The following is a 71221-nucleotide window of genomic DNA, read 5'->3' on the forward strand; positions in this document are numbered from 1 at the left end:
ATAAAGCCCTGGCTGGGATGATCTAGCTGTGGATGGTGCTGCTTTGGGGTTGGACTAGAAGGGACCTCCTGAGGTCCCTTCCAACCCACATTTTATTTTCTGTGATGCAATGGGAGCACTATTGCAGCTGGACCACATCGGCCCTGTGCGGGCAGCCCTGTTCTGAATATAAGCGGTTTCGGCCAAGCTCATGACACGGGTTTGCAGACAGGCCGTGGGCGCTGCCCCCGCCCCCATTCACTGAGCCTGGGCGTAAGGCACCAGCACCCACTCCGCCCGCGGCCCCGCCCGCATCACGGAACAGGGGCAGCCCCTGACTCGTGACGTCACCACGTCCACCGGCCGCCCCAGACCCCTGGGGCTAAGGGCGAGTCCAGGCAAAGCGCAGGTCCCCGCCCCCCCGCAGAGCCCAGACACTACAAAGCCCAGCATGCCTCGGGGCTCAAGGGCACATGCGCGGTGCGGCCGGTCCCGTGGCATGGCGGGGTTCGCGGAGCTGAACGTGCCGGCGCTGCCGGACAGGAAGGTGCTGCGGGGCGTGCTGGAGGCGGCGGCGCGGCGTGAGTATCGGCCCGGCCCGGCCCCGGGGGCTTCTTCTCCCCGGTCCGTAAGAGCGCGGCTGTGCTGTAGACAGGGTGTCCGCAGCCACCAGAGCTCCAGGGGGCTCCTTTTGGTGTCCCCGCCCGGATCGGGCTGTGCCGCGCGGGGCAGGGCCCTGCTGCTGCCCCCAGAAGGGCGGAGCCAGGCCAGTCCCGGGGGGAGGATGGTCCTGCTTTGAGCAGGGAGTTGGACTAGATGTGACCTCCGAGGTCCCCTCCAGCCTCATTTTATCAGCTTGGTAGGAAGGGCGTGGAGCACTGAGGTCTTTTCTAGCTGAGCATTGGGCTTTGCAGCCCTGGCAGGTAGCGTGACAGATGCATATGTGCCTCTTGTATTCATAAGGGCCAGGCAATTGCAGGAAATGGAGCAGGACTGAAGCTTGTGCAGGGTGTCCAATATGTGTCCTTAAAAGCAGTAGCAGGGGGACAGCAAAAGCCACTTCATGTTTCTGCTGGAAGCACATGGGAGGCAAGACCTGCTCTGAAGCCCTCTGCTTGCCCCAGAGTGGTCCTCAGTCTTGACTAGGGTTTGCTTTTATTTTAATTTTAAAATGAACTTCTGCATTTGGGGGAAGCCAGTACATGGAAATTCAAGTTGTGGGAAGCAAGAAGGATTCTGTCTCAGTGCAGGGCCACCCAGGTCATTATAGGTACAGTTGGGTGGTTTGAGTGGCACAGTGTCCCCAGCTACATCACTTGTATTCATGGGGGGAGAAAGTCTCAAAAGTCGTCTTGTTTGAGTCCCATATATCAGAATCTCATAGGCGTTTGTTCTTATGCAAGGATTCCAGAAAGTTTGAGCGATCTGACTTGTATGGGATTATGCGTTTTCCAGGTTTGGCTTCTGAATGAGTCTTAGAGGCCTGAGCTTTAGTTCTACTTGTATTTGGCAGCAAGTAGAATTTTTCATTTTGAGGCATCATGGACATGATAGCGCTGTGTTGGACTTAGTGGAGTGCTGCTGTGAGACTACGCCCCTGCTGCCTCTCCCGCTCCATATGTACCACAGGCTGAAAAAGCATCATGTAGTTGCCACTAACATGGTACTCTATAATGTACCCAAAACAGCTAGGTCAGCATTTCTCAGCCCATGAGTTGTGACCCAAAAGTGGGTCGCAAGAAAAGATGAAAAGGTCGTGAACAAACTTGAAAAATGGATTCTTCTTTAAAGAAGAAAAACATGGGGAAACTCTGACTTTTTTTTCCCCTTGCTTGCTGGCAGAGTTCTGGCCTGTGAGGTCCCCCCTCTACCGCCCACACCCACCCCCCTGCCACACATTGGGGGGTTGGAATCTGCTGTCCCCAGGACCCAAGTGAGGGACACTGGGTCGGGACTGGCGATTGATGTTTACAAATGGGTCCTGGTATCAAAAAGGTTGAGAACCACTAAACTAGGTAACAAGAAAATGGGGTAGGTCATGTTCTTGCAGTCGCACTTGCCTCACTGGTGTGCTTATGCCCTATAATGTTTTTTTTTAATTTCTGTTTCCAGAAATGAGAATGTATCCCAATCATCCTTGTACAATCAAAATGATAAATGTATATGAATCTTAAAATGTTTCTACTTTGATTTCTATGAAATTGTTAATATTTTGCGATTTGATTCAGTTTTTATAAAGTGTTTATATTTTTCTAGTCGGATACTCAACTGTTGCAGTTAACCATGTCATTGACTTCAAAGAAAAGAAACAGGTAAACATTTGTTTTGGTATTTATTCTTTTTTATTTTTCCAAGTAACATACTTCATAATAACTTGTCCTCAAATAGCCTCCTCTTTTTAAAGTACTCATCTACAAGTATATACAAACTTTTTATTCGTTACAAAGTTCCAGTTTAGAACTCCATCTTTCTACTAGTCCTTCTGTTTGGACTTAAATTTTGCTTCCCATAAGCTCAGTACACTGCATGAACTGTCCATAAAGTTCTAGTTTTGTTTGTTTGAATTGCAGGTTCCTGTTTAGAAAAATGTATGCAGCTTTTATTTATATTGAAAAGTTGGCCCATTAAGTTTTTAAACACTTATTTTTGTCTTGTTTTTCATTTCCAGGAAATTCCTAAACCGATTTCTTCTTCAGAACTGCTTCCGTCTTTGCCTATGATACCAGTATGTCAGTTTAAATGCCATCTACATGTAATGGTTTATGGAATATATTTGTATTCTAGTGTGTCTGTGTGTACAATTCTCATATCATGCCTGAGTTGGAGAGAACCTTTTTCAATGTCTGATTTACTAAAATAACTCTGCAGCAACAGAAAACCAATACAGTCTAATGTACAGTACATTCTAATGTTTTTCATCATATAGTTTATATGATATGGGAACAAACATGCTCAGGTTGAACTTGGAAGCTACTTCTAGTTAAACATTTCTATAGTTGAAGTTTTAAGAGCTTGAGTTTTAGGGATGATTTCCCAAGTTAAATTACCAAACGTGGTTTTTTTTTTTTTTAAATCCACAGAGTACTTTTAATAAAACAAAACGAAACAAAACTACTCTTATCTTCACTACAGTGGTCATTCTATGGCAACTGGATATAGGGCTGTGCAAAACAGCTGTGTTTTGATGCCATTTTGGAGGACAGTGGTGTGTTATGGCTCGCAGTCCTGTTTTGTTTTGGCCAAATCTGTTTTTGAACAGGCTGCAAGGGAAGCTTTGCACAGCCCTACCTAGCTGGGCAGGGCTGGGGGCTGCAGACCCCCAGCAGGGAGCAGGACGGGGTCATGGCTGGCTCATCCATGGGGGGGGCTGCTGCCCTCTGAGCAGAGAAGAAGACCCCTGTGCAGATCTGATACCTCTCACACCAGGTCATGGGGCAGGGAAGCAGTGCAGAGCGGTGAGCAAGCCTGTTGGTCCCTGCTGCTCAACCTGCGCTGCCCTGGCAACGTGGGGCTGTGCGGAGTGGGCAGCGGTAGCAAGGAGACCCCAGTGTGGATCTCTGCTCCCTGCACAGTCAGGTCATGCAGCAGGGATTCCCCAGCTCTCTGATCATTCCCCCAGCTCTTTGTGGGGTGCGGCGGTAGGACCCCAGATCTGCATGCTGGGTTCCAGCAGGCTGCCTCTTAAGGCTGGGGCCAGTGGCAGCACCGCAGTTTTCCTGATGCTCAGTGCGGTCCGCGCCAAGCAGCTGCCACTGGCCCCATCCTTCAGTGGCAGCCTGCTGAAACCCTGTGTGCAGATCAGGAGCCTGTGCCCCCTGAGGAGCTAGGGAAATGATCAGAGAGAGCTGGGGAATTGAACCGGGAACTAGATGTCAATATCGAAACAGTCAATTCCCCCCCGCCCCTTTCCCTTCCCTCTTAGTTTTTGCTTCCCTGCAAGCCCAACTCTGAAATTGTTCCGAAATGAATTGGAGCCTTCCAATTCATTTCGGAGCCTTCCATTTCGATTTGGATTTGGTGTTTTGGGCACCAAAATGGCCCAAAACACCTCTGAAATGAAACGGCTGCCAAAATTTTGCACAGCCTTAACTGGATACCAGAATATGCTCAGTTATTCTGCTGTGTGATGTTTAAAACGGAAATAAAGTTCAAAAGAATGTAAGAAGCCATCAATTTCTAAGCACCACGGAGTATGTCGACAAAATATTAAAATTAGAAAGGTAAAAATATGTTGGTCTGGTTACAAATGAGAAATAAATGAGTATAGGCAAGAAATGAACAAAGTACCATTCTCTGTTTTATAGTAACGGGAATGAAAAATCAATCAGCTACATCTTTGCTGTGTCCCTTTTCAGTAGTCACTCAGACATATTTTGCTTACAGGGAAAATTGAAACCAGTCAAAATTGTAACCCGACTAACGCTTGTAGTTTCTGATCCGTCTCACTGCAATGTGTTGGTAAGTATTGAAAACTCTGTATATAATTTTATAGCTTGCAATCTATTTATTTATTTTCACATTAAAATAATGTAACTTTTTTTGATATTTTACAGGAACTTCTACGTTTTTTGTGGAAAACATTGCACTAAATTTTTCCGAGATTGTCATCTTATGATTACATTGCTCTCTAAAGATACCGCTTTAGTAAACTAGAATATAATGTGCACTGGCAATTTACTAAGGGCATAGGCTGCTGCCAAGATACTTTGATTCTATTCCCAGGCTCTTTCTTTTGAGTTCTCAGCCTATAGCAGATGCTAGAATGCTGTTGGAAATCCTTGTGATAGAGTGGGTGAAGAAGTGTTAAAACATGAAATAATCACTCCTGCTCTTTAGTTCAGTTTTGGCATATACCAGTAAGACTGTTTTTGCTTAACATTGTTCAGCTTAAATTTAAAAGCCTCTCCTTTTGCTGTTGAAAAATGCCACGTTGAATTGGGGGAAGGTTTGCTAGGTGTTCTTATCTTGGGTGGGAAGAGGACTTGCAAAGCATAGTAACAGTAATATAAGGAGATACCTATGACTTAAAGGCAAACCTTTCCTACCACTGTACTTGTGAATGGGATAACACCCAGAATGACAGCAGTGAAATGCTTGAAAGGCAGGATAGAGACTCATCTTTATAGAATAGCTAAATAAGATATGTATGAAAGCAAGCTTTCATGAATCTAAGTTTACTTTGTCAACAGCAGCAGTTAGAGTATTAATAGGAATGGCTTGTTTTATGTCATAGTTGGGGATGTTGTTTTTTCTTTTCTTACTTATTTGTTATTTTTGAAGTTATGCTAGTGCATGTCTCCACTACCTGTCATAATTTAAGCCATTATTTCTTCCTTTTTTTGTTAGAGAGCAACATCTTCAAATATAAGGTTATATGACATCATAGCGGTGTTTCCAAAGACGGAGAAACTATTTCATGTAAGTAGATGAGTTTTCTTGAAACTGCAATTACAACTGTAAATGTTGAAATAGTTTGATGGTTTTGAGTGGATGAGCGTGTTGGTTGGATTTCATCCTAAAAATTTCCAGTATGCTTTTTGAGCATTCTTGTAGCATAACTGGTGGTGTGGAGTAGACATCCATTTGGCTGTATTAAGGCATAAGAATTTAAAAAGTCTGCATCAAATAGGAACTTTCCAGATTCTAGCATCTTCCCCAGCATATGCTTGTGCTTTCAATGAGCAGCAGTTGTTTTAGAAGTCAGGACTGATTGGGGCTGTGTGTTGGCTGATGAAAGGTAAGATGTCTGCATTGGGGTTTTATGGGTTATTTTCTCTGCTTTCTCATTCATTTAACACCCACAAAACTTGTGGCTCTTGCTGAAAATCAAATGGGAATGAGCAGCTTTGTTGTCTTTTGTTTTTTGTTTTTGTTTTTTAAGAGAAGTGGTTGGAGGAGGGGAAGACATTTGCTTTGGAAGTCTTGACATTCTCCCATATTTGTAAATGCCTCTTGGCAGCATGTGGCTGTTCTCACCAAATATAAGCACAGAAAGGTCAGCAGTAGTGAAGTCAGGGACTACCTTACATAATTTTACCACTTTTTTTATTTTTTACTTTTGCTGCCAAGGACTAAAGTTGTATGTAAATGAAGGTAAAAAATTAAGGAAAAATTGTATTTTTTTTTATTTTTTTTTTTGTGAATACAAATGCTATCCCTGCAATTCAATATAAGCAATAAGAGGCCTGCTTTGATTGCCAAGAATAACAATGCAGATACTTTTATACCTCTAAACAAAAATGAATTGTCATTCTTGCAACCAGACAACAGCAGAAAGTGATCCTTGTATTTGAACACAAGCCTGCTCGACTTGGTTTTAGCACTCAACAGAGAAAAATCTCCTTTCTTATTAGGGAAATGAATTAATATACAAATAGCGCTGGAAAGAAAAAAAATGTGTGTATGTATATTGGACACTATTACATCTTAACTTTTTCTGCTTTCCACTGCCAAAACTTACCTGTTTTTTGAACAACCTCTGCTGTATGGTATGGGTAGAGTAGCAAAAGAATTAAGTGTTAGATTCACTGTTGTGAATTTAAGCCTTACTCTGGACTCGTGCTGAAGGCCACCCCCCTCGCCTATAAATGGGCAGGGGAGTATTGCTTCCCTGTGTGTCATTAGGTATAGAAACTGGTGCAACATATCCATGCTAGTCCAATGAGCTACTAAGCTCAGGAAGAGTTTTTTGAATGTTGTGGCATTTCTGGAAAGGATGGAGAATCCTACATGAGGTTCAGTAGTAAACATTGACTGCATCCTGCTGTTGCTGTCATGTGGATTTAAATTGATCTGGAATACATGGGCAGATAGGGATGTGTGCACCAATCAAAGTAAGAATCGAATAAAAGTAGCATTGGTTAGAAATCTTTTTCTTGCAAAAACAGAATTGTCACGTGGCTGCAGTGTGGGAAACTCTTCATTCCTCTGTACTAGCTGCCCAATTGCAACCATTTTGTGCTAGCATCCTCTTTGGCCTTCCTGGCAGTGAACAGATTGATCTTTAATGGAGAAGGCAATGGACTAACAAATGGCAAACTTGATTCTCTTTGTAGGAGTACCAGAATTTATTTTCAAAGGCACTCTGTTCACTTTGAAATTTTGAGTTTAAATTAAATGCTTTTCAGGAACTACAACAGCCCTTAAAACTGTAGGAGGTATTAACAAATATTCTCCTAACCTCTTGCCCTTGTTTTCTTCTTTATGAGAATCACAAAAGCACCAAAAAGAAACTAACAGAATTAGAAACTACAAATTGGCAATATGAAGTGGGCAAACTGGATAAGAAGTTTTTGTGTGTCCTCTTCCTCCAGCCATAGCAAACTTAATTGTCACCAGTAACAACTGTAGATTAATAGAACTCTTTTTACTTGAATGTCCTTTTTAACTAGATTATTGACCCCCTTTGTTGAGTCTCCCAGCTTCTTGTCTAGAGTTTGAAAGAGGCAAAGAGATGCCAAGGAAACTTTCTAAGGCTGCTCTCAAGATCCTTTCATGAGGCATCGGGAACTGTGTGAAACTGGTATTAAGATTTTAGCCTATCTTCTTGGCTTACAATATGCTAGGAAGGAGGCAACCCATCCTGTGCAAGAGCACACCTCGACTACTACTTCTGGTTGGCAACATTTATTTATTCTCTGGAGAAGGGATCCCATTGCTCATCCAGCAAGCTGCTTGGCAGAAAGGACTCTTATGATTAAGATATAGAGACACTTCTGTATGTCTTTTTAAAAAAAAAAAAAAAAAGCTACGAGTCTCCAGGCTTCCCGCGTTCTCTGTTGAGACCTGCATTGCTAATTGTAGCAGATGAGATCACACATAACTAATATGGTAGGTGCTGTTATGAATGGGATCTCAGTTTAAGCCCCCTGCTGCTTATAATAGCTTCCGGAAAAATTCTCCTTTGGGCCTGAAGTTCTTCAGGATTGATCTTGCCTCACAGATGAACTTCATATTTAACATTATGACTACATACTGTAAATTAAAAACTAGCTAAACAGCTCCATCCACCAAAACTGGAGATGTAGTTTGTTGTCCTCCGGAGCATCAGTTTTCTTGCCACATTTGAGAGGAAATATTTTAAATTGAACAATAGCAAAAATTCTTCAAAACGCACCCAGAAGGCAGACAGTATTTTAACATAGCCTAATGGACTCCGTGCACAGCATGCCTAATGCTAGTGTCTTATTGAAAGACATACCACAATTGTCCAAATAACTGTATTTCTATCAGAGAACTGTTGCTACGGGTGCCTAAATAATTGCAGATTATCTTGTATTTGTTGTTATTCAAATGGTTAAATGACAGTTGTACAAAAAAAATTGGAGCAGTGCTTCATTTTTTTTTTTTTTTTTTTTTTTTTTTAGAGCCCTGACTGTCCTACCAATCGCAGGCAGTTAGCACTTTACTAACCCCCTACAAAATCATCCTCTGAAGTATTGCTTTTAGACTTAATGAAATCCTGTCTTTCATCAGTCATGTGCACATTTGCCAGCCAGAGCAGGGGAGCACCTCGGAAACCGTCTGGTTTGGAGAGCTATAAGCTTTTGTAGGTGACAGCCTACTTTGCCAGATTCATCTGCCACAGTTTTTTGGCTTCAGGAACCTCAAGAGCTTTAACCTATGCAAGTTACAACTGTCTCCTGTTTCTTCCACCAGATGGCACTGCTACCTCTCTTGAGAGTGGAGAACGTGAGCAGTGCTTTGGGACTAGTTGGTAGGGCTGTGTGAAACAGCACTGTTCCGCTTTGACTTCCGTTTCGACATTTCAACTGAACAGCGTGTCATTTCGAAAACACTGTTCCGTTTCGCCAACGCTGTTTTCCTGTTTCGACGCTGTTTCGCCCATAGGTTATAACGGGGAATTGTAAAAGGTAGCAGGCAGGCAAATCGGGGTGCAGGCCCCCAATCTGCCTGCCGAATGACAGGAGACTGGTACTGTCACCTGGGGCCAGCAGCAGCACCAATGCCCAGCACCAGTCTGTCATGTGGCAGGCAGATCAGGGGCCCTCACCCCCGGGAGGAGTCTGGGGGCTCGCCCGCACCCCTGGGAGGACTGTGTGGGCTGTGCCAATCTGCCTGCCAGATAACGGTTGGCAGGTGCTGCTAGCTGGGACCAGCACTTAAGCCGGTAAGCCTGGCTTTGAAATTTGAAATGTTTTGATTTCCCTTGTTTCATTTCAAAGCTATTTCGAAGGCTTTTCTTTTACTTTGATTTTTTGGTGCTTTGAGCTTGAAATGCATTGAAACAGCTTCGAAAGAAAACCGTGGGTGAAATTTCTCACAGCCCTCCTAGTTGGTGCTTTTTCTTCTGCACTAAGTTGTTGTACTTGAAATTCTTTAAGCAAACTGAGCACCTAGACTGTAACATGCTTGGCAACCAAAGGTGAAGTGATAACTGCAGTAGAGCAAATCTCACTTGGTATTCCAACAGTCACTGCAGCTTAGAAATTCTTCATTCAAGGAGAAACCCTCCACTTCCTTGTAGTTGGTTCTCTTTTCTTTTTGGCTTCTTACGTCACATCCTTGTATCCTGATTTATGTCTTGGAATTTGGGTATTTGTAGCAAATTCATCAAATAAAATACCTAGAAAATCTGAAGAGGTATGAGTGGAAAGTCTGTTTCCCACTCCCATCCCATAATGTGGTCATCATTGACCACAAGATGAACATGAGCCTCCAATGCGATGCTGCGGCTAGTAAAGCGACCAAAATGCTGGCGTGCATCCATAGATGCTTCTCGAGCAAATCCCGGGACGTCATTCTCCCCTTGTACTCGGCCTTGGTGAGGCCGCAGCTGAAGTACTGCGTCCAGTTTTGGGCTCCACAATTCAAAAAGGATGTGGAGAAGCTTGAGAGGGTGCAGAGGAGAGCCACGCGCATGATCAGAGGTCAGGAAAACAGATCTTACGGTAACAGGCTGAGAGCCACGGGACTCTTTAGCCTGGAAAAGCGCAGGCTCAGGGGTGATCTGATGGCCACCTATAAGTTTATCAGGGGTGACCACCAGGATCTGGGGGAACGTCTGTTCACCAGAGCGCCCCAAGGGATGACGAGGTCGAACGGTCACAAACTCCTGCAAGACCGTTTCAGGCTGGACATAAGGAAGAATTTCTTTACTGTCCGAGCCCCCAAGGTCTGGAACAATCTGCCATTGGAGGTGGTTCAAGCACCTACATTGAACACCTTCAAGAGTAAATTGGATGCTTATCTTGCTGGGATCCTATGACCCCAGCTGACTTCCTGCCCTTTGGGCAGGGGGCTGGACTCGATGATCTCCCGAGGTCCCTTCCAGCCCTAATGTCTATGAAATCTATGAAATATGACTTGTACTCTGACTTCTGTTTTCAATTTCTATTTTCCTTTGTTTGAGGCTTTCTCTCTACATTTCCTGCACCCTTACTAATATCTCATGTAGGGCATGATTCATAGCCTGCCTTGTGGGATGCATGTGTCAGTGTTAACATTTACAAATTAAATCTTTGCCAGTATCCTGATGACAGCTTATTAGCTGGTGTGTTAGTAGCAAATGACGTTTTCAGAGCAGCTAAAGAGAGCCCAGGTGATCATTTCAATTCGCTGCAGATCTAACACCAGTTGCCATCTCCCACTGGGTAGCACTGTTCCATAGATACAGGAGATTTAAATGTCCACGCTCTAATCAAGGTTAGGAGCTGTATTTAAACTCAGCTGAGGCAATATTTCAGCTAAATGAGTTGGTAGCCATTTGACTGACCAATTGGAAACTGACTAAGCTAGAACTACAATTAAGGTGTTTTTGTTTAAACTGTTTCAAGGACAGGCCAGGTGGAGCCTAAACTTGGAAACACCAGTAGTCTTCCTCATTGTATTTGGTAGTCATTTTGTATATGTAGGGAGACCATACTGAAAGTGGACACCACCAGGTGTCCTGGACACTGACCACCTCTGAGAAACCTAAGGGGCGGAGGGTTGTTGTGCCTCCTCAGACAGCAGAGCCTTTCATGTGTTATCTCTGTCTCTATTGGGGTGGATTTAGGGGTCAGGGATACACAGAGCTCACCCTCATACCCTATAAATACACAGAGGCTCCAATAAAATATAATATACTTTTGAGAAGTCATGATTACAACAAACAAGATTAACAGTAGGAAATGTACATAACATCAAGCATGAACTATGTACACTGGTTAACTGCAGTGCCCCGTAACCAGACCTGCCAGAGGCTAGTGAAGGGCAGTGTGAGGGTCTTCACAGGCTCACCGAGCTGCCGTGACCTTTCCCTTGGAGGGTCTCAGACCAAGATTGAGGGAAAGGCAATAATTACCACTCCAATGGATGATCTAGGTCCCAATCCAATAATGCTTTTACAGGTAAGTATCCAATTATAATCCAGTGCGATAGGTCACCTCTCTCACTGCTACAGTCACTGCTCATATGCCTCAGACATGCAGGTATGATCTCCAACCAAGTAAACTCGTACACCATTCAAACCTCAGGTACTCTTAAGCATCCATATTCCATTTGTGCACTGAATCACGCCTCAGGATTCCTTAAATACTCACCAAGATATCACCTGTCAATCATTCTTCTCACCAATTGCACTCGTGCACATGCTACCCTACCCTTGTGCTCTTGGCACTGGGGTGCAGCATAGCACTCAACTGGACCACACGCTACTGCACAGGCTCCCCAGGTGCAAGGGGGTCACTGACATCATCGAGGTGGAAAGTTCAGCTATTCTAGACCCTTCCCACCTCTGACCAGTGTGTGCATGCTCAGGAGGGATCTCATGTTATGGACCACATCCAACAGTATGACCCGTTTTCACCAGGACAGTCCTGAATTTCAGAGCCTGGTCCTAGCCAGTTCCCTCTTCTGGAGGCTCCTGAAGAGCTGTTCTTAGTGCCGGAGTAGCAAGTTCACACAGGGCTAGTAAGAGTTATGGGGCATGGGTAGGGACCTACCAAATTCACAGCAGAAGTGGGCTGCTCAGCAGCTGTTTTAATATTGTAGGTTCCTCCGCACCCCTCACCCTATGCCAATTTGATAGAGGGGCCCTACCACTCGCTCCTGATCGCCAGGGAAGTGAAGATTGCAGTTTTAAATAAGGTGCCTTTTTTTACCTCCTGGCTGGTCATCAGCAAACAGCAAGCTCACTGGGGCCCCTCTGCCCTGGTAGGGGGTGGGGATGTGTGGGGGAACCTGCAAGATTAAAGGACCTGCCACATAGCCCCTTTCCACTCTGAATTCGGTAGGTCCCTAAGCACAGGGAAGCCGTCACTGTCAGCCTTATGTGCAGCAATTCATAGCCTCCAAAGAATTAAGTGAGGTTTCTGATGGAGAGAAGGGGTTGGAGGGCATTGTTGGTAATTTAAAAAAAAGAGAAAAGAAACAGAACAGGATTTAAAGCTTTGAAATGGTCTGTGGACTCTATAGAGAGCCACTAACTAGGGAGCTGTGCTGTGTGTTGCTTTACAGCTTGCCTGGTGGCAATCTGTGGACTGATCCTCTGTTCCTTCCCAATTGCATGTGAACCGAGTGGACTAATTCATGGAGTCATTTGCAGTCTCCTGTTTTGGAGCCATAGGATCCTAGCTTGAGGCCCTTGGGGGGCTTTACATCAGTGGAAGATGAAGTGTAGTGGAGTTTTGTTTTCCCACATGGTCACAAACCCCATTATCCCTTTTTGCCCTTCCATGGGAGGGAAGGAAGGATGGGTGGCTGGGGCAGAGCAGCCTTTCTTGGATTTGTGATGGCAAAGAATTATCCTGCACTGGGAAAATCTCTGCAGCCAGTTTTGGCTACTTGAATGGATAGGCAGTACAACACCAAGTGGCCTTGAACGGGAGAGTTTCAGCCCGTTTTTACCATCTTTATCATTTCTGCAGATGTAGCTCCCACAAGACTGGTACATACGATTAATGTCTCAAGTAAAAGGGACTGTCTGTAAATCAAGTGTAGTTAACTATATTTGTTGGAGAGCTCACCTCTCTCTTCTTGCCTTGGGCAAAAAAATAGTTTTAGGCCTTTTTTTAAATTTATTTGGCTGTTCAAATGGATTTTTCAGAAAATGTGCAGTGTCAGTCCTCCGAAAATTGGGCCCCTTTAAGTGGTCTCCGTTTAGGAGCTCAAAATCATTAGTCACTTTGAAAACCTCGTGCTTAACTGGCACTATCTGCAACACTGCTGTCCTTGGCCAAATTGCTTTACCTCAAACACAAAATCAGCACTCTGGAATATGAGAGCTGCTTGGGTGGAGGGAATTCCTTGACCATTGTTGTCTAAAAAGGCTCTTTTTCATCAGTAGCCTGTCTTGGGGAGGTTGGATCACTTCACTAACACCACCTCTGGTGTCCTATAACTAACTAGGAGCAAACTGATCAATCCATCTCTTAAATTATCCATTTACTTTAATGGAAAAATTGCTTTCCCAAGCCTGGATAATGTTTTAAAATGCATTAAAAATGGCACTATTGCTATCTTGGGGTACCTGAAAGATGTTGCAGCTCTAGCGTTTAAAATTAGTATTGGCAATATCTTTAAGCAAAGAACACAAGCTTGCATGAGGCTAGTAGCATGTTTATTGATGCTTTATAACTGTATTTAATTTTTTGGTGTAGGTCGCTTGCACAAATTTAGATGTGGATCTCATCTGCATAAGTGTAACAGAAAAGCTGCCCTTCTACTTCCGAAGACCACCTGTTAACATGGTACATTTGTATCTGACTTTTTTTTTTTTTTGCCGTTGAGTTAGCTGTTAAATATGGAGTTTAAACATTTGTCTTTCCCTTTTCTTATTCTTTATACTGCAAAGTTATGGTTTTTTCTTTTCCTGGAAAATATCTTCTCTGTTGCTTTTTTGGACTTGAATGCCCATGCTGAATTCCCACCTGGGTTTACATGTGATTCAGTAAGTGAAATCAGTATAGGCTATACAAATGCAGTCAATTTATGACCCTTTGTATTTATAAATCTCATGCTTGCATGAGTACAGAGAACAGGAATGAAAGTTAATTGAATCAATCAAATAAATAACTCCTATTTCCTAATACTGTAGTTTCTTCTTTAAAGTTAACAGTAAGAAAATATTACATCATGAACAGACTACAGACCTTGGAACCTCAGTTTCAATTATAGCTCCACTAATTTACTGTATGGTTGAAGTAGGTCATTAATCTCTCTTGCTGTCTGCAAAAATGAAACTAATATGCATTATGGGAATGCTCTGCAGGTAAGTTTTTAAATACCACTGCTGGTAAACTATGCAGTGAAACTGCTCTATGAAAATTATTCCAAGTAGTACAGTATCCTGGGGTTAGGGGAGAAGGAAACCTTGTTAATCTTCCTTTTCACCCAGGATAACTCTTCCATCAGCAAGCACTTGACTGTGGTATTCATAAGAGCTCTTAAAAAAAAACAAAAAAACAAAAAACCTGACTTTGGAAAATGGAGCTCTTTAAGGTAAAAGGAGGGTCTTTGGCATTTCTGAAGTGCATGGCTGTCCTTGAACGAGGTGGTGTAGTAACTGGTCAAATGTGTAAACTTGGTGCCAAGGCTAGGTGAGTAAGGGCATGTGTATACCACCTCTGCTGCATCTTGTTCACTCAGCACATCCTGCTGATCACTCAGTATATGCCAGGGGCCCAAATGAAGCAGTGAAGTTGCTGTAAAGAATTTTAAGAGTGTCCCTAGTGTCTGTCTTAAGCAGGGTTATTGGCACAAGGTCAGCACTCTTAAAGGTGGCTACTTTGCTGCATTTGGGGGAGTTGGAGCGTGCAGAAGGGTAATGAGTGGACTAGGCAAGCTTTGTGCCATTGCTCCTAGGCATGACATAGAGGTGTTGTAGACATGCCCTAAATAAATTTTATCTCGATAGAAAATAATTCCATCTGCTCTTTCTCCCATGAGTGGAGGTATAGATTTTCTGCTAGTCAGCTGTGATTGCCTTTTCCATTTCTAAGTTTGTGGAAACAATTTGCAGCCTAATGAGAGAAGGGGGAAGGGTTTTTTAGTAAGCCTCAATTACTGGGCGGTCTTAAGTGTATATAGTACATGTATAGTTCTTTATTTTCACTTTTTATAATGCAGCATATTTCTTCTTGCCTTGTATTTGATTCATACGTAAAACAGTGGAACTGGAAAGAAAAGACATGAATAATAGACCGTACTTGTCAGATTGTTATACCTCTCTGCTTTTGATTTCTTGACTGTTTGCTTTCTTTCATGTGAAGGCAATAGATCGAGGCATTTACTTTGAAGTCCTTTACACCCCAGCCATCAAAGACTCCACAATGAGAAGATACACGATTTCAAATGCACTCAGTCTGGTGCAGATCTGCAAAGGAAAGGTAAGCCCTCTATGTAAAAATGAGAAGCTGAATTTGTTGGTTTTAACTCCTTTTGGAGTGGTGTAGGCTGAACGGTTTCAGAAGAGTTTGACTCTGTAATTTCTGAACTTATGCCTGAACCTTTGCCTGCCAATGTTCGGAAGCAGTTGTTCTGACTACAAGCACCTCCTAGCTGTGGACCACCTTGTGCTTTATTTTTAAGCCACAAGCTTTTTTTCAGACAGTATGCTAGTTCTTGCGGCTATGAAGCTGCAAAGACTCAAAACTGTTAAAACAGTTAAAACAGCAGTGTTAGAGATTTAAGGTTAGCCAGAAATTAGCTGGCAGTGCATCCCTCTGACCAGAAATACATCTCAAAGATCTAGGTCCCTGTTTGTGGCAGTATCCCATCACATAGAAAAGTAGATGAAATTGCAGAATTAAAAAAAACCCCAACAACAACGACCTTAAACAGGTCAGTAAACTTTCATTGCACAAAATTGGTTCGTATCTACTGGCTGGTCACAGGCCAGATTTCTAGTTTGGGTAGTTCTGTCTTCTATTCCTGATTCTGAAATGGAGGAGTAAAGAGAGCTTGATATCTGAAGGTCCTAGACCCCCAACATACTCTCATGTTGCTTCCTCCCAAGGCAGCTGACCTGTCATCTGTGTAGCAGACATGTAGGTTACCAGTCTCCACTGTAGAGAGGTATCCTAGTTTTCTCTTCCTCTCTTGGACCAATGATCAAAGGGAAGGTGGGTGACAGCGACCCTGAGCTAATCACCTTCACCATCCGTCGAAAAGCTGTCAAGTCAGTCAGCCGTACAGAGGTCGCCAACTTCAGGAGGGATGACTTTGACAAGCTCAGGAGACTTGTTGGTGAGGCCCTAAAGGACCATGACCCCAAAGGGAGGGGAATCCAGGAAGAGTGTTCACTCCTCAAGGGAGTGATCCTAGATCCACAAGCTAAGGCTATTCCGTCTCAAAGGAAAGGTAGCAAGAGGGCGCAGCAGCCCCCTTAGCTCTCCACGGAACTGGCGGTCCTCCTGCATCTAAAAAGACAGACCTACAAAGGATGGAGGAGGGGATCCACCTCCAAGGAGGAATACTCTGCACTGGTCCGAACCTGCAGGGAACAAACCAGGAAAGCCAAGGCTGCCATGGAACTCCAACTGGCCACAGATATCTGAAAAAGGACTTTTTATTGTCCTTTATATGTGGGGAGCCAGAGGAAAAGCAAGGGCAACATTGGACCCCTGCAAAACCAAAAGGAGGAACTTATGACCAACACCCAAGAAAAAGCGAACTTGCTAAATGGGTCAGTCTTTGCATCTGTTGCTCACGAGTCCCATGGGATGCCCCTGCCCATTAAGCCAGGGTGGTTCCTTGCCCACCATCATTGCCGACCTTGTGAAGGAACAGCTTGAGAAGCTGGACACCCTCAAGTCAGCTGGCCCTGACAGTTTTTACACCCCAGAGTACTCAAGGAGCTGGCTAGCATCATAGCTCAGCCCCTGGCACAGATCATCAAGAGCTCCTAGCTCTCTGGTGAAGTGCCCAATGATTGGAAGAAGGCCAATGTGGTACCTATCTTCAAGAAAGGGAGGAAAGTGGATCCAGCAAGCTACAGGCCCATCAGCTTGACCTCTGTCCTGGTGAAGGTCTTAGAAAAAAATCATCAGGGAGGCCATCCTTAATGGACTGGCCAATGGCAACACCCTGAGGGACAGCCAACATGGGTTTGTTGTGAGTAGGTCATGCTTGACCAATCTCATTTCCTTTTATGACCAGATGACCTGTCACCTGGACAAGGGGGGAGAAATTGATGTCATATATCTTGACTTCAAAAAAGCCTTCAATCTGGTATCCCATGATCTGCTCAGGTCCCTTCTGACCCTAGAAACTATGAAACCTTTTGGCAAAACTGGTCAACTGTGGCCTTGGATCCACCACAATCCACTGGCTGGGGAATTGGCTCCGGGGTCGGACCCAGAGGGTGGTGGTTGACAGAAGTCAATCATCATGGTGCCCTGTAACCAGTGGGGTCCCTCAAGGCTCTGTCCTTGGACCTATTTTGTTCAACCTCTTCATTAATGATGTGGACCTTTTGGAGTCAAAAGCAGACTGGCCAAGTTCATTGATGATACCAAACTTTGGGGTAAAACATCCACACCTGAGGGCAGGGTGGTAATCCAGGCTGACCTTGACAGGCTCAGTAAATGAGCAGATGAGAACCTGATGGTGTTTAACACTGAATAACGCAAGGTTCTCCACCTGGGGAGGAAAAACCTGCAGCGTGCCTCTAGGCTCAGCAGTGCTACGCTGACTAGCACTACGGACAAGAGCGACTTGGGGGTCAGGAGTGACTACAAGATGAACATAAGCCTGCAATGTGAAGCTGCAGCCAGTAAAGCGAGCAAAATGCTGGCTTGCATTCATAGATGCTTCTCAAGCAAATCCCGGGATGTCATTCTCCCGTTGTATTCGGCCTTGGTGAGGCCGCAGCTGGAGTACTGCATCCAGTTGGGCTCCACAATTCACAAAGGATGTGGAAAAGCTTGAGAGAGTGCAGAGGAGAGCCACGTGCATGATCAGAGGTCAGGAAAACAGACCTTAGGGTGAGAGGCTGAGAGCCATGGGGCTCTTCAGCCTGGAAAAGCGCAGGCTCAGGGGCGACCTGATAGCGACCTATAAGTTTATAAGGGGTGTTCACCAGGAACTGGGAGAATGTTTTGTTCACCAGAGCGCCCCAAGGTCGAACAGATATAAACTCCGGCAAGACTGTTTCAGTCTGGACATAAGGAAGAATTTCTTTACTATCCAAGCCCCCAAGGTGTAGAATGGCCTGTTGCCAGAAGTTGTTCTAGCACCTACTTTGAGAGAAACCTGGACATTTTTTCTTGCTGGGATCCTGTGACCCCAGCTGACTTCCTGCTCCTTGGGCAGGGGGCTGGACTCGATGATCTTCCAAGGTCCCTTCCAATCCTAATGTTTTTATAAAATCAATTAAATTTTTCAGAAAAAGGCTTTGAGTTCCACAGTTGTTCCTCCTGTCTTGTAACAGTGTCTATCTGTCCAAGGCAGCCAGCATCCTAGCTGTTTCACCTGAGCAGCCACTTCTTACACATGCCAGTAAGTCTAGTCTGAAGTCAAATGCAGGAATTTGGAGGAGTGGCTAGAAATATTTGTGTTTTTTGCATCAGACATGCCATCCATTATGTCCTAGGATTCAGGGTACTCTTTGTGGCTGAATTCTATTGATAAAGCAGGAACGGGAGCACCTACTGTTCCCATCACTCAACTTTGTCCTTGGGGTTTAAGCAAGCAGATGACTGACATAATAAAGATAGGACTAGAGCTGTACTTCTTGTGAGGGTATCTTTATAGGGATGTAGAAGATGCTCGTTGTAAGGAACTATGATGTTGCCACCACCTGGACATTTAAGACAGTTTCCCTTCCTTAGAAAATGTTTTCAGTGGGACAAGTAGCCAGACAGCACTTACCCCAGCCGCAAATTCCAGAGTCTGGGAGAGGGAAGACCTATGGGGTGGGCACCCAGAAAGACTACTGCCTTTTCTCCTACACATGGTATGAAGCATGTGCCTGGCTTTCCAGAGGTGTCGCAGCCCTTTCCTCAGCACCTGAGGAAACCCTGTGTGTAGTGGGGAAACAGCAAGGTCATTACCATAGAAATGTAAATAGCTTTGCTGCAGTTTGAACATAAGCTCAGTGCACACAGTCTTCTCAAATCCATGCCCCTTTCTTTGCACTAGGAAAGTTTGAAGGTCGAGACCATAACATTTTGGGGCTAAAAATTAAGGCAGCGCAAAATGAAGTAGGGCAATGTTTGTTTCCCCCCAAATATCCAGAGAGTTTCATGCTCACACCACCAAACTCCTTGTCACTTGGCACATCCCCCAGGAGTGCCTTGTCTAGGATGTGTATTTGTACTGTGCTGGAACTTCTCTCTTCCAAAATTGTCTCTGAGCTGACCTGAGCATTCCCTATTACACCTGTAAAATAATACTCGGCAAAGCTTCACTTGACATCTTGCATTTGCCTTTTACCAGTGTTAATAAGACTTGACCTCTATTTTTTTTTATTCTTTTCAAACAAAACCCTTTTTAAAATATTTGAGGTGAAGGGGGTGGAGTTTGGTTGCTTTAAACAAATACCGAGAGAGAGACTTTGGTTCGCCCCTGTAGACTGGTTCTTGTCCATAAGCGAGGGGTCATATTTGTGGTGATTTTGTATTGATTCCCTTGACCCAGTAAGCTTGCAACTTTCTTCTTTCCAAGCAGTGAAGATCCTTCTGGAATTCTCCCTGGCCCAAAGCTGCTTTTACTGGTTCAAATTAATTCTTTTGGGCAGTGGGCTCTAACTTCAAATGATGCTCATAGGAGCTTTGCTTTCAAGTTTGCACAAGGAATATTCAGTATTTTTGATTAAGTTATCAAAGACTAATGTTTGTTTTTTCTTTCATTCTCTAGAACATAATTCTATCTAGTGCAGCTGAACGGGTAAGTCAGGTTTGTTTGTTTTTTAATGTAAGTACAACTTTTGATTAATTATTGCTATAAGTGAAAACGTCAATGTAAATACCCTTTTATGTTTCTTATATCTTCTTAGTTTCATAGTTTCTAGGGTCGGAAGGGACCTGAGGAGATCATCTAGTCCAACCCCCCCCCTGCCATGGCAGGAAAGAGTGCTGGGGTCAAATGACCCCAGCAAGGTGTTCATCTAGCCTCTTCTTAAACACCCGCAGGGTAGAAGCCTGCACCACTTCTCTTGGAAGTTGGTTCCGGACCCTAGCCGCCCTGACCGTGGAGTAGCGCCTCCTGATATCTAACCTAAACCTACCCTCTGCCAGCTTGTGACCGTTATTCCTGGGCACTCCTGGCGGTGCTCAGGGGAACAGTGACTCCCCCAGTGCCTGCTGGTCCCCCCCTGACTAGTTTGTAACAGGCCACAAGATCCCCCCTCAGCCTTCTCTTTTGGAGGCTGGACAGGTTCAGGTCCTGTAGCCTCTCCTCATAGGGCCTGCCATGTTGTCCCCTGATCATATGAGTGGCCCTCCTCTGGACCCTCTCCATGCTGTCCACATCCCTCTTGAAGCGTGGTGCCCAGAACTGGACGCAGTACTCCAGCTGCGGCCTGACCAGTGCCGCATAGAGGGGGAGGATCACCTCTTTGGACCTGCTCGAGATGCATCTGTGGATGCATGCCAAGGTGCAGTTGGCCTTCCTAACTGCCTCTCCACACTGCCGGCCCATGTTCATCTTGGAGTCAGTGATGACCCCCAGATCCCTTTCTGCCTCCATGCTGACAAGAGGGGAGTTCCCCAACCTGTAGGTATGGTGCCGGTTGTTCCTCCCGAGGTGCAACACCTTGCACTTGTCTGTGTTGAAACCCGGACGTATTCTCATCCGCCCACCCTTGTAACCTGTCTAGGTCTGATTGTAGCCTGTTGCATCCTTCCAGTGTGCCCACGTCCCCCGACATCTTAGTGTCATCAGCAAATTTGAACAGGGTGCTTTTTACCCCCTCGTCCAAGTCACTGATGAAGATGTTGAACAGTGCAGGCCCGAGGACCGAGCCCTGCGGAACCCCACTGCCCACGTCCTTCCATGTTGAGAAGGACCCAGCCACTACCACCCTCTGGGTGCGGCCCTCCAGCCAGTTGGCGACCCATTTGACTGTGTGGGTGTCTACACCACAGCCCCCCAGGTTCTTAATGAGAACGGGGTGAGAGACAGTGTCAAAAGCCTTCCGGAAGTTCAGGAAGACTATGTCCACTGCTACCCCTGCATCTAATGATCTGGTGATCTGATTGTAAAAGGCCACCAGGTTGGTCTGACAGGACCTGCCACTGATGAACCCATGTTGGTTGCCCCTAAGCATGCAGTCCCCTGCTGGCCCCTCCTGGATGTGTGCCAGCATAATTTTCTCGAACAGCTTGCCTAGGATCGAGGTAAGACTGACTGGCCTATAGTTTCCCGGGTCCTTCTTCCTCCCTTTTTTGAAGATAGGGACCACGTTGGCCCTTTTCCAGTCCTCCGGTACCTCACCAGAGCACCACGAGCGCTCGTAAAGCGGTGCCAAGGGACTTGCAATGACCTCGGCCAGTTCCTTTAGAACTCTAGGGTGGAGATCATCCGGACCGGCTGACTTGAATACGTCCAACCCCTGCAGAAGCTCCCTAACTAAATCCTCGCTAACCCGTGGCCTAGGTGTGCCTCCCCTGGGGCCCGAGGGGGCCCAGCAGGGAGGTGGCTGTTCTGGTCCCTACTTAGGAAGACGGAGGCAAAGACATTGTTAAACATGTTAGCTTTGCCGTCTGGTGTGACGACCAAGTTTCCCATCGCGTCCTGCAAAGGCCCCACATTACCCAGGACCTTCTTTTTACCCCCTACATATTTAAAAAAGGACTTCTTATTGTCCTTAATCTGGGAAGCTAGCCCCAGTTCCATCTCTGCCTTGGCCTTCCTAACTACCCCCCTACATCCCCAAGCAACTACAGAATAGTCCTCCCTGGTGATGACCCCTTCTTTCCATTGGGTGTAAGCCTCCTTTTTTAGCAAGGAGACATTCCCGGATGCTTCTGGTGAGCCACAGAGGCTTGTGTGCTCTCCTGCTCCCTTGATCCTGGTTGGGATTACCTTCCTTTGGGCTTGGAGGATCGTCTCCTTAAGGAGCGACCACTCTCCTTGGACACCTGGCTCCCCTCCCTTCTAGGACCTCAGCGCTTCTCCAGCTATCCTCCTTAGCTCATTGAAGTTTGCCCTCCTAAAATCTAGGGCCGCTGCCTTACTGCATGCCTTTGCCACCTTGTGCTGGATGGTGAATTCCAGCAGGCGATGATCGCTGTCGCCCAGGTGGTTGAGCACCCGCAGCCCCTTCACCAGGTCATCGTCGGTAGCCAGGACTAGGTCCAACAAGGCGTCTCCCCTGGTGGGGCTGTGCACCTCCTGGGTTAGATGGAGGTCCTGCACTCTGGCCAAGAACCTACGTGAGCATTCAGACCTGGCTGACTGCTCTTCCCAGCAGATGTCTGGGAAGTTCAGGTCCCCCATGACTACCACATCCTTAGCCTTCACTGCCTCTGTGAGCTGACCCAAGAATTCCTGGTCAAGCTCTTCTCCCTGGTTGGGAGGTCTGTAGTAAACTCCCACCGTTAAGTCTCTTTCCCCTCGACTGCCTTGTACTCTAACCCAAAGCACTTCAGAGTGCCCCTCCCATGGCTCCTTGCTAATTAACAAGGATGTGTATGCCTCCTTAATATAAAGTGCCACGCCCCCACCTCTCTTTCCTATCCTGTCCCTCCTGTACAGCCTATAGCCCTTGACATTCACCGCCCAATCATGTGTTTCATCCCACCACGTTTCCATAATCCCCACTATGTCCGGGCTGGTGTCAGCCAGCAGGAGGGTGAGTTCCTCCTGCTTGTTGCCCATACTACGAGCGTTTGTGTAGAGGCATTTGAGGCCTCCTGTGGGTGTGTGTACTGACCCTTCTGGTGTCTGCTTTATCAGAGAATCCTGTGGGGAAAGTGAGGGGAGTTTTTTTGGGTTTCTTTCTTTTTTTGGAGTGAGGCCAGGGGGCCCCCGACTCATGAAAGAGTTGGAGAGTTTTCTGCTTTCCCTAAATGTTAGTCATTGTCTTGACTCTGCATTGGCATCACCAAAAATTCTGGAATCTCATGATTATGTAAAATTTAAACAGACACTTATGGCTATTGGTCTGCAGCATAATATTTGTACAGACTGACTCTACAGCCAGTGAGGCTCAAGCTTCCAGCCGCGTGGGCTAGATGAGGTGTGTGGGGACAGTCTGCAAGTGGGATCCTGCATGACTTGAGCTCACAGGGTCAGTCAGTAGGTGTACTTTGGCCCAGCCCCAAGCACCAGATCTGGCTGTGAAGCAACCCTGCATGCCCATGCATGGGGTCATATCATCCAGACCTGTGGGGCGCCCTATGGGCTAGAGGACACAGCTTCAGGCTGAAGGTTGAGCACTGCTGCTTGCAGTCAGCATGTATTTATCCAGCCTTCTGTTTTCCGTTCTAGCCTTTAGAACTGCGAGGTCCTTATGATGTAGCTAATCTGTATCCTTTTGCAAGTCAAATCTGATCATTTAAGAAGAACGTACAAAACATCCAGTTGACTTTGAAGTATTCCTATCTCTTTCCTTCCCCCTCTAATGTTTTTTAAAAGTTCTTGACTTGGAAATAAGCTTGTTGGAGTTTGTGATTGTTATAACAGAACTCTTGGCAGTGGGAAGATATTCGGAAGAGTTAACTCTGGAAATGTTTCCACATACCATATTCTCTAGTATATAGCACACGCCCTTGTTATGAAGAGGAGCCTGAAGGGGAAAAAAAAAATTGAGGTAAGTTAGCAGCAGCTAAGGAGCCAAGCCTACTGTCAGCCCTGCATGATTGATAGGCCCACAGACTCATCCAGCCTGGCCCACTGGGTCCAGGGCTGCGTGCTAAAGTCCAACTGTGCCTCGTGGATCTAGAGCTGGGATTGTTTGGAATTGTGTGTCTGGTCTGTGGCTGCCTGCTGACTCCAACCATGCCCACTGACTCTGGGGCTACACACCAAGTCTGGGACCACATGGCTCTGGAGCTAGCATGTAGGGTCAGACCTAGCATGCTGAGTCTAGGACTGACCCTATCTGCTGGACTCCAGGGTCACATGCTGGGTCTGACTGTAGATCAGCTCCAGGTACCACGGCATGCAGTTGGGGAGGTTAGCTCCCCACGGGTCTGGCAGGGGAAGCAAGCCATGCAGTGAGTGCATGAATTGCTGTGGCTCCCAGAGCAGCAGTAATTAACACTGTTACATCTCCACCCCTTCCCTCTTCCCCTACCCACCACTCAAATTTCCCTTTTTCTTGCATATAATGCAACACCCCAATTTTAATCATCTGGTTTTGGAAAAAAAGGTGCAGGTTATTTCTGTCTTCAGAAATGTATATCTGGAATGGAAATGGTGTTCCTCTATTGCAAGGTTAGGAATGTATAGTTTGATAGTGTTTTAGATTCTGGGCACTGCCATGTGACAATAAATGTACAGCAACTTTTCTCATAAAAATACTAATAAAAGAAAAGGTGGAGCGGGGGTGAAAATAAATAGACATAGTTTACCTAACTTGGTGTGGTTCCTCTGGATCTGGTCTGGAGCCTTCTCGCAATGATTTTTGTCAGAAAATATCCTTCCTAGAAAAGGGACATTTTCTGAGGGGAAGATTGTTTATGTTGGAAGAACTGATTTTTTTTTTCAAAATAAGTACTTGCCTGAAAGAGCAGAATTGACGGGGACTTCCAGGTGGGCTTCTGCAGAGTTGCTGCAAGGGGGCTGAATGTTCTCCTTGACTTCTAAGTAGGGGTATGCAAAACCATTTTGAATTGTAGTTTTAATAGTTCCCAGTCTATTGTCAAGTGACCACATCTATGCATGGGGAAAGAACCACTTAACATGCAAAAAAGAACAAGCAAATTAAGATCCTTAACAAAGGTGGCAGAGGTTTATTGTTTGGCCTGTCTGAAAGTGATGCCAAGGCAGCTGTTTCAACCAACTGCAGAGCCATCCTTCTCCATGGAGGTGAGTGAATAATGTAGCTATATTCTGTTTTTATATTAACTTCCATGTGTATTGTTTGCTTTTCAGTTTTAAAAATACAGCCCTTTTAGTAACACCATCAAGAGAGAATCATTGTGAATTCTGCCTTTTCTGATCATCAATGTGTGCTGCTTCTCCAGGTTTTGTTTTTCCTCTCCCTTATTGTCTTGTCCTTCTGCCTGGAGTAAGAGGCAAATTAATGATCCTATTGGTAGTGGCAATTTTATTTGAGTACTTCATAATAGCACTTAAGGGACTCTTCTGAAAAAGCACAGATTGCACAATCAAATCACAGGCTATTCTATTACATTATGTAGCAAAATAACATTTGATTCGTGAAGGGCCAGATCCTGGTCTCGACATGGATCTTAACTGTGGGAGCTTTGAGCTCTGTGCCCATTTCACATCTGATATGAAAAATCCCGATATGAAATCAAACTCTTTGCTGGGTAAGAAATGCTACCGCATAGGCAGATGTTCTGCTGTTTTTCAGAAAACTGAAGTATCCTTGTGTCTTCAGCACAGAAGTCTATGTAACACTTCATGTAACACAAACTCTGCGGCTCCTTCCTATCTGCTCCTATACAATATTTTATTATTTAGACCAAGAGGTATTTATCTACTACAGTTGAAATCAACATTTTTCTAATTGTTGTACTATACTGCATTCACTGGAACACAGAATCAGCTAGCTAAGCCTGTGCCATGGGTTAGTTTTTCAATATTTTAGTTTTCAGTTTTCACATGCCCCAAAAGCTCTGCTGCATTGTAAAGATGTCTGATTTTAATTTGTGTCTGTTCCTGCTTGAATTGTTCTCATTGTAAGAGAAATCTGTCATGCATACAAATGGATGGCAGTTAATTCCTGTGACCAACCAGTTAATGCTCATCGGCAACACAGGTGTGAAATTACTGCACATTAAAATTCCCATGTGGATGTTCTCATTTAGGAGTAAAGAGGCCTTGAGTTGCTGGTAGCTTAACTCTTCTTAGAGGTCAAGCCCACTTTCCTCCTGAGAGTATCTGTGCCTCTCATCAGATTAATGTGCTTTTTGTTATGCACACTGTCTTCAAGCTTTCAGTTCATTTTCCTTAAGCTCTCCAATTTCCTTAGACAGGGCCAGAGAGAGGTTTCTGGCAGACATTGTCTTTTAAGGCATGATGGCATCTGCTCCATGATCCCAACAGTCATGCCTTCTGCTATGCTACATATATGTTAGGACATGCAGTTTTAAGATTGGCGATTTTAGATTCCAATCATGTCTTTCTTGTAAGTGCAGGGGGACCCCTGCACCAGCAAGTAGAAAACTGGCATTAGCAGGGGTCCATCGTTCTTGGACTGGCTCTGCCCCCTGCCTTAAATTAACTTAAATGTGTGTCTGGGTTACTACTTAAGGTGTGATTTAACCTGCTAATCCCATTGTAAAAGCAAGTGTCAGAGGCCTGAATGTCAGAAGCTAAATATCCCTACTCAGTTCCAGGGTGGGTGTCTGGCTCCAGGAGCCAGGCACTGCCCCATCCTACCCATGTGTGCTGGGGCTGGACCCTGCAATCCAGCACCACCCTCTCCCACTAGAATTGGTTCTGGGGGCCCAGTGCTATCCACTCCCACCTGCATGGCCAGGATTGTACCCTAGAGGTTGGGCACTGTCCCCTGCCTTTGGGATGGGGCCCTGGCAGCCTGGCACACAGTGGGATTCAACCCCAGGGGGCCCTGGGACTTGGTGCCACCCTAGCCCAGCCCTGCACACTGGGATCAGGCACCCAGGGTTCCCCATGAGCTACTGCCCTTCCACCACCAAATTAAAACTATAGGGAATCCCATGGGCTAGATGAGACAGGACCATGGGCTAGATCTGCTTGGGGGCTCAACACTCTTGCTTTAGTTGAAAAGCTAATGCTTTACTCTTCATTTGTCCATCTTTATTCCATCCCTCATTGTCAGCCAGAACTGAAGGTTGCGTGAGCAGCTCTCTTGTGGGCTGTTGTATGGCCTAGAGCAGGAGTTCTCAAACTGTGGGTTGCAAGCAACTTAAAAGGGGGCCATAAACTTCCCAGGGGGTATGCGCGGTGGCATGGGGCTGCAGCAGTGGCCCAGAGTGGTGGATGGTGGCAGTGGCTGCCCTGTACAAGCTCTCCATCATGCACTGTCACCATCTAATACTCAGGGTCGTGGTGTCACAAATTTGAGAACCCCTGGCCTAGAGCAGTGTTTTTCAACCTGTGGGTCACAACCCAAAAGTGGGTCACAAGAATTTAAATAGGTTGTGAGAAAATCCCAGAAAAACAGGGGAAAGCATGGATTTTCCTTTGCAAGCTGGAAGCATTCCAGCTAGCAAGGAGCTGCTTGGGGCGATTGGAGGCAGCGGGCAAGTGTACATGTGTGTGTGCACACATACTTGGCTGGCATGCAGCCAGGCAGGGTTGTAGGAGCAGCCCCAGCAGCTGGATGCAGGTAAGTGTATGGGAAGCAACAGTTGGAGGTCCAGGGGATGGGGACTGTCCAGGCATGGGTTATGGGACGGGTGTTGAAGGGATGGGTGTGGGGGTCGGGGACAGGTGCCTACTGGCACTGGGGGAAGATGGCTGGTGCCAAGGCTGCGTCATGGTGGGGGGGAAGGCGCCTGTCCTTGTGGGAGGGGTGTCCTTTGGGTGTTGAGGGAGCAGCTGTATGACTGGCCCAGTGGCACTAGGGATGGTGCCCATACTGGTGCATCTGGGAGATGGTGCTTGGGGGGCAGATGGGGCTATGACCAGGTTGCCTGGTGTGGCGCAGCCTAAGATGGGGGGGGGTGGGACACGCCACAGGCCTCTTCTCCCTCTAGCCCGTGCCATGGCTGGACTTGCCCTGCTGCCACCCTCATGAGCCAGAGTTGCTGCAGCTACCATGCTCCAGCCCAAATGGGATGGGGGGGCAGCTGGGGGCCCCCCCTCTGGCATGGCTGGGGGGGCAGGGATCTGTGGGTTGCTAGTGAGGGGCACCATCATGGCCCAGGGGGCAAGGAACTCTGGGCTAGGAGTGAGAGCACCAGCAGGGCCAGTGATCTGTGGCTTGGAGTTGAAGGGCACTGGCTGGGCCAGCGGGCTGTGGGTCAGGACTGGCCATCAGTGTTTACAAATGTGTCTTGGTACAGAAAAGGTTGAGAACCACTGGCCTAGAGCATAATGAAATGAGCTGTCTTGTCTCTACAGTGAGTTCATCTCCAGTGAACTTCTAGTATGTTCGGGGGGGAAATTGTAGTGAAGAGAAACGAATGTGAGGTTTATTAACACTGGTGCTGTAACCAAATGCTTACTGGCTGATACAAAGCTATGATCGTACTACCAACAGCTTTGTGGGGAAGTGGGGGGGAGTCTTTTTGCAGTAGGCATTGTTTAATAAAGTGGGTTTGACAATTTTAGCTGCTGCTTTATACAGAAATCCTGGAAGGTACTGTACTTCAGTCATCAAGAGCATGTTTGCTGGGAGCACCTATTAGAGAATGGCTACTATGAGTTTGCATACCTTTTTGTGAAAGTGGAGAGTAGGATGTTTACCAGAAATAGCCTTTTTCCAAAATGTTAATTAGTCCCTTGATCATATAAAGGTTTTGAATAATCTGATGAAAATCTGTGCATGTTTCTCTATTACCTTTTGTGAAGTTTATTTTAATTAATTTGTAGGGTGCAGTAGTCTTCAGGCTAGAGAGAACACTGAATTTTTTGCTTTCTTAAAAAAATGTGTAAACAAACCCTTTCTGACTTCTTCCTACACTGGTTTTTTTTTTTTATTACATCAGCATCGGTGGACAGTTTGTTCTCAGTCAGCACCTTGTGGCCTCCTACTTCAGGAGGCTATAGAGTTTGGAGAGCCAGCTTTAGCTCCTTGTTCATCTTATACAAAATGTGCCCATTTAACCCTTTTTCTATACTCGGCCTTTCTCAAATTGTGCACGTGGTATCTGTATACCACTTATTCTGTTTTGCCTGATGTTGCTGACACCTCTAGTGCCTAGTCTAAATGAGGCCTTTGCACATAATTATACCAACGGGAACCCTAGCATAAACATGCTACACTTGTGCAGCTCCCCTGGTAGGGTTTACTGCACCAGCATCAAGCCTGCAGATGCCCCCAGTCCTGTGTGGACCAGGCCTTTGAGTCCTCCTTTGGCAGCAGGGTCAGAAATTTTGGACTGTGCCTATTCACAGTGCAGAATACTTGCCAGCGTAAATTATAGCAGCTTAATTTTTCCCCAATATAGCATATCCAGAACAAAGCTGGAGAGACCTTGCCGGAAGCCCTCCAGACTGAAATAACTTTAATGTTTGAACATTGCTGTCCTGCTGTTTTTGAACATCTTTTTGACATTCTGGCATTTATGTGAATACATTACAGTCTCCTTCTGTAGGAGGAAGGGAGAGGGTTGACACCCCTTCCAATCCCCCTCACCTCATCCCAGTGTTTGTGATTGGCAGAAAACAATCCAGTATTTTAGGGGCATGGAGGTGGTTCTGCAAGTGAACTCTTCAGAGATTAGCATTGTTATACCTCAGCTATTCTAAGCTTTCATGTGGTTTTCACATTTTAAATTCCAGAAACCAGGAAGACAGCCTGTGGTGTGGTATATACCATGAAGAAACCTCAACCGGTCGAGGAGGAAGAAGAGACCCTTCCAGCATGCAAAAGAGCCAAGACTCAAGTATGAGGATCAAAACCAGAAGGCACTTCCTCTCACCTTCCTCCCAGCTCCTTCCTGGATTCACTACTTCACTGTTCAGAATGGAGTATATCCATTTTTATATATGTATTTAAGTAAAAGAGATGCAGGAATAGGGCTGATATATTAACAATGCTTCACCACAGCCAAAAGCTCTTTCTTTTGGTTTCAGAGGGCTAAGCTGCTTCTCCTGTTTATTAGAGCCATGGTCTACTCCCAACCATCCTTAGTCATGGGGGTAAGAAATGTTGCAGTATTAGAATTTAAAAATGTTACCACAAGTTGTATGACTGACTTTGTTTCTTTCTATATTAAAATAATTTTCTAATAAGCCCTTTTAAAAACCTGGCTGGTACTTCTCTTTGAGGCTTAGGAAGTTTCCATATACTTCATCTTACAACTGCTATTCGATACAGCCTGCTCTTGGAGCTGGTCTACAAAAGACAGTTGCACAGTGCAAAATAGCACTGCCTAATTTTGCATCATTACGATCATCAGCTGAAAAGGACATTCCAACATCTCTGAATTGCAAAGAAATCTAAGTTCATGTTAGAATAGTCTGTAATGGCCTGTCCTTTATTCGTTGAAAATTTAATAATTTGGGGTGATGGGTGCATACAGCAGATGGACTGCAAGGGGCCAAAATAACACCATGTGATCAGTATGATGAGCCACTACAACGATACAACAGCTGTCTTATCTAAGCAACCTCCACCTTATCCAAAAAAGGCAAAGCTAAATAAGACCATATGTCAGGGTCAGTATGTATGCAAGAGTGTCCATTCTGCTACCCGCTTCCTTCCACCAGTCCCTTCCCCTGTCCAGCTGCCTGCAAATTGTAGTTCTCTTCTAATCAATTCTTTCCTGCTGCCAGTCTTTTTTTATGACTCTTTCAAGTCCTGGTTAAAGCTTTAAGTTTTAAAAGTCATATACAAGAGCTTGTAATGGGCTCTTCGACTCATGGGTTGCAAACAGTGACTTCCTCAGGCAACAAGGTGAGAAATGCAAGTAATAATAAGTAAGTGATTGCAAAAATCTTTTTGCAGTTGATCCTCAGTGTGACTCAGCACTGAACTGGGGAGAATTGTTTTAAAGCAAAAGTCAGTCTTACTAATACTTTAGGCAATGGCAGGCAATACTCACTGTAAGATTTTTACTTTGAGGTGCTGGAATATTTGCCTTTATTATTGTCACTTCTGAGTTTTGTGATCAAGTTCATTTATTTCATCATCAGTCACAGGGTGTAGCTGATAATCAGGGATCCTGGTTTTCTCTGAAAAAAAAAAAAATATGCCCAATTTTTTGGATTAAAAAAGTAACCCAAAATGCACATTTTTCCATAATATACCATGTTATTTTTTATAAATATATATATTAGTGGTGTTTCATTTTAATTATCAGCAAGGATCCTGGTTTTCTTTTTTCTTTTTATACATATATAGAAAGAAAAGAAAACCAGGATCCTTGCTGATAATATACCATTTTATGATTTTATATCATATGTGTTCTGGCCTTATGCTCAAAAAGGGGAACCAAACACAACTGATTACTACCTAGAAAGGAGCAAGGCATTGCTTTGCTGTGTCTTGCCTTTGCCACAAACGTATGTACCGGGAGTGAGAAATTGTTTGCTGAGTGAGAGGTAGAGAGAGCCAAGAAGTCAAAGCAAGCAATGTTGCATTGCTTATATTCATTTGATCTCAGTTAAAATGTAGAGACCTTTTCTAATGGTCTCTCTTTTTTGGTCTTTAAGAAAACGTGAGGCCTCAGGCATTGGTAAAAAAATGTTGTTTCACCCCATTTTTCTTCAAGCTTCTGAAATCTTTCTGTATCCCCTTAAGCACTTTGCGGCCTGTCAGTACTTACCAGTTACAAAGGCTCTGATGTTACTTTGGTTTGCATATTTCGCAATATATTGCCAGCTAGTTTTGTCTGGCTTTTTGTAGTGAGCTGTTTGGTTGCACAAAAGAGAGTAGAGAAGCTACAGCCCACAGGCAAGGGCAGTGACAGGGATCTAGTCTTATGACTTCCAGTAGAGAGCAGACCATTATTTATAATGTCCATATATGTTTGTAAGGTATTGCAGAGAGTGGGCTAGATTTAATTAGGTGATGCTTTGAAAATGCTTGCACGAGGAGAGGATCAGCTGTTGAATTCATTTCATCCCTCAGGGACAGCTCTGCCAAAGAATTTTCTGTGTGTTTGTGGATGTTCTGTGTGCACGCTGTCTTGTCCCATTTATTTATATTCACTCGTGCAGCAATCCCAGTTTTGTAATCCATATGCATCCCTCTTTACGGCAGTCTAAATAGAGCTAGTTCTTAAAATCATCGTCACTGTGTTGTGAGGCTTTAAGTCTTTTGGTAATGCTTGCTGGCTGGAGTCTGTCTGAAGTGGAGAGCATGGGCACAAAGGGCATTAGCATTTCTCCCATTTAAGAGTTGGACAGTAGTATATGGCCTGTGTAGTAGGGAACTGTGGATCCTTTTGGGCCATGGTGTTTGAGAGGTCACCAAGACCTTTGCTGCATGCTCCTAGGCAGGAATATGGAAGAGTGGAGACTGCCCAGACCTTCCATCCCCACTTCAGGCCACTGAAAGAGAGCCCAAAGTCCAGACCAAGCTTGGACTTCCAGAGCATGGAAGCTCTGTGTGCATCCAGAAATCAAACCCAGGTTTCCTGCATGGCAGAAGAGGATTCTACCACTGAACCACGACATGAGGAATGCTGCTCTGGAAAAGAGTGTCTTGAGCTCCCAACGCTGGTGCATCTGTAGGGGGCAGGGTACAGGACAGAGCATGGCTCTGTTCTGTTTGCCAAAATTGAGAAGGCATTTAGCAGTGACAAAGGGGGTGATTTATTGCTGGCATTTCTAGGCAAATGAGGAAAGGTATCTTGACACAGAGCTGGCCAACTTCTAAGTGGCCTGGGGCCACATACCACACAGCCCACATCAGCAGGGGCTGCAGCAGTGAGAGCCATAGGCCCTCAGGCCTGTATGTCGCATGCCCCCACCCCCAGCTGCACTACATGCCTGGGTGGTCCCAGTCCATTGGGTGCCCTTCCCCACCCCTGGCTGCACTAGGCATGGAAGCTCTTCCCTACACTGCACCAGGTCGCCCCCTCATCCTAATATTCCCGGCTCCCCTGCTGCATGGTGCTTTTTGTGCTTTGGGATGCTGGCTCCCCCAGCTTAAGCACTACAGGCTCTTGGGCTGCACCAATCTGCCCTTGTGGTGGGGAAGTGGAAGCTGCAGGGAAAGAGGGCCCAGAGACCCTGGCTGCTTCTGCAGGCGGATGGATGAGGGAGTGATACCCAGCTGGAAATCTGAGGGGTGCAATTTAGCCCCTTGCAGGCCACCAGTTGGACAGCCCTGATCTAAGGCAGTCAACAGAGACAGGGCTGCTTCTGCACTACTGCATAAGCAGGATCTACTCAAACAGATAAAAAGAGCCACGCAGTTTATTAAATCTTAAATAGGATCAATACAAAATGTACATAAAAAGCAGTACAAATTTTACAAATATACATCATCTGTATTTCATTCTTGAATTGTCAGGCTGTGCATTGCTATGCCTAGAACTTCTGAGGTGCATGTTTCTTCCACTCTTACTCTCTTACTTTCATCACGTGACATTTGAACCCAGTGGTCCAACCAATTAACATCTGACATCAGTGCTTGAGCTTCTTTGTCAGTAGATTGTTCGGTGTGTAAACCCAATTATGAACTACTCCTTTAATTCCACCTGGTATTTCTAAACCTATTGCCTTCCACAGTCTTCCACATATTGCACTTGTTTAACAGCTTATTCTAATACAGACAATTTGGCAAAGATGGAATAACAGTTACAAATATTAGCTCTTTAGATCTACTGAAAGACTTGATAAGATGTGAAGCCACTAGTATACTTGGAAATGCTGTAAAGATTTAAAAGAAGACAGAGAGGCCCGAGAGGGTTAATAGTGCTGACTGAGGTGACCACATTAGTAATTGAAACTCCATTTAAAAGTAGTAGTAACATTACTTGTGATCAAGATGAACAGTAGATAGCCCCTGAAGGACAGCAAGAAAAAATTTAAAAAATAAATAAGAATAAATAAAGCAATTTTACTTCCAGTGGAATTGGAATACTTAAACAGTCTTTTTGATTCTTTTTCTGCATTTTCCTACAGTATTCCAATAAAGGCATGTATAAATAGTAGAGTAGGACCAGCAATTTGTAGTCAGTAAAAACAGTATGTTCAGGGCTATTTTTCATCAGGCTTTTTAAAATCCCATTTTACAACTGCTAAAGAGGAGACAGGTTTTTTTCCTCTTCAGAATGTGTCTATCTGTGAGCTCTTATAGGATTTGTCTTTAAGGCTGTTGAATATCTCTTTGGCGCCATTCTGCCACTGAAGTACAAGATCCATAGGGGTTTTTCCTTCCTATTTAATAGAGTGAGGAAAAAACAGGTTTAATTTCAAGAGGTGAATTCCAAAATAAATCTACTATTCTTGTTCTCTCCTAGGTGTGGGTAGCACAGATATATAATGTATGGACTTTGATTCCTAATGGCTACGTATCACTATAGTATTGGGGTGTTGATCCAGGGCAGATAACCAGTTGATCACAAACTTTCCACTAGTTTCAGTGGAATCAGGCTATATTAGCCATTTAAATTCCATCTGCAAAATATACAGCTAAATGTTGAATTTACAGCAGATTTATTTTGTCTTGGCTTAAACTGATTAGGAATGTGTTGACACTAAGCTACACTCAGCCACTTTGAAACTGAAGAATACCTACATAAGAATTTTTACCACTTTAAACAGGTTTAAAAAATAATAGTGTATGTCAAACATGAGCAAGTTTCATTTTGTAGACAAAGTCTGACCCTCAGTCTCTGTGCATATGCTAATATTGCTATCAGTGACACTGTTATAAAGACTAAATAGTGAACTGAAGAAAGCATCTGGCAATATTAGCGAGGTGTTAAGCTAGGTGTCAAAACAGATTAATTTCCTTAACCCCAAATTGTTCATTGTAAAAATCATTGATTGAGGGCAATAAAGGTCACTTTCCAACCTGCCAGGGTTTTATTTGCTGTATTTTAGCAACTGGTTGCAGACCTCTGCTTGTTCCACAGCTGCCACTGGCAGACTTTCTAACAACAAAAGGTCAATTTCTTCCTAAATTAAAATTCAGTTTAGCCTGAGATCTCCCCTGATTGACTTGACTTAATGTGGCTAACCAGTCAGGTCAATAATTAACCAGTCATCCATTCAACAAGATGCTGTTTCAGTGGTGGTTTTAAATGGTACTTGGTTATACAATGTGAGTGTGAGAGTTTGTAACAAAGAATCAAGTATTTGGGGTCTTTTAAAATCTGTCATTTGGTAGTAAAAATTTATGGAATAAAATTTTAAGTTATTGCTGGTACAATTTTGACAATCTGAAAAAAAAAAAAAAACCTGACATGTCCAAGAATACATTCACCATTTATTAATTGATTGAGTGAGTCTCAAAAAGTTCAGATTAGATGAGCGTAAGCATCCCTTTTGGCCTTGAAATCTATGAAACTATTCTAATGAAAATATTTTAATGTAACATTTTGTTAATACTTACAGCATTCTTTATATTTAGATCTGCTCCATAAAGAATCAGGAGTCTAATCATTTTGTAACGATTCAGCCTCACTGCATCATGCATAGGTGTATCTCCTTCCTAAAAAAGAACAAGACTGATTACAGGTTAGAGCCTGCAGCTTTAGGACAGCATTCTAGGCTGAATATCGGACAGTAATTTTACAATCAAGTGGAATTATAAAGGTGTGTTTGCTCCTTGTGAGATTATAATTGAGAAGTAACAAATACAGTATGTTAGGGAAGTATGTTACTTACTCTGTCTCTGGCGTTAAGATCTGCTTCGCAAGCAATAAGGTGTTCACCACAGTCATACCGACCCGTCCTCACAGCTACATGCAGAGGTGTACTTAGCAGCTGGTAAATGGGAGGGGGGAAAAATCAGTGGGTGTAGGTGTTTTTTTTTCCTTTGATAATTAACTTTCCTAAGAGGCAGAACATTCTGAGAACTGCCACTAAGCAGTTAGAATTTGGAGTAAGGACCAGTTCTTCAGACAGGCTTAAAAAGTGCTTTTGCATCACGCAAGAACCTACCTTGTCTCTAGCATTTCTGTTTATTCCTTTGTCTAGCAAGAACTTCAGAACTTCCAGGTTTCCCCCACGACATGCCCAGTGAATAGCAGTAGATTCAAGCTAGACCAAGAAAAACAAATATAAAATTACTGAACCCCCAAAATAGCAAAAGGAACAATTCTGATAGAAGTTCTAAAATTAATGAAAACTAGTGTGTTCTGATACAATCTGACCTAAAACAAATTGGCTGTAGCTATTAGCAGCATTTTTATTAGGCCCTATTGTCCCTAGTACCACTGATACATCATCCTTCACAACTATTGCATGTTGTGCTTGAGGCAGCAAGGTCTATGTAGGACCTCATTTGCAATGGCCCAGATCCTTAAGGCTATATAGTCATCAGTACAAGTTTGGTACATCTTTGAGGATCTGGGCCAAAGCAACTTAAGTTAAAAATTTTGTAAGACAGTTTTAGTCAAACTGCAGTTTGGTTTTCTACATAGTAATTTACAAGAAGAGGTTCCAAATCTTAACATGTGGCTGCCTGCAGTTAGACTTCTGAATCCATGTGTCTGCTCCCTGAATGATCTTCTAATCTTATAGAAGTGCTAAGCAACCCCAAAGCCTAATGGGGTCAGGCAAATAGTGGGTGATCAGGGCATATGAGCACAAAGCTTTGGATGTTTTGGTGCCTACTATTGGTTTAGAAGCACAGTTGTTGGTGGGCAGGGATGAGAATTCCTGTGTTTAGATGCCAAAAATTGAACCACAGTTGTTTTGACACTCATGCCTTTTGAACTCCAAAAAAAAATCAGGAAAATTCAAAACGTAACAGAAAAGGAGTTGTATTCCTTCGAGGTCTTCTGCAGGTTTTAAAAAGTGGATTAGATACCTCTTCTGTCATTCTTCCTCTCCCCCAGCCAAAGTTCCAATTTTAGTTATTGCCTCTGCCTTTTCAGGGGAGGGACCATCATTTTCTCCCTTCCCCAGTGCCCTTCAGAGGCATCCTCCTGCCTTTGCAGATCTTTTTACATTCTTACCCCTCCCATCAGCAGTCTCTGGAGTGTTAAGCAAGGAGATGAGAGGCTTTTCTGATCCCTGCTGTGTAGCAATGAGACAAAGAGCTGGGAATGGAGAAGCACAGAAACAGCTGCAAAAGCTGTTGATACTTAGCTACCCATGGAGAGCATTCCAGAAGTGCAGTGTTCCCACCTTTGTCCAGTACAGAAATCCTGTTCTAGCACATTGGGATGGAGAGGATGTATAGCAGTAAGCATGCTGTAAAGAAATCAGGCTGTGGTATCTCCACCACCACCTGGGGGTGATAGATTAGAGTAGCCTGATTGCAGGCTCTTGGGCAGGGCCTACTGTGAAGTAGCAACACAAGTTACATGCTAGGCAATCTGTTCATTTTGCATCTTCCAGAAGTTATTTTCATGAGACTAAGAAGCACCAGACAGCGTGGTTTTGAACCCTTTTTTCCATAGACCTGTTTTAGAGGTAAACTCCTACAAGTCTCTAGAATCAGTGGTGTCAAGTTAGTAATTTTGATCTCACATGTATAGGTCTTTTTGAAAACTGGCATATTCAAAACAGCAGGTTCTTAAAGAAAAAAAAATCCATATATAGATGTGTATACCATATCTTGGAATTCCAGTTGGGCTCCAGCTTCCACCAGCTTTTTTACCACCTCTAGATGTCCTTCTGAGCAGGCCCTGTGCAGTGCAGTCCGATTGTACTGTTAATTAAAATAGTGATAAGTCAAATACTAAGTGAAGGTACAAAGAGATGTGTTTAAAATCAAATCCTTTTCCCGCTCATAGCCCAGATGATGGAAAACACATACTTTATGCTGATTCATTTTCAAGTGCTTATACTTTTGAGACTTTAAATCTGCTAAATTTTAATAGCATCCTACCAGATGAGAGCTGCCTACCCAGCATATTTTAACGGGAATGAGTAATGTCTGCAATGTGGCGTTCAAGTTAAAAATATTCTGAACCTCTTGAGTTCCCAAGTCTGTCTTTATACTATGTTGCAAATGCAATTTTACACAGGATATAGTCTAAGAGGCGGATGGTCTCTTCTCAGCTGGGAATATGGCAAAAGTGGATAACCAAAAACAAAAAGCTGTGTTGCTAAGAACAAAAGAATCAAGTTTCTATAGCTAAGCTGAAAGGTTTCTGTCTTGCAGCTCACTGACATTGAATCCGATAGTACTGAAAGGCTTTTTGTCAAAGGAAATCAGGGTTTCCTGACCACCAACACGTTTCCATTAAACACACATACTTCTGTAGGTAAAATATACTTCCTATATTTCCAGGTATTCCTTTAAAGCAAGAAAACCTAATAAATCGTACTTCCCTGTAGTTTATCATCTTATTTTACACTACAAAACCTCAGGAACCTACAAAATGTAATGGATACTGAGATTTTGCTTAATTGCATATAGTGCTCTCTCTTGTAGTTGGCTTTGAAGTAAGAATATAAATGTACCTCGTCACAAGCATCTGGATCCCCTTTATCTGACAAGTATTTTTCAATTACTGGCAACTTATTCTCCAGTGCTGCTTTTAAAAACGTTGGTACATCCACTGATTCTATCTGATAGAAAGAAATATGCAGAATATAAATATGGATTACAGCTATACAGTATTCTAGAAATCCCATCCAGTCTTTCCCAGAAGAATGTACATGCTGATAAAACAGAACTCACAATTACTTCAGGTTCAGGATCCTTTAAAATGGGCACTTTCACTTTCTTGCATTTTTTCCTTTTCTTCAGCTGAATAATTTTTTCAAGATCCTGCAAGTTTTCAAGTTTTGGTCTCTCCTCTAGCTTTTTCTTCTTGAGCTGAATGAATCAAGCAGAGGATAATGATGAGTCCAGACAAAACATAAAACTCCTTTCCTTTTTAAAACACCAATGTAGTTTATTCCCTCATTTGAGATTAGTGAAGTACAGACTGCAAATAAGAGGCAGTTTATGAACAGCATTGGGATGATTAATAAAATATATTTCTAAGAGAGAGAGTGAATTCTACAGCACTTGTGAACTTTATTCAGAATTGGACCTCTTTTTCTAAAACAAGTGCTGAAATTCAACCATAGATGGTAGGAATGAAATTCTGTTGCCTGTGTCTTGTAGAGAATCAGCCTAAATAGACGAGATTTTCCCTTCCGGCCTTACAACCTGTAACATTTCATGGCCATTTCAGTATAGTCAAATACTGAGATGATAAGCATGTGTAATTCATTTTGATTTCAATATAAGCTTCATGTCCTAAGCACCTTTCAGGATGAAGAGCATACTTCATTCCTCCTGCTTTTTTTGTGTAGCTTTAACTTAACTCTGCTCAAGGAAAATATATCCTTAAATTAGCCTGATTCATGCCAGTTTTAGTTTGACTCAACAGTGTTACTTTCTGCTAACCAACTAAAAATGTAGATTTGTGGGCTACTTGAGTCAGTGGAAAGATTCCTACTATCAGTGAGCCATGGGTCAGGCATCAAATTCCCGAGAACTGTTTGATAATTATGTTTGTGAATACTCCATCAATAAGTGAGTTTGAAAATATTAATTCTGTGGTTAGTGATGATCTAGTTAAATTGGGTAATTTCTGGGTTTATGAATATTTTATATTCATATACATACCCCTCCCTTGTAAATAAAAGCCTTGTTTCTACTATTTTGTTTAAACTGCTGATTCTTTCTCAATAAGTAGAATTTTTCTAATGTAGTTGAACTGCTGTAAGTGTTGAGTGTGGCAGGTTGCTAATTTGCACTGATGAATGGGAGACCTGTTGTAGTGCTTTATGAAACAGGAAGTAAACAAACATGGGGGGATGAAAAGCTGCTATATTCCAAAAAAGGGTACTTGTTCATTTGTTTTGACAGGAGTCATTTTAATGGCTACTACTACTTCATGGTGTGCTAGAAAGCGTGCTCCGGGGGCTGCGGTTGGTAAAAGAAAGGACGTCAGGACAGAACTACGTTCTTAAATTTATGCTGGGGAATGGTGAGAGATCCAAACTGCAATTGATATTTGTTTGGTTGATGCCAGCAATGATTATTAGGTTTACAAATTGGATATGCCAGCTCTTTGCTTACTGTACAGCTAGCCACAGGAAGATGAGAGATTTCTGGTTCTTTAATTAGAAGTGAAAAATGAAGCAGCATCTAATGCTGTTTTCAGAGCAACATGATTGAAAGCCTGTTGAAGTCAATGAGATGATTTGTGTTGGTTAAGTGGCCTCAGTGTCAGGTACTCTGTTCTCCCTGGGTTGAGATCTGTCAAGGTTTTATTTTTTAGACTCACCATTAAAGATACGTTGGTTAGAACAAAAGACATGGACAGTTTTTAGAGCTTCACAGGTACAGCTGTCACAAAATGATAAAAAATAAGCACAAAACCAAAAAGCCTACCTCTGCCTCTAGCTTTTTCTCCTTTTCATAGGTACGATCTCTTCGGGCCAGTAAGTTTTCAGGGAGTGTCTTAAGATCCTCTTGTTTCTCTAATCTCACAGTAGCTTCATACTCTCCATGTTTAAAGTCTTCTGGGAGGAAACCTCCAGTCTCATTGCTGTTACTTTTCTTCCCCGTCACCTGCAAGAGAGAATGAAATATTATGCAACCTGCAGTACAGAATCATAAGTATCCACCAACTGCAAAAACATGAACAACTTATTGTTGAAAGTGGTCTGTCTGTCCCCACGTAAGAGTGTATGTGGCAACTGGGACCCAACACTTTCACAAACTCTGAAGCCAAATTAAACTGTTATGACAGTTGTCATAAAGGACTAATTCGCAGGTTGACCCAACACCTTGGAAGTCAATGGAGAAGCTTTCACTGACTGGATCAGGCCCACTATAAAAGAGCATGCCATAAATTGTCTTTCTGGCTAGGTTCTGCTTGCTAGTATAATAACAATATCAGAATAAGTCTCATTATAAAATTTATAATGAGACTTATTATAAATAAGGGGCTTGGGGTGGGTTTTTGTTTGTTTGTTTGTTTTTTGCTGTTTATTATTTCTCTACCTTACCTTTTTAATTTATCTTGTCTACTACTCTCCATATAAACTCACTGGAGTAAAAGGTAGAAAGACTCACTACCCCTTGCCCCACCCTGGGTATCTCCCTCTCAGTACAAAGTTGTTCTGTATTGCCTGGGAATGAAATAGCTTTTTGTAAACCATATAAATTGATGGGAACCAACCTTTTTGGCAGTCATGCACAAATGAGCCCTGCAACTTCTCCAAGTGTCACTCCAGTGCCCTTCCTTTGCCCAAACTACTGATTTGCTTTATGCTCCGTGCCCAATTTTCTGGTTTGCTTTCTGCTTCCTGTGCTATCTGCTGCTCTGCCGCCTGTCTTCTTCCCCCATCTGCTTGTCCATGCCACTTGTGGCACCCATGCCACAGGTTGGCTACGCTGCCTTAGCTAATGATCTAATGCCACAAGGCATAGGCATAGTTTCTAAAAATGTTTCCTGAGCTTGATTATGTACCTCCATTAAGAGAGTATGTTAAAGTTATGTGAAGGCACAGTGCATTTGGGGATATATTTCACAGAAATTATACAATCCAGAATGTTTTTGATATCAAATGCTGTTGCACAACTTTGGAGGTGGAGACTTTAGCACTGTAGAAATCAGAGGGGTCTTGCCAAAGAATTTAAAACTAGCATTAACTGGTTATGCTGTATGGCATTTTCATCCTAACATATTCTTCTGGGAGGAAGAGAAATTTCCAAACAACATTCCAGTGTTCGACTGAGTGTGTCACATTTGCTTAGTCTATTGATCCAATCCAATTTGACTAAGATGAACGTTAAGAAGAATATTCAAGCTATCTGTTGTCTAAGATATTATTTTTCAGGAAGTCAGATAGGCCATGGAAAACAGTTTGTATAGGAACAGATAGCAACTTTCAATTTTGGTTTAAAAGTTAAGCTAATCGTGCATACCTACATCTACACATATCTTTTACTGAGTGTTAACACGTGCATAATTGTAAACAAATATAGCATCTGAGCAAATAAAGTAAGTAAATCAAAGGTAATTGAACCTAACTCCATGGTTCATCATATGCCAATCCAAAATATAGTCAACTGTTTTATTAGATTAATGGAAAACCCAAACCCCAAGGACAATTTCAGCATAATATGATTCAGCAATGACAATCACCCTACAGATACCTATAATAATAATGAACAAAGACACTGTTATTGACTAATTACAATAAAAACCCTGAAATAATAGTAATTGAGAGGAAGCAAAGGCAGCTTGTACCTACCAGATCCTCCACTTTCAACGTCATCATATTTGCTGGTTGTTGTTAGTTGTACTCCTTTATGGATAAGACACCCAGTGCTCAAGTCAGCTCTGCTGAGACCACCAGCCTAGCTTAGCTTATATATCTTTGGGGAACTTAGCTTGGGTGAGATAATCTTCCAACCTGGGAAACCAGATATGCCCCTTGGATTTGCCAGCTCAGAGGTAAGTTCATTTTCATTCCAGACGTGTTAACTAGCCAGATCTAGTGTCAAGAGAGAGAAGGGGGGGCGTCAGTTGGGAGCTAGGTTGAGTCTCACTGTCTAACCACACTGAATATGTGAATTGGTATGAAATGTGAGATCATCATTCCTTTGTCAGTGACACCATAGCTCAGAAATGCTAGTCATTCTAACTTCCCAATGCCCACTAGGACAGCTGTCTGTTGATATTGCATTATATCTTTTTTTTACCGACTTTCAAATGACTATGAGACACCGGAAAGGGTAAGTGACCCATGTAGAGTACTTGTGGTAATGTCTTTCTGATAAGTGGATGACCCCTTAAGTTTTGGGAAGCCATTCTTTTCATTGCCATCTATTTTGGGATGGTAAACAGTTTAGAGGAAAAGCTCTCTCTCATCATGATGGCACTCTTCTATATTTGTTGGAAGGAATTCTCTGAAGGGATTACTAAGCCAGAATGATGTCTCTAGTGCTAAAAAGGCCTATGACTTGATAAGTTACAATCGGTATAAGATCTCAAAACAGCTAGCTTTGCATTTTTCCTGGAAGTCGTCACCAGTCATAAACAGAGTAGTAAATTATATCCAGTTACTTTCTGAAAAAGTAAAATCACTGCTGCTTTCACAGACAATATTTTTCATTTGAGCCTGAAGGACTTTGAGGAGAGAGAACCTAGTAGCAAATGGATTAAGGCTGATACGTATTAAATAAAGAGCGACTTGCAGACAGAAGGAACTTCTACTGACCATGAAAAACCATATGTGGGCAAGCTCCTCTACTTATGTAAATTGGTTTAGATGCACTGATTCTCACTGAACTATTTTAACACCCACAGAGGATCTAATGCTACTTACTTGAAGAAGGGAAGATCTGTTAAACTTAAGTTTAGAGTTGGTGAATTTGTACAAGAAATCTCTTGTCCTTCTCACTGAAGTCAATGGAACTCCTCATGTTTAAAGTTGAGTCAGTATATACATGTTTTGCTGGATGGGACATAAATGTTGAGGCTGCTCTCTAAAAGTTTTATATATCGTGCTGTGCCTGTGATGCTGACCTTTCAAGGTGCGCATCCTCTCCTAAACTATCCACTAGTAATTCAAGTATGTTCAAAGCTATCTGCTAGGCCCCATTATACCTACCCGGTGCCCTACCCTTTTCCTGAAACAAAGCTGAATGTCAGGTGCTTCTTTTACTGATTAGAATATTTGTGACGTTGGAAGGTAAGTCCCAGAGCTAAAACAGAGTATGTGGGACAGCCTTTCTACATCTCTTTTCCCAAACATTACCTCCATATGTTATTCCAAAAGAGTGCTTTTCTACATGGCATTATTATCTGCTTCCAAAATACATTTATATTCCTGCTTTGTTTACTAGAACAGGAGCCATCTTGGCTTGGCTTTGCCTTGTTTATAACTGATATAACATGGTGCATCTACATGAAACATTTTGCTACACAGTAGATTAATCTGTGCAGTAAAGCATCACAGTTTACATGTGCAGGGCATTCACTACACAGTTAGTACCTGTAAATATAGGTGCTAGATTAACTATTCAGTACTGCACTTGTAGACTCTGACCAAGAGCAAATTTGTTCCTCGTCAAACTAGGCAGCAGAGGGCCATAGGGGATGAGCTCTCTGTCCCCAATCCTGGTGCTGCACCCAGGAGGGGACATTGCTGACAGCAGTATGTCCTGATGTGCACGGGGACAGGAGAGCTCTGCTGGCTGCAACAGTGCTGTCTTCCCAGTCCCATGCACATCAGCACCCACCCTGGCCCTTGTGTCCCTTGCCAGCCCCCGGACTAGCATCTGGAGGAGTCTAGAGGTTTCCCTGGCTACTGCAGTGGGGCAGAGCAGAGTGGGAACAACGGGGTGCATATGTAGATGCGCTCCCTGGGAAGGCTTACTGAGCAGCATTTTACTGTGCAGTAAGCCTAAAATGCATTAATAGCACATGTATGTCACACTGCTGTCCAATCACAGCGCAAGGGACTGGAACAGTGGGGTTAGAAGGGCCGATTAGCTCTCTATGGGACGGTTAATGCGAGTCCAGCTCACATTGCCCAAAGAGACTGGAGGTGAGGTGATAGTCATGGAGACGGAGAGTAGTTGAAGGTAGAGGTTTATTTACTCACAGTGAGCGTTGAGGAGAGAAACGAGATGCAGAGAAGTAGACTGCTAATCATGTCAGGCCAGCAATGAAGCAGCATTCAACAGTTGCTAATTGAGAATGAGAGGTGGAAGCTAGGTGATCAGGCTAGCGTCCCTTGTGATAATTGAAGCGGGTGATGAACGACCTCGCTTGGGTGTGACCGTGTGCTCCCTTACATCACTCAGGTGACGCGCTCAATGATGAGCTGGCTGGTTTCACCTATCACCTCTCAGGGTTCTGTGTCCCGACCTTATTTGGCATTACAGACTAGCTGACCTCACCTATGTTGGTGATGCTCTGATAATGAAAGTAATAGTATGGCAGCGTTTGTTTTACCCTTTTGTGATGGTTGCAGGGAAGAAGGGTGGGGCTCGCCATCTTGGTGCCTGACGCATCGATGCCACCATTATGGTGTACGTGTGACAATGTAGATGTGCCCAGGAACTCTTAAACTCTCACAATGTGGACCACATTTTACTAGAGGAATAATCTTTTGAGCTTTTAACATCTGCAGTTACATGCACCTCCTCACAGAATCATAGAAGTAGGGTCGGAAGGAACCTTACAGATCTTCAAGTCTGAACCCCTGCCAGGGCAGGAGAAAAAACTGGGATCAAATGATCCCAGCTATGTAGGCATCAAGCCTCCTCTTAAAGACCCCCAGGGTAGGAGCCAGCACCACTTCCCTTGGATGTTGGTTCCAGATCCTAGCTGCCCTAACTGTGAAGTAGGTCTTACGGATGTCTAATCTAAACCTCCTCTCCAACACCTTGTGGCTGTTATTCCTTGTTATGCCAGGGAGCGCTAGGGGAAACAAGGTCTCTCCCAAACCCTTCTGGTCCCCCCAGTGAGTTTATAGACAGTCACCAGGTCCCCCCTCAGCCTTCTCTTGTGAAGGCTGAACAGGTTCAGGTCTCGCAGTCTCTCATTGTAGGGTCTGCCCTGTAGTCCCCGGATCATGTGGGTGGCCTTCCTCTGGACCCTCTCAATGTTGTCCACATCCCTTCTAAATTGGGGTGCACAGAACTGGATGCAGTACTCCAGCTGTGGCCTGACCAGTGTCACATAGAGCGGGAGGATCACCTCCTTGGCTCTACTTGAGATGCACCTGTGGATGCACGACAAAGTCCAGTTAGCCCTGCCAACTGTGACCTCACATTGTCGGTCCATGTTCATCTTGGAGTCAATAATGACTCCAAGATCCCTTTCTGCCTCTGTGCTCTCAAGAAGGGAGTTTCCCATTCTATAAGTGTGCTGCTGGTTACTACTGCCGAAGTGCAGCACCCTGCACTTGTCAGTGTTGAAGCGCATCCTGTTTTTGCTAGCCCACCCCTGTAACCTATCCAGGTCTTGCTGCAGTCTTCCCCTCCCTACTAGTGTGCTCACCTCACCCCAAATTTTGGTATCATCAGTGAATTTAAACAGGGTGCTTTTCACCCCATCCTCCAAATCGCTGATAAAGAAATTGAACAGCGTGGGCCCAAGGACCAAGCCCTGGGGGACTCCACTGCCCACTTTTCCCCAGGTTGAATATGACCCATCCACCACCACCCTCTGCATGTGACCCTTCAGCCAATCTCATAATCAGCAGAAGCTGGTAGAAGAATGACATGGGAAGGAAAATGTTAGGCATGTTGACAGAATAGTTAAAAAATAGCTTAAGAACCTGTAACTTGTCTCAGATCTTGTTACATTTGAAGCATGATTTTTCTCTACATTTAATTTCTTTAAAAGGGGTTTGATATATGAAACTCTGTGAGCAAAGTCCTAAATTAGAAGGACAAGGGAGATAGAGCTTTCCCTGAAACTGGTTCACTGATCTGGAACTCAAATGAGTTTGTCCATCAGTCTGTAGAGAAAATTCAAAACCTACTACTTTGACACAGACTTCCTATGGTACCACCACAAAAAATGAACACAGTCAGTATTTTTTTACGAAGCCCAGCTCCTCATGACTAGAGGGAATAGAGAAAAATAAATATTTGTAATGCTTAAGATGCCTGAATAGCTGTAATGGATGACAGATTTAAACCAAGGCTGGCTGAGTGTAAAATCTGAATTCAGTTGGTGTTTAATGATCAAAGCTAGAATTTTGTCTGCGTTGTTTGCTTGGCATCAGAAAAGTTGCATTGTTTTATATTAGCTGAGACTTGAGCCAAGGTCCTTAGGACAATCCTCATCTTCCAATTTTAGGGGAAGTGGCACAATTATTCATTAGCTAATGCTGCAGTATAGTTGCTTAATCATCTTTCAACCACTGATTTCCCATATCTACCTTAAGTTAATAATAGCAGGTGGTCAGCGATAGGCATGTGTAATGGAATTCTGGACAGCATAGGTCAAACTGCTATGGGCAGAGGAAAGGTTTGCAATGTGCAAGTCAGTTGAATACAGCCAAGATGGTAACAAAAAGCATGAAGGGCAGTAAGATCAACAGGATGTAGAAATAAGTAGTAATTAGATTCCTTGTTACTCCTTCAGAAGATATTTGGCTGTTGTAAATGATTTATTTTAAAATAACTCTTAGTTTCTGGCAGAATGGAAAAAAAATATTTATACATCATATACAAGATATTTCCATGTTGCATGAAGTGTATTATCATTATGTTTTCAATGCAGTCGTCATATTGAAGCTATCTTTATACCGAAAACCTGTGCTCTTGGCTCTTGTTTTCAAAGATGGTGCCATGTGTAGGGCTGTGTGAAATTTCACCGGCCATTTCGTTTTGACATTGTTTTGACCAATTTCAAGGTCAAAACAGCAAAATTGGAACAAAACAAAGGCTGTCAAAATAGCCTCAAAACAAAACGAAGCTAGTCAAAACATCTTGACCATAGGCTGAGGATGGGAAGTCAGTCCAGCTGGGCTGACTTCCCATCCCCACTGGCAGGGGGCACTAGATCCCCATCCCTGGTGCTAAATTATACCGGGGCAGGGGGAAGGAAGCAGCCCAGCTGGGCTGCTTTCTCATTCTCCACACTAGATCACGCCCAACTGACTCCCACTCCCGGCATGATCTAATGTAGGGGATGAGAAAGTAGCCCAACTGGGCTGCCTCACTGCCCCAGCAAAATGTCAAAACAGCCTTCCTGTTTTGATGGAATGGAACAACTGTTTTGACTCTAAATTAAATTCAAAATGGAATACTGTTCTGTCAAAACTCAAGGTGAAACGGAACGGTGCTTGTTTCACACAGCCCTAGCCACTTGCCCTCTACAAGGCCATTTCCATGACTGTCTGTGTCTTTCTATAACTCCTAAATTAGTATAAATTAGTATGAAAACTTATTTGTTGAAAAGTGATAACATTTTATTTGTAAATGTTAAGGATCAGGAACCCTAAAAGATGACAAAGCCATAAGGGAAATAGTCCCTTGCTTGGGCACTCTGAAACATAAGAGGGATGGGGGTGAGGAGGGGAACGCAGCTAAGTTACAGAAAACACAAAGTTACAGAAAATACAATGTTAGTCGACTAAGCCTAGGGGTAAAGGAGGGGCTGGAAGAAGGGGAGGGACGGGGGTCACAACGCTGAGAGAGAGAGAAGATAGATACACACAAACCCACAATGACGTAAGGGGTATGTTGAAAAAGCCTCTCAGTCCATAGAGTCTTATCATGAGGGTCCTCTTCAGGTGGAGTGGAGTGATCCATCTTTGAAGGTTCCTCTCAGAGTCCATCAGGTACAGAGGGGGATTCGGGGAGTCCCCTCTGGGTCTGGTCTGGAAGCGGCCAGTCTGGTGTGGTCAGTGCATTGGCCATGGCTGTGACATGCTCTGCTCAATGTAGGTGTCATAGGACCAATGGATGGTGTTGGACACCATGAGGTGGTGCATCAGCTTGGCGTAGCGGTGGGAGATGCAGCAGGCACGCAGGACATTCATGTTGCTGGGGTCCCAGGCTCTGAGCATTCCCACGATGAGCGCATCAACTGTCATGTCAGAGCCATGGCCCCTCAGGATGTGGGATGTACTTCTCCCGCTTGCAAGCCTCAGTGTAGGTGAAGGCTTGGCATCGGTTCTTGAAGGGGATGGTAATTTCCACAATCACAATTTTTTGGCCTCCTCATTTGTGATGACAATGTCAGGGCATATCTGGCTTTTGCATCCCAGGATGCATAAAGATCTTCCTCTCTGTGGCCAGGATAGCCTTCACTGGGAAGACCTGGACAGAGTTGTGGCGGACCTTCCAGGCTCTGGCATGCGGCCTGCATCTGCGCAGCACATAGGGAAGGGTCTTTGCTGTGCAGCCACACCACTGGCACCTCTTGTCCCAGTGGCCGAAGCAAACTGCCCTGTTCAGAAGCAAGCAGGTGAGGTGGGCTCAGTTGAGGAATTGACAGTCTGTAAAGTGCATGAAACTCCCGCTGGGCATGAAGTGATTGCTGGAGTCCCACTTTGAAGTGACATTGAAGACCTTGCCCTGGTTGGGTTTCACCCTCGGGTTGCCAGTGTATTTGTTACGGATGACGTCCTTCTGGAACCACTCCAGGAAGGTCCACATGTGGAGTGTCACAGTGACATGGTTGGCATGCAGGGCTGGTTGCAGAAAGACTCCCAGCTCCCAGCACTCCTCAGTCCAGGTACAGGCACAACTGATGCACTTCCCGAGACAGCGTGTGGCATTGCGGGCTCAGCTCCACAGTGAGGCAAAGTCCCCACTGTCTCTGCTGAACTCACCCTCCAGCAAGCCACTGAGAGAAGTGGCTAAGTCATGTCCAGTGGCTTGTCTCGTGATCCTCTTGTGGGTGGTCTCAAGGGCGCTGGCCGTGATAATACTTACTGTCAGGTACAGGCAGGTCAGAAAGCATGAGGTGTGGGTGACCAACATTATATTGCAGAGGTCTCCCATACAGGACACATGTAGGATCTCATCACTGGCCCTCAGCAGCAGGAGCAGCCACCAGATCTCGGCATTCACCTTCTTGAGGGGGATCCTGGGGACCGTTGAGGCTCTCGGGACAAATACGACTCTGGGTATGAGGAAAGTGTTCACTGCATCTGTCTTCTGCCAGGGGGCCATCAAGGAAAAGTATAGCTTGTGGGCATCCTGCATGATCTGGTTGATGGTCTTCTTCAGTGTCTGCTTGGCCTGGTGGCTGGTGGGCATCCCAAGGTGGCAGTAGGCCTTCCTGTCACGCAGGTGCCTCATCTCTTGGCCCTGGATTGTGAGGGTGGAATCCAGGACACGGCTCTTCTGCCTGCCATCAATGTGCAGGAAGGCACACTAGACAATGTTGAAGCACAGACCCATCCATCTGGCCACCTTGGATGTCGCATCCAGCATCTGCTGCAGCTGGGTGGCATTGTTGGAGAGGAGGACAAAGTCATCAGCATAAGCCAGGATGCTCAACTTCTAGCTGTACAGACCGAGCCTGCCAAGGCTGCCCGCCACAGCCTGAAGGAGCGGTTCCATGGCCAAGTTGAAAATGATGCGGCTGAGGGGGCAGCCCTATCTCACCCCCAATTGGATGGGGATCTTGTCAGTCTCTCCATCGGTGTTATGGACAGTTCTGGTGCAGCCATGGTAGAGCTTCCACACCAGGTTGATGATGCTGTCTGGTAGGCCAGGCTTGTAGAGGGTGCGGAGGCGGTGGGGTATGGAGCCAAAGGCATTGGAGATGTCCAGCCATGCTGCTGTGCACTTCTTCCTGGTCCTCTGGGTGTTGTCCAGGGCCATTTGGAGGGTGAAGTTGTGTTTTTAGCCACCCTCTGTTGACATGAAGCCCTTCTGGCTCCAGCTGATGTCCCCACCAGTCACTGCCCAGTCGGTGATATGGGCCACCAGGCAGCTAGCGTACAGTTTTGCGATGATGGAGCACAGGGCAATGGGTCTCCAGTTGCCCAGGTCAGTTGGGTCTCCCTTCTTGTGGATGTGGACCGTCATGGTCCTCTTCCAGCTGGTGGGTGTGCGCTGGAACTCTCTGCACCTGTTGAAGAGAAAAGAGAACAAGGCAGCCTGGGTCGTGCTTCTTCAAGAGGTTGTACCTGACGCTGTCTCTGCTGGGGGCAGTGTCAATGGTTCTGTTGGGGTGGATCTCCACCTCCTGCAGTGTGAAGGTGTCCTCAGACACTTCTGTGGTCACAGGACATGGGACTGCAGCTTCCACTGGTGGGGGTTGAAGATCCTGTTAAAATAGGTAAACAGAAGGCCGGGGGACCTGGCAGAAAGCTGAGGAAGCATGTACCTCTCCTCTCCCCGCCCCCAACAGTTAAGTCTGTGGGGGAAGTAGTGGAGGAACGGAAAAGGGCTGTAGGGGGAACAGATCGAGGCCCCAGTGGTGAGGGAGAGAGTGGGGCAGGGGCTGGGGTAAATGGGGCTCTGGCCGGGATGGCTGATGAAACCATCAGAGCCTGGGCAGCTCATCCAGGGGTGCATGGGGGCTCCTGCCACTCTGCACACCCTGGCAAATGCCCAGGGGGCATGTGACCCCCAATCTGTGTATGGGGTACAGGTGGCTGCCACAGCCTGTATATAGGCTGCCTTGCAACCCTACCTGCTGCCCCAATTTTGTGGGGGCTGAGCCTTGTTAGCCCCAGTCTTCCACTGCCTATGCCACACACACATACAACACATATATACATAGATATATATACCACACACACACCACTAGTAATAGTTAACCACTGTTTGTTTATTCATGCTGGATTAGTGCCCTATTGGCTAATTGTAATTTAGTTTGTTTATGTCTTTTTATGTGCATGAATGCATGCATACATGCACAAAATAATCCTTAATTACAATATATCACATTTTTAAACAGCATTTTTCTCATCTATTATCTTACCATAAGACACAGGAAATGGTTATTTCTTGATCTAAGAGACTGGCATTTTTTACCAGAAAAGACACATGCTGCTAGGTGTACATACTACTAGAATTCAATATATCCTGGCCTCTTTTATCCAACACACTAGCACATATTATACTTTTTCCTAAAGTGGTTATCAGTAAAAAGGTTTACTGATAAATTAATGTAGTTGTGTAAAGGTTACTTATTACAGGGATTCATATCAGGTAACAGAATCAATGACAACCTATGCCAATTAAGAACTTAAAGTTAGTTTAAACAGAATTATAACACAACAAATTATTAAACCAACAATGAGGACATGTAAGAAAATCCCATGTGTTGTGACCAATTGTTAAAAAAGGAATACCAGTCTTGTTGTCAGTCAGGAGTCTTCTCTTGACAACACAGTCATCTGGTGTCAGGACCCAAAATAACCATGAATTCATAGTTGCATCATCTACTATGAGGTTTTTTTTAAGTTCTTGAATTGTATTATGGTACCATTACTGCATGACTGAATGAAACTAATTCACACTGAGCAATCAAATTAACAGTTTGATATAATGAAGCAAACCACAAGGACAATGCTGTCTATCTGCTGACTAGAAAGAATTTCTTTGTCTAGTCACGCTTACCCTTCTTATCAGACAGCAAGACAGCCTTTTTCCCAGTGCTGTTGCCATATGGTCTCTAGAATGTACTCCTTTAGTTGAACTGTATTTTACTATTTATACATTTCTTGAATAGATTTCATAAAGTTTAAAGATCCATCTTCTATCATGTAGTCTGACCTGTGCTATATTGTATGTCAATCATTTTCATTTGCTTTAGTTAAACTATCATGTTTCAGTCATCAAGTTACTGAGCTGTTTTGCACCACAAGCAAAAAACAGGAGACCAAGGTACTAGGGCTGTGCGAAAATGCACCATCTGTTTTGTTTCAACGCTGTTTTGACTCTTTTCAAGCTCGAAACAGCAAAATCAAAATGAAATGGAGGGTTTCGAAACAGCCTTGAAACAATATGAGGGCAGTCAAAATATTTCAGAGCTCAAGTTGGGCTTGCCTGCAGGGAAACAAAGTAAGGGGAGCAGAAGAGGGGGAAAGGACTGCTGTTACATTGACTGTGTACCTGGCCAGTGACTGTGATCCTTCCCTGAAGTCCCTTCCAATCCCAATGCTTTGGGGGAGGGTTGGAAAAACAGCATAAAAGGCAGCATTGTTTGAACTGGCCTGCTTTCTGCCTTGGGGTCTGACAGTTACTGAGCTATCTTCCAGCAGCTCAGGAGGGTTAGACAACAAAGGCTACTACTGGCAGTGATCTGAATGATTTCCTACTTGCTAGCCCAGCCTAGCAAGAGGGATTCCAGAATACCTTTTTCTTTCTTCTAGATACTTTTATTTTATTATTGTATTCATTGACTTATTCTTTTCAGTTTTATAATTATATTGGATAGGATATTATACTATAAAATTTAATTTATATAGGAAGGGAGATATATTTATATTTTATTTTTATACATTTGTACCTGGTGGCATAGAAGACTACACACCTTAGAGAATTTATATACGAATATGGATACATTTACATATTTGTATAAAAGCAAGACACTATAAAACAAACCATGAAACATGGTGGAAAGGCAGGTGGCAAGCCTTCAGGGAGGGGCAGAAGAGGAGGTAGAGGGAGAGGTGTAAGTATCCTCCCCCCTCAAACTCAGATGCAGCTTCTTTCCTCCAACTAGCAGGGATGAGGCTTCCAGAAGCAGCAAGGAGAGGGAACCAGTGCCAGTGCCTGTGCCTGAGACTGCATCCCCTCCAAGAGCACCAGCCATAACCTCGCCCCACCACCACCATGACAGTCTCCTCCACCCCCATTTCATTTCCCATGCTGAGCCTTCCAGTGCCAGAGGAAGAGCTGGAGCTGGATCCAAGTGCCCTAGCAAGGGAAATTCTGGGGAAGGAGGGGGAATCAGCTGAGTTTGTGCTCCACACCCCTCAAGTTTCCCCTACAGCCAGGTCTCCTTCCCCAAAAGGCACTTCAGAGGAGGCTGAGGTAGAGGTTGCAGAGAAAAGAAGCTCAGCTTAGTCCACTCCTCCTGTTGCTGTGTCTCTGCCTGCTGAGGAGGGGGAAATTGCAGAATCCACACATGCACCCACACCCCAGAAGTGAGTGGGTAATGTGATCTGGGATCCTTTTGAGCTGGCAGATAATCCACGTATGTTATCTGCCTGCAATGCTGAGCCAAAACCAGTCAGGGCAAGGGAACAAAACACATGAGTACCATAGGGATGCTGATGCATCTCCACAGGCACCACTCCCTTGGCCTTGCTCCTCCCCAGCCTGGCAACAGTGGAAGTGTGCCCAAAAGAAAGTCCCCCTTTCACTTCAAAGCTCCTGTCTCCCTCAAAGCAGTGGGGGAAAGGCAGACAGAAAGGGTTGCACGTTGCAAGGAGAAGTGATATCATCCAGAGCACTGGGGAGATGCCCTCCCTGTATGAGTCATACAGGGGGTACTTGAGGGAGGAGCTGTGCAAGGCAGGTCTACAGGTGGTCTTACACTTCACCTCGGACATCTGGTGCAGTCGGGGTGGAGATCATGCCTACTTCTCCCTCATGAGGAACTGGTGCAATTAGTCAGGTTGTCAATGGGCTCTCCTTCAAGCCAAGGTGATGGATGAGTCCCACACAGCAACAGAGATCATGGGAACCATGAATCACTTGGTGCAGAGGTGGCTCAGGCAGGGCGAGCTCACCCGTGGGTTCATGGTCACCGACAATGGCACCAATATGGTCAAGGTGGTCTGTGATGACAACTTTGTTGACATCTGCTGTGTGGTACACAAGTTCCACCTCATTGTCAGGGATGCCTTGGAGGGGGACAGGGCTGCTGGTGATGGCACCAGCACCACCAGCAAGCTCATTTCCAAATGCAGGAAGGTAGCAGGCTACTTCCACTGGGGCATCAGGGTGGGCAAGATGCTGCAGGACGAACAAGCAGAACTGAACATCCCACAGCACAAAATCACGCAGGATGTGGAAACTTGGTGGAACTCCACATACCTGATGCTCAAGGGGCTGGGTGGAGCAACAGAAGGCCATCCATCAGATGGCCTTGCTCAGGGAGATTCAGATCAGTGTCCCCCTTAACAGAGCTAAGTGGGATACCATCTGCCAGATCTCAGTGGTTCTCAAGCCCTTCCCCGAGGCCACTGAGACCCTCAGCACTGGTGATGCCCTCCTTAGCCAGGTGATCCCTGTAGTGAGGGAAGTTCAGAGCCAAATGGAGAGCTCCCAGTGGATCACCGTTCCTGGCTGGGGCAAGCCACTGTCACCAGATGTGCAGGCACTGGTGAGGCAGCTGAAGGAGGGCATGAGGAAATGGCTTGATCCCTTGTGGTCCAGTACGGTCCATGTGCTGGCTGCCATGTGTGACCTGAGGGTGAAGGGCAGTGTATGCAGCAGCCAAAGCCTGAATCAGTGGACAGAGGTGTTGGTGAAGGGAGTCAGGGAGTCAGAACAGCAGAGGCAGTGGGATGTGGAAGATGGGGATCTGCTATCCTGTGCTGGCATGCCATCCACCAGCTAGTCTCCTCTTCCACCACAGGTGCTGCCAATGAGGGCCAAGGGCATGGCTTTCATGGTGGGGTCCAGTGGCACCAGACCCCACCATCAGGCAGATAGGCAGCCACGAAGGGCAGAGTGCTATCTCACTGAGGACACGCAGCCACTGCTGTGTGACCCCTTGGCCTACTAGGCAAGCCACATCCAGATAACATGTAGCATGTGGCTGCATCTGGCCACAGTTGCCCGTGAACACCTGTCCCATCCAATGACCAGTGTTCCAAATGAGAGGATGCTCAGCACCACCGAGAATGTAGTGACACCCCACTGCACCTCCTTGGAACCCAGGAAATGGCAGGATCTAGGATCCCTCTGGTGAAAGGCAGGTAGAAGGTGCAATAACCTCCAGCTACCAGACGCATGCACACAGTCTTGGCTGGGGAAAGCCTAGACCTGTTACAACTTTGACAGGCCTGAGGCTTGCTGGTTGCAGTGGAGTTGTGAGGCTCCAGATCAGCTCATCTTAGCTGCCTGCTATGCCAGCTTTTGGGTTGAAAAAGCCTTTGTCGAGCTTAGGAAGCACCTGCAGTTTGTGTGTGTGCTGTTCCTGGATGGAAAGAATAGTAAAGAAGCCAGAGGCTGGCATACAATGAAGGCAAGAAAGGCAGTCAGTGAAAATGGAAATGGTGGCTTCGGGGGGTGAGAGAAAGGCTGGGGTGGCTGGGGAAGGGGGATGTAGCAGCATAGAAAAAGGTGGAGAGGTACCTGGGGAGTCAGATGTCCGGCAGAAACCCCTGCAGCTATCTCCTTGAAAGCTGACTGGCTTCATAGCCTCAGCAGCGGCTAGAATGCCTGCAGTTTTCACCCAGCTGTGCCTTAACACACACACAGTGTCACCCATGACATGAGTTTTGCTTGTCAGCAGCTTGAGGTGTAGTTTCCCAGAAACCCCGGCACCTATCTCCTTGAAACTTGGCAGGCTTCATGGCCTCAGAAGGGGCTACCATCCCTACAAGTTTCTGAATCAGGCTTGAAACTACAAAGTTATAGGCAATTTCATGCTTCCCGTATCTTATGGGTGAAGCATAGAAACAGTGAAACAGTTTTGACGAAACGAAATGGAACAGCAGTTTCAAAACAAAATAAAATTCAAAACCAAACACTGTTCTGTCAAAATGTCGGAATAGAAGTTGAAACAGAACAGTGCTGTTTCACACAACCCTACAAGGTACCACTATGTTGTAAAAGAATTGATTACATGAAATATGCCCAAATAATCCTGGCAAGTGATCTATGCTACATGCTTCAGAGGAAGGTGAAAAAAATCCAAACCTTTTGTCATTTTGATCTGGAATAACATTACTTCCAAATCCAAAATCTGGCAAATCAGGAAATTGTACCACTTAAGAGCCAGTGTCTCACTTTCAGATGTGGCTAATCTCTGATGCTTTTAAAAAAGCATTCAGCTCCAAAATACATTTGTCCAATTTTGCATTGAGAAAAAAAAAGTTCCTTTCTAGCCCCTTTACATGATCAGCTGATGACATGAAGCAAGAGATTTGACTATGTCCATTATGCATGCATGTATTATAGATGTGTAAAAGACTGCAGGAGATCATATGCTTCCCATGGCTTATGAAAGACAGAAATGAATCAATACAGGCTACGTTAATTTGCAGATTGCAAAGCCAGAAAGGACAGCCATGACCAACCAAGCTTTCCAGTTATAACAGAACCCCTACCCCATTATAGCCATAGTCATAATCATAGTGCCTAGGGTCAGAAGGGACCTAAACAGATCACAAGGTCCGACCCTCTTCCCCGGTCAGGAATGGGTGCCAGGGTCATATCACCCGAGCCAAATACCTGTCCAGCCTCCTCTTGAAGACCCCCAAGGTAGGAGAGAGTACCACCTCACTTGGGAACCCATTCCAGAGCCTGGCAGCCCTAACTGTAAAGTAATGTCTCCTGATGTCCACCCTGAACCTCCTTTCCAACAATTTGTGGCTGTTATTCATAGTAACTGCAGGTGGTGCCCAGGAAAACAGAGACTCCCACAATTCTCGCTGGTCTCCCGTGGTAAGTTTGTAAATGGCCAACAAGTCCCCTCTTGTGGAGACTAAATAGGCTCAGGCCCTTTAGCCTCTCTTTGTAGGCCCTGCCCCACTGCCCCTTGGCCACATGAGTGGCCTTCCTCTGGACCCCGTCTTGAAGTGCAGTGCCCAGAACTGGATGCAGTACTCCAACTGTGGCCTGATCAATGCCACATAGAGGGGAAGGATCACCTCCCTGGACCTGCTTGTGATGCATCTGTACATACACAACAAGATGAGGTAAGCCTTCCTGACTGCTTTCTTGCATTGGTGGCTCATGTTCATCCTGGAGCCAACAATGACTTCCAGATCTCTTTCTGCCACTGTGTTGATAAGAAGGGTGATCCCTAGCCTATAGGTGTGTTGCTGGTTCCTTCTCCCTAGAGACAGTAACATGCACTTGTCTGCATTGAATTCCATCTTATTCTCATCTGCCTACCTCTGTAACCTGTCTAGATCTAGCTGGATTCTGTCCTTCTCCATCCAGCGTGCCCACCTCGCCCCACAACTTGGTGTCATCAGCAAATTTGGACAGCGTGTATTCCACACCCACATCCAGATTGCTGATAAAGATGTTGAACAATACAGGCCCCAGGACCAAGCCCTGGAGGACTCTACTGCCCACATCCCTCCAGGTCAAAAATGACCCATCAACCACTACTCTCTGGTTGTGACCATCTAGCCAATTTGTCACCCATCTGACTGTGTAGGCATCAATGCTGCAGTCACCAAGTTTTTTTAAAGAGAATATGGTGGGAAACCATGTCAAAGGCCTTCTTAAAGTCCAGGAAGACAACATCCACCTTGACACCCTTGTCCAGGGACTTTGTGATCTGATCATAAAAAGAAACCAAGTTAATCAGTGAACCCGTGTTGGTTGCCCCTGAGCATTACCTCCCCTGTTGGGCCTTTGCAGATGTGTTATTGAAAGGGGGATGCCTGAAGAAGGACATGGCACCTTCAGCAACAACAGGGGATGCAACTTCAGACTGTGGAGAGGCTGCTGCCAGGCCCAGAGTTCAGGGAAAAGTGGTGATCAGTAGGGGTGTACAAAATGGGCCATATTTGATTCAGATTTGGCCCAAATCAGGAACTGATCCGATTTGTTGATTCGGATCACTGTCCCTGATTCAATTTGCCCGAACCTGAATCTAAAGATTTGATGCTGATTCAGAGAATCAGGTATTTGGCCATAGACACAGCTTTAAATGTTATTCTAAATACCTCGAGGTATGAGGCATGGCTTGTGAATACTGCAATGCTGGGAGCCTCAACAATGAACCTGGAAGTTGACTGGAAGTACTTCCGGTCCACTTCTGGGTCTGCTAGGGAGCACACTGGGCGTCCCCCCACTCCATGCACTTCCTGACTTGGCGATTGGCCACAGGGAGGCCTTGGTTCCCCCCCCCCATCCAGGAGGCACCAGTCTGAGCCAGGAGGCACAGGGGGAGGGGCCCAACACACTCCCTGGTGGACCCAGAAGGGGACTGGAAGTACTTCTGGGCCACTTCTGGGTGTGCTGCTGAGCATTTTGGGGACCCCCCTTCATGCCTGTGGGATGCTCCATCCGCCCTTACCATTGCAGCATTCACGAGCCACCTGCTAAAACTTCCAAACTTCCATTTTCTCTTTTTATTCAACTGGTTCTGGGGGTAGCTCATATATTAAAATGCAATTTGAGTTTTATTTTGAAAAGTCAGTAAAAGAACCATCAGTCTTTTTTGGCTATCTCTTTTTTCTTTATTTTTTCTCCTCAAGCTAAAAAGTTTATTCCTTAGGTGTCGTAGTGTGGGCATTATTTGTTAATTTTAGACAAATATTATTATATTAATATTAGACAAAATTGTGGAGGATGTATGAGATGCAGAGGAAGAAGATGAATGACCAATTAATTGATTTTTCCAGGTCTGCAAACTGGTCTGATTCCATTTTTAATGAATTGCTACCCTGGGTGAAAAAGAAACCACTTCACACACAATTATTTTGTGTCTGCAGACATAATAAAATCAAGCTAGAGAGAGTTAAATGAGGAGAGAATTTGGTTACTGGGGAGTGATGGCAGCTTTAATTACCACTGGTCCCCAATAGCCAAATTTGCAAGCCCATGGGGAGCCCCACAGGCCAGATGACACAGGGCCATAGGGCTAGAGACTGAGCATGACTATTCTCTAAGATGCATCTTAAACATTTTTTCAGGCAAACCAGCCTGTTCCTATGACCACTGTACAAAGTGATGAGTGAAGTAAGTTGTTCACTCCACAGACTGTAAGAGAAAAAGCAGGTAAGACCTCTCTCCTGTTTGGGAGTGTGACAGGAGTATTGCTGTCAGAGCCTTTCTGGGAGTGACTCTTCCCTCCTGTAATGGGCCAACCACCTGCTTACTCTCCTGCCACACCTTGATCTTATTTGAGTAATAGATTGTTGTAATCAGCAGGAGGCTGCCCATTTTGTGTGCCCCAGTGACAGGGGGTGCTACCTGCCGCTCCTTTCCTCCCCTACACCACAGCCCAAGCCTTGCAGATGGTGCTGACATGGTTTGACCTGGGCCCTATTATGTCTTGGCCCTCCCCTTTACTCCTGGGGCTCCTCACTGCCCCCCCCCACTCCCATAAAATGCACCCCTAAAAACACTGTGCCCTCTCTGGTGCCAGGGTCCCTATGCTACCGTGGAGCTCCTATGAGGCCTCCTCCAGCCCCTAATAGCCTCACCTGGTCCTCCAGTCAAAACAGTGAACATAAGAACACAAAGCCCCTGGGCTACAACATAAAAGCTAAACCATCTGGTCAAACAAGATTCAATCCCTACTAGAGAGAGAGGGAGAGAGAGCTCCCCAACCCCAGCAGCAACCAGGGGATGTTCACACCATCAGAGTTCTCCCCTTCATCTGTCCTAGCTGAGTTCCTACTCCCAAGGCCGCCGGAGAGGAACTGGCCTCCTGCCTGGGCTTAAGAAGGGCTAAGCCCTGCCCCTTCCTGTCAGCTGGTTTTACTGGTCGCCCCAGCAACCAGCACCTGCGCAGCCCTGGTGACTGGCAGCTGAGGCAGGAGAGACCCCTTCCCACCACTAGGGGTCTCTCCCGAGCCATCTCCGCTTTCAGGTGCAGGGCATCTGAGTGCTCTGCGACAGGGAGATTGTAAGGCTGTATGAAGTCCCACTTCACATCTTTGCTTTCTTTAATCCAAGCTAAGCATGGAACCCGGAGTGGAAAAATGTGAAACCATTCCCTTTTCCTACTTTCCAAAGCTGGGATAGATGAAGATTCAAATTAGAAAGTGAAACAACTAAAGTTTGATCCTCTCTGCTGCTTGGGTCCGGCCCTTCTACTAGTCAAAGTGAGACACTGGCCTCCTTCTGTAAGCGCAGCAGAGACTAAAGTTAGTAAAACCATCATATGAGCAGACAGAGCATGGCTAGTCACGGGATGGGTCACCCAGAGTGGTGCTTTGACACCCTGAAGAACTTTGTAGTACAGGTTTAGTAGCATAATTGGATGTTGGATGCATGCCAAGACAGATGAGGATAGAAAGTAGATCCACTGTTATGCTGAATCATAGGCAAACTTTCCCTATAAAAGGACACATGAGGCCCAGTTGTTATTGTAGGTTGTAGATGCATCTGTACAACCACTCAGCTCTTGGTCTACATGGTTGGCCTACGAAGGCTTAATATTCAGTCCACAGATCATTACAGGAATCTGTAAGGGATAGTAATATAATGAATTTGGGTTCCCTACTTCATTTAATGAAAAACAAAAAACCAGAAATGACTGGAGAAGGAAAAGGAATGATGGAGGTTAAGGCATGTGGAGGACAGAGAAAGCAACAGGTAGCCTAAGAACAGAAGAAGATCAAAGCCAGAGTCTGAGTGTATAAATGAAAATAACTGTTAGTAATTTGACTTTATCTATATTTAACAATGTCCATAGAGGCAAAGAGAGAGGAAGATAGTATGTGATGTGTTGATTCAAACCCTTGATATATCCTTTATTTAAAATAAATAGTCACTGAGTTTCACTGGACATCCTCTTGCTTTCATGCTTTACAACCTAGTAAGAAGTAGGCTTCAGGAATCTCAAATCTTTAACAGAAAGGGTGGAAGAATTAGTTTGAATACGATACACAATTTTTTTCAAATCTTTTCCAAAAAATGTCTTCTGAACATGTTGAGATTCATTATTCATGAGACTCTTTGGGCTAACTTCATCTATATATGCACCTCTGCGTTTCCTGATTTTGGCAGGTAATGGAAATAGAAATACCGAGAGTGTATGTGAGGTTTGGTTCTAGAAGTCAGAAGAGCTATCTCTGCATGGCAATAGAGGGGAGATACTGCTGCGATTTCACTTTTCAGGGAAGTGGCATGTTATAATTCTATTACTGTTCCTGCCATCAGTGCCAACTTTTATTTTCCCTGGGGGAGGGAATGGGGGGGCTTAGGAAGCAGGGAGCCCTAGGATGATGGACATGTGAAAAGTTTTATGCATTTCAGGTGACAGTCTTTTTCCCAAGGGGGGCGCGGAGCAGCAGGGCCCATGTAACCCTAACCCTAAACCCCCCTCCCCTTCCCGGTTTTCAATCCAGATTTCAAGCCAGAGGTGCAGGGAAGTGGGACTGGGGGAAGCTTCCCCAACCCTGGGTCTTGGCTCCTCAGCTTTTAAAATGCATTTAAAGTAGGGCTGTCAATTAATCACGATTAATATGCATGATTAATATGTTAATTGTTGTTCGCATTATTTTTTTTAATGCATTAATCATGCATGTGATTTTTGAGCCTGCACCCAGGCTGCACTCTGCTGCCATCACTGATGCCTCTGGGCCACCCCATGGGGCAGTGGTGGCAGCACAAAGGACTACAGGGCACCTTGCATGGGCTCCGGGCAGCTGCAACAGGGGGTGATGGAAGGTGAGGGAAGGCACGCACAACCGCAGCAGGTCAAGAACACAGCCCAGTGGCATGTGGAGCAGCACCCAGCAGGTAAGTCTATGGAGGGAAAGGGGCATGAGGAAAGAAATGGCAGATCAAGGTCCCCACGGTGAGGGAGGGAATGGGGCAGAGGTAGGGGCAGTGGCTGGGTTGAATGGGGCCCCAGGGTCAGGGCAGGTCATGGGATGGAGCCATGGCTCATCCAGGGGCTGGGGGGGATGCTCCCACTACTGCATGCACCTCCAGGGGAGGCATGGTGGGGCAAGTCCCCCTGGATTTGTGTGTGGGGCAGAGGTGGGCTGCTGCTGCAAGCTGGAGCTCTCTGCACCCTGCTGCCATAGCCCTGGGAGCTACTGACTGCACCACATCTCCCTTGCCCACCTGGTAGCAGGAAGCAAGCATGGCATCATGCAGCTTCCAGAGCAACAGCATCAGGCACCCCTCAGCAGCAGCCTGCCTCCACCCTTGTGCTCAAATCCAGGGACAGATGTCCCCCATGCCTCCTCCCCAGGGGTGCATGCAGTGGCAGGAGCAGCCCCCCATCATGCCCGTGGATGAGCTGCAGCTCTGTCTCATAACCTGCTGCAGACCCAAAGCCCCATTCACCTCATCCCCTGCCTCTGTCCCTGCCCCTGCCCCTGCCCCATTCCTTCCTTCACCATGGGGGCCTTGATCTGCCCCCCCCCCTTCCCTCTGCCATGTCCCTCCCCATCCCCAGACTTACCTGCTGGGTGGTGTCTGTATGTGTCCCTTACTCTCAAGTCACAGCCACCCCAGCCCTGCTGCTTCCCCTCACGCCTGACCCACAGTACCCCACATCCTGCCAGAGTATGTGGGAACCCCCCTTCCTGGGCTCCAAATCTCACACACACCCCCCACAGCCCCCTCACACCTTTACAAATTCCTTCTCCACGCACACACTACACCCACCCCCAACTGTACAAAGTACCTGCATAATTTTGCATAACTTTGTTTTTTTCTGCACATAATTTTGAGTTTTTAGCTGTGCAATTAAAATCGCGATTAATTGTGACTAATTTTTTTAATCATGCAACTAATTGTGATAATTTTTTGATCATTTGACAGCCCTAATTTAAAGCCTATGGGGCTGTGAACCAAGACAGGTTCACAACCAATTGACTGATTAGAGGTACAGGCAGGGGCATTCTCTCAGGGCTTGAACCTTCCTGTGGCTCCAACCCTGCCTCTGCTCTTTACCACACTCTGGATTGAACCAGAGGAGTGCACTGGGTGGAGGCTCTTGTCCTTTGGTGAGCAGAGGTGCCCTCCTGGGACTCCCTTGTAGCTGCCAGTCAGCTGACTGTTGGGGCAGAAGGTAGGCTCCTCACATGGCTACCTAACAACTCTCCTCTGAGTAGGCTGTCAGGGAGGGATAGGACTGTGGGATACTGAATGTTTTCAACACCTATGATAAGTGTACAGCTGTTCAGGTTAATGCAGGAGGGGAGACATCTACCTGGTTTGACCAGGTAAAGCTTTCTTACAGAAGAGGTGTTTTGTCCCAGTGGCCTCCAGCTCCCCTAGGCTGCAGATCTGGGAGGAGCTGGGCAGGGTCAGTTTGCCCCAAGTGGCACAACTTGCCCCACACCAAAGTGCATGTCCAGGCACATGTGCTGAGGCAAAAATCCCCAGCACAAATTTGTGCTGCTCTTATTTGAGCTGCTGCAAGCACACATGACCTGGACATGCCCTCAGGTCTTATAGTAACAATTTCGGGAAGTGTATATATCTCGGGAAGTGATCACCAGTAAATCAGTAAATTAATCTGGAAACGCAATTAAAAATAACTTGCTAGAAACTGATGCCATTTCATTTACAAAGGGAAACTTTATCATTGAACATAACATAGAGGTCTTAACTAGTTATGACATGTACAGTAACTGTCTGCCCAAGTGAGCAAGAATAGTAGGTTTTCCCATTGCTAGGAAAATATGGAGAAGGGGAGTTCTAAGATTTGAGGATTTAACACAAACTTTGGCACACAACGTCTGAACGAATCCTGCCAGCTGTTCAGCAATTTAAGATATTAATGTTACCTTGATCCTATTAAAGACAGAATTTCTAGGTAAATGAAGATCAAAATGCTAAGAATTGCAGAATTCCTTTTCTTTTTCTCTGAGGTTCTCATCAGGCACCTGCAAAGCTCCCCCCATTCACTTTCAAATTCAGACCACATTGCCTGTATTCCCAAGGCTGAAATGGAGCACTCAGATGATTTTTCCAGTGTTATCTACAAGTAATAAAAAAAAAATCCGTAAGAATGTTATATAAGATGATGGGAAAAGTTCCACATTTGTAACAACTTTGCACTTTATTTAATGCTTCATTTTCTCTTGGCCTTTCAGAGAACTAAATTTTAATTTTAAAATGCATCACTCAACTTTAGACAGCAGCAAAATCTAAGCAGTTGTATGTATAAAGTACATTCTGAGGTGTATATATACAGTACATTCTAAGATGAAAAAGGCTTCTGGTAAACAGATGGATACAATTTTACTTTTTTTCTTTTTTAAGACAAGGCTTATAGAAGCTTCTAATAGAAATTTGGCAAGACACCCAAGAAATATATCATCCTTACTGCCTGTTTCTCTCAGAGTTGCTCTACTGAAGCATCTGAATGTAGTCATTCTCAAACTGACTAAAATTGAAGAAAATTAATGTACTGTGGTTGAACTATTAATGCTTGCATAAAATAAAGGCAGTGTTTATTTGTTGAATGTGAAAGTCTCAAGACATTGGAAAACCCCCCTTTGCTCCATAGTGCCAGCAATCATTTTTGGACTGTGCCATTGGCCAATAACAAAATAAGATTAAAAACAAATCCTAGCACCTGATTAATGAGTTAAAATGATGTATATCTATCTATATATCTATATAGATATAGATAGATATAAATATAGGTATAATTTTTTTCATTTCAGCTGTATATACGTTAACCCCACATGTTAAGCTCTTATTAAAATGTCTTATTTTCATTTGATCTAACTGTAATTTACTGAGGGCAGTGACCACAGACATTCCTAGTCCTTCTATTGCATTCCTCTATGCTGTATACCTTGTACTCTCCTGGCTTGTCACTGGTAGAGGATGTATTTATGTCCCTCTCCATACGTATAGCTCCAATTCAACCCATGAATATCATGTGAATGGGACAGCACCTCAAAGTGTAGGGGTTTTTATTTTATTGAATGTGTTATTTTATTGAATGTGTTAGAAACAAATACAAATACGCTCATTTTTGACTGGGGGAGTTTTTAGTTTTAGACATGTTATGTCTCTATGTTAATACTGTATGGTTTAGGCCTGTGTCTGTAAAATAATGTCACGTTTTGATCTTGTAATGTCAAGCCTCCATCTTGTGTCCCCTGATGTTGTAACCTATGACTCATACCTACCCCTCCTATGTAAAGTGGTTCCTGAATGAATGGAGATGAATGAGGGTGCTTGAGAGACCATGGCAGTAGATCTAAAAATAGCTCCCTCTGAATGACCAAACCATAAAGTCCACGACCCAACCATCACCCTGCACTGACCCTCCCTGGCTCAAGATTTGAAAGACAAAGACTGCTGCAGAAGCCACCCAAGCCACCATTACAGACACCTGAAACTGCATGTCCTAACCTGACTGCACATGCTCAGTGCACCAGGGGATGATCATTGCCTGGGCAGGCCCCCTGCCACTAGCATCATAGAAGGTCTGCAGCTATAAAAGGGATTAGTGAAAACAGACCCAGTGGGAATGCCTTTTTCCATCTGGACCAGACCAGCTCCATGTCATACCAACCACGCACCCCAGACTAATGCCAGCAACCCCCTCTGGACAACACTGAGCTGAAGGAGACGCTGACTGGCCATCGAGGACCAACTTTCAGCCTGGGCTAGGTAGATATTACCCGCACACTTCCTCCTACAATTTGGACTCTCTCTCTCTCTCTCCTTCTGGACTTCAGCCCCTGCACCAAACCATTGTGTTTGTGTGTGGTGGGGGGGGAGGTGTCCAAAGGAACCAATAATTATGTCACTATCTCCCCTGTTCAATAAAACCACTGTCATTTACAACCTCAAGTTAGGTTGTGTTTTACTGAATCCTGGTCCCTTCCCAATCTTAAATTCCAGTTCTCTCTCTTGGCTCCAGCCTGCCCCTCCCCTCCCTGCCATTTCTCAATCTCCTCTCAGTTCCATCTCCCCTTTTCTGCCACCTCTCAGCCTCTCCTGCTTTCCCACCATTTCTGCCGTCTTTTAGCCTCCCGGCCCCATTCCTTTCTGCCTCCCCACTCCCTATCTCTCTCTGCCTTCTCTTCCCAACCTTTCCTGCCCTTTGTCTCTCCCTCTGTCCTCTGGCTTTCCCTGCAGCCCTCTGGCCTGCCATTGACTTCCCTGCGGCTCCTCTGGGCTGCCCCACAGTTTCCCCAGCAGCTGGAGCCCTTCTCCAGCTCCCAGCACCGGCAGTCTCTCCTGCCATAGCTTCCTGAGCTCCCCGGCAGTCCCTCTTCAGCTCCCGCAGTTCCGCGAGCCAGCTCCCAGTTCCATCTCCTCACCTACCTTTTGGCTCCCCTGCAGCTCCAGCTCTGATTCCAGCCTATATGCTGGCTTCTCTCCAGCATCGCTCCCCTATTCTGCAGGCTTTGGGCCTTGTCCTTTAATCAATTATTGTCATAGTTTCATAGTAGCTAGGGTCAGGATGGACCTGAACAGATCATCTAGCCTGACCCCCTGCCACAAGGCAGATGATCCTCTGTTTGAATTTGCCCAAGGTAGGGGCGAGGGCCACTTCCCTGGGAAGCTGGTTCTAGATTCTGGCCACCCTAACTATAAAATATTGCCTCCTGATCTCTAACTTAAACCTGTTCTCCATCAACTTATTACCATTGTTCCTCATCACCCCAGGTGGTGCTGGGGAGAATAGGGCTCTTCCTATTTGCTGATGATCTCCCCTGATGAGTTTGTAGGCAGCCACCAGGTTCCCCCTCAGCCTCCTCTTGCCAAGGCTGAACAGGTTCAGGTCCCTCAGTCTCTCCTCATAAGGCCTGTCCTACTGCCCTCTCACCAAGCAGGTGGCCCTCTGAACTCTCTCCAGGTTGGCCACATCCTTTTTAAAGTGCAGCACCCAGTACTGGATGCAGTATTCTAATTACGGCCTGATCAATGTCGCATAGAGGGGGAATATCACCTCTCTGGCTTGAGATGCATCTTTGGATGTCAGTTAACCTAAAGTAACCCCCAGGCCTCAGTTTCTCAGCCAGCTTCTCTCTCTAGTCTACTGGTTCTAATCCTGGTTCTGGCAACTTTAACTCTCTCACCTTAACCTTCCCCTAGGTATCCCAGATACCTCCAGCACATACATACACGCACTGTACCATCCATGTTAGGAACTCACCTGTGTGTATGTGTAGGCGGGTGGGATGTGAGTGAACTGGTGAATATATATATATATATATATAACATTTATATAATGTGTGTCATCGTGTGTGTGATATACGAATTAGTGATCCATGTATGTGTTCTGAGTGTGTGGGTATTGACAACTGTTTGTTGTCTAATTTTCAGTGTGTACAGTGTGTATGAGCTTTAATTGGTAATAGGTGTGTATGTGCCTAGGCTGGTAATTTTGGGTGTGTATGTGTGTGCCTGAGTCCATAGTGTGTGGGTGCATGCACCTAGTATGTGTATATGAACCTAATTGATTTTTGTGTGTGTTCATGTGCAATTGTACACCATGCCCTCCTGCCTAACAGCACAATATTGAGATCTGAGTATTGGCCTGATCCCACAGGGCAACAAATAGAGTCTTCAGAATGGAAGAAGAAGACACAAATGTTGTTTTTCTATATTGGCTGTCAATGGCAAACACATGGTGGCAATTTTCCCAATAGGGCTACTATTGTATTTTACAACACAGAGCACTTCCCCTTCCCCCCATGAATCAACCCCTCAAAATTGAGGTGAATGTATTTTCTGTGTAACCGTGGCTGCGGGTCTACCCACAAAGTCACAATCAAACTGTGGATCCCTGGAGGTGTCCACAGCCTGGACCTGCTGCAGGCAGGTGTTCCTCCAAAATCCCTGTAAGATGGCTTACCCTGCCCAGACCCTCATCCCCTGACACACAGGGAGCTGGAGACTCTGGCAATCCACTGCCCACACCGCACACCCCCCCTTGCCAGGCAGTCAAAGTTCACCCGCTCCCTCAGGTCTTAGCTCTTCCTTACAGGGGTCCTGCCCTGTGTAAGGGGGTCTATGTCCCCTAGCTCTGCCCCCCACCCAGATCTCACAGGGAGCTGGACCAACCTCTCCCTGGTCCCCCTCCCCCTAGTGCACCTCACATGACATGGGGGTCTGGAGAAGAGTCCTCCTCGCTGGGGGTCTCCAGAAGGGCCAAGTGGTCATCCAGGCAGGGCTCCCAGGGGAAAGGGAGAAAGTGAGGTGCTGTGCTGGGCTTCCCGACCCCCCAGACCACAGCTCAGCCCTCACTTTCCTAGGGTCCAGCAGCTGTGAATACGGGACACCAGGCCCCAGCTCTCCCTCAGACTTTGTGCTTCTCTCACGGCTCTCCCTTTCCCCAAGATGGTTGTCTCCACAGTGGGCTTCATCTGCCCTTATCGCATGATCTCTGGGGAGCCATTTCCCCCTTTCTAAAATGGCTGCCTCCAGAGAGGGCTTTATTGGTCTGTATCACATGGTGTCCGAGGAGGCCCCCTTGCCCATGCTGCTGTCTGGCTGAGCTCACCCTGGGACCTTGTTGTTTCAAGTCAGGTGATTTCATTGTTTGTTACATTAGTTTGGGATAGGAGCACCCAGTTTTGATTCCTTCTCCACAACAGTGGCTTTAATATTCAGGCAGCTGAGGGGAGTCAGTTGACTAAATCATAAAATAATAGAAAATTAGGGTTGGTAACAACTTCAAGGAAGTCATCTAATCCAACCCCCTGCTCAAAAAAGGACCATCCTCGACTAGATCACCCCAGCCAAAACTTTGTCTAGCCAGGTCTTAAAAACCTCTAAGGACGGGGATTCCACAACCTCTCTGGGTAACCTGTTCCAGTGCTTTACTACCCTTCTTGTAAGAGACTTTGTCCTAATATCTAACCTAACTTCAGTTGCTGTAACTTGAGACAATTGCTCCTTGTTGTGTCATCTGCCTTCACTGAGAACAGTCCAGCTCAATCCAGAGACAGGGGCCTGGATAGTCCTGGGATGGGAGGAAGGTGCATACACCATCAGGAGGCCTTAAATACCTCTACACTAATGCTCATAGTATGGGGAACAAGCAGGAGGAACTTGCCCTCTTGCTAGCTAACACAAACCCAGACATAGTGGGGCTCACTGAAACTTGGTGGGATCCAATACACAACTGGGTGGTAAAGATCAAGGGCTATAGGCTGTATAGGCAGGATAGAACAGGGAGGAAAGGTGGGAGTGTGGCACTCTACATCAAAAAGCAATATACATCCTCAGAAAACAGCACTGGGTCTGAGATAGGGTAGACTGAGGTGCTCTGGGTCAGAATTCAAGGGGGTCAGGAGGAATGGGACCTAATGGTGGGGGTCTACTACAGGTCACCTAACCAGGGGAAGAGCTGGACCGGGAATTCTCAGGTTAGCTCGCAGAGGCAGTTAAGTCAAGCGACATGGTCATCATGGGTGACCTAAACTATCCGGACATCTGCTGGGAAGAGCAGTCAGCCAGGTCTGACTGTTCACATAGGTTCCTAGCCAAGTTACAGGACCTCCATCTAACCCAGGAGGTGCACAGTCCCACCAGGGGAAATGCCTTGTTGGACCTGGTCCTGGCCACAGGCGATGACCTGGTGAGGGAGCTGCAGGTTCTCAACCACCTGGATGATAGTGATCATCACCTACTGGAATTTACCATCCAGCGCAAGTTATCAAAGCCCTGCAGAAAGGCAGCAGCCCTGGACTTAAGGAGGGCAGATTTCAATGAGGTAAGGAGACTAGTCAGGGAGGCACTGAGGTCCCAGAGGAAGTCGAAGAAGAGTGGTTGTTCCTTAAGGAGACAATCCTCCAAGCCCAAAGGGTGACAATCCCCACACAGATCAAAGGGGGCAAGAGTGCTCAAAACCCCCCATGGCTCACCAAAAGCATCCAGGAACATCTCAAAGCCAAAAAGGAGGCACACACCCAATGGAAGGGAGGGGCCATCACCAAGGAGGACTATACCTCCATTGCTCAAGACTGTAGGGGGCTGTTAGGAATGCTAAGGCAGAGATGGAACTAGGACTAGCAACCTGGATCAAAGATAATAAGTCTTTTTTTTAAATACATAGCGGGTAAAAAGAAGGTACCAAGTAATGTGGGACCTCTGCAGGACATGCTTGGTAATCTGGTGGTAGCACTAGACGACAAAGCTAATCTCTTTAACAGATTCTTTGCTTCCATTTTTCTGAGCAGGGACAGGGACATTCCCCACCACTGGGATTTCAGACGGACCCAGGGGAGTTGCAGCCAGGCCCAGGGTCAGTGAGGACCTAGTCAGGGAACTTCTGGAGGGACTAGATGTGTTCAAATCAGCAGGTCCTGACGATCTCCACCCCAGAGTGCTGAGGGAATTGACAGAGGTCATTGCACAACTCCTGGCACAACTTTATGAGCACTGGAAAAGGGCCAACATGATCCCCATTTTAAAAAAAAGGGACGAAAGAGAACCCAGGAAACTATAGAACCATTAGTCTTACCTCAGGCCCGGGGAAGCTCTTTGAGAAAATTATCCAGGAGCACATCTGCAAGCGACCAGCAGGGGAGATTATGCTTAGGGGCAATCAACAGGGAGTTCATTAGAGATCAACTTGGTTGCCTTCTACAACCAGGTCACAAAAGTGTTGGACGCAGTTGCTGTGGTGGATGTAGTGGTTCTGGACTTTAGAAAGACCTTCGACACTGTCTCTCCACCCCATTCTCATTAAAAAAATTAGGCAACTGTGGTGTTGATGCCTACACAGTCAGATGGCTTGCAAATTGGGTAGAGGGCCACACCCAGAGAGTGGTGGTGGATGGGTCATTTTTGATCTGGAGGGACATGGGCAGTGGGGTTCCCCAGGGCTTGGTTCTCGGGCCCGCACTGTTCAATAACTTCATTGGCAACTTGGACGAGGGGGTGAAAAGCACCTTATTCAAGTTCACAGATGACACTAAGATGTGGGGAGAAGTAAGCATCCTAAAAGAGAGGGACAGGCTACAACTAGATTTGGACAGGTTACAGAGGTAGGCGGATGAGAATAGGATGGGTTTCAATACAGACAAGTTCAAGGTGTTGCACCTGGGAGGAAGAACCAGCAGCATACATACAGGCTGGGGAACTCACTTCGTGTCAGCACAGAGGCAGAGAAGGACCTTGGAGTCACTACTGATTCCAAGATGAACATGGTCCGCCAATGTGGGGATGCGGTCA

General features: G+C 45.4%; 2 protein-coding genes across 2 annotated transcripts; one reads left to right on the forward strand and one right to left on the reverse strand.

The window, feature by feature from the left end:
• Positions 1 to 401: 401 nt before the first annotated feature.
• On the forward strand, positions 402 to 29956 carry RPP30 (ribonuclease P/MRP subunit p30). The gene is made up of 11 exons (XM_090057868.1): positions 402 to 560; positions 2236 to 2291; positions 2648 to 2704; positions 4363 to 4437; positions 5326 to 5397; positions 13581 to 13670; positions 15192 to 15308; positions 19780 to 19809; positions 23356 to 23393; positions 24818 to 24897; positions 29491 to 29956. Exons 1-11 carry the CDS (start codon positions 431 to 433, stop codon positions 29598 to 29600), a joined length of 855 nt encoding a protein of 284 aa, XP_089913994.1. The 5' UTR covers positions 402 to 430; the 3' UTR covers positions 29601 to 29956.
• Positions 29957 to 33057: 3101 nt separating this feature from the next.
• ANKRD1 (ankyrin repeat domain 1) lies at positions 33058 to 42200 on the reverse strand. The gene is made up of 9 exons (XM_090058206.1): positions 42049 to 42200; positions 40178 to 40357; positions 38468 to 38605; positions 38248 to 38355; positions 37391 to 37489; positions 35773 to 35871; positions 35497 to 35595; positions 35222 to 35320; positions 33058 to 34041 (listed from the first exon to the last, which is right to left on the reverse strand). Exons 1-9 carry the CDS (start codon positions 42073 to 42075, stop codon positions 33931 to 33933), a joined length of 960 nt encoding a protein of 319 aa, XP_089914332.1. The 5' UTR covers positions 42076 to 42200; the 3' UTR covers positions 33058 to 33930.
• Positions 42201 to 71221: the final 29021 nt, after the last annotated feature.

Source organism: Crocodylus siamensis, chromosome 7 (assembly GCF_052110815.1).
Source record: "Crocodylus siamensis isolate JL-2025a chromosome 7, ASM5211081v1, whole genome shotgun sequence".
NCBI lineage: Eukaryota > Metazoa > Chordata > Crocodylia > Crocodylidae > Crocodylus > Crocodylus siamensis.

What these genes read in the sequence shown, in the direction of transcription:
- RPP30 (XM_090057868.1), top strand. Translation starts at nt 431, where the DNA reads ATGCCTCGGGGCTCAAGGGCACATGCGCGGTGCGGCCGGTCCCGTGGC. An exon ending in GCTGGAGGCGGCGGCGCGGC is followed by an intron (nt 561 to 2,235) that starts GTGAGTATCGGC and finishes ATATTTTTCTAG; the next exon opens with TCGGATACTCAACTGTTGCA. An exon ending in AGCCATCCTTCTCCATGGAG is followed by an intron (nt 24,898 to 29,490) that starts GTGAGTGAATAA and finishes TTTAAATTCCAG; the next exon opens with AAACCAGGAAGACAGCCTGT.
- ANKRD1 (XM_090058206.1), bottom strand. Translation starts at nt 42,075, where the DNA reads ATGATGACGTTGAAAGTGGAGGATCTG. An exon ending in CGTTGAAAGTGGAGGATCTG is followed by an intron (nt 40,358 to 42,048) that starts GTAGGTACAAGC and finishes TCTCTCTTGCAG; the next exon opens with GTGACGGGGAAGAAAAGTAA. An exon ending in ACAGAAATGCTAGAGACAAG is followed by an intron (nt 35,596 to 35,772) that starts GTAGGTTCTTGC and finishes CCCATTTACCAG; the next exon opens with CTGCTAAGTACACCTCTGCA.